The 67,748-nt window shown below is 51.2% G+C and overlaps 2 protein-coding genes across 3 annotated transcripts in view; both read left to right on the top strand.

The window, feature by feature from the left end:
• Window positions 1-7,350: 7,350 nt before the first annotated feature.
• LOC144942341 (insulin-like growth factor 1) lies at window positions 7,351-48,813 on the top strand. 2 transcript variants are annotated; one of them, XM_078869159.1, is made up of 4 exons: window positions 7,351-7,518; window positions 42,053-42,179; window positions 46,409-46,572; window positions 47,970-48,813. In XM_078869159.1, the coding sequence occupies exons 1-4, from the start codon at window positions 7,468-7,470 to the stop codon at window positions 48,195-48,197; spliced, it is 570 nt and encodes a 189-aa protein (XP_078725285.1). In that variant the 5' UTR covers window positions 7,351-7,467; the 3' UTR covers window positions 48,198-48,813. The 2 variants fall into 2 exon arrangements, with proteins under 2 accessions (XP_078725285.1, XP_078725284.1); XM_078869158.1 differs by having other exon boundaries at window positions 46,409-46,593.
• A 14,789-nt stretch (window positions 48,814-63,602) lies between these two features.
• Window positions 63,603-67,748, top strand: part of PMCH (pro-melanin concentrating hormone) — a 5,077-nt gene continuing 931 nt past the window's right edge. Inside the window, exons 1-2 of the mRNA XM_078869401.1 lie at window positions 63,603-64,327; window positions 66,014-66,116. Coding sequence (XP_078725527.1) covers window positions 63,959-64,327; window positions 66,014-66,116 — 472 coding nt within the window. The 5' untranslated portion in view covers window positions 63,603-63,958. The remainder of the gene's footprint in view (window positions 64,328-66,013; window positions 66,117-67,748) is intronic.

The following is a 67,748-nucleotide window of genomic DNA, read 5'->3' as shown; positions in this document are numbered from 1 at the left end:
ACCAGGTGCTCGTTTGAGGCTGAGTCGACCTAGGAGAGGCTCAGAATTGGTTCAGATAATCGCCACTGGTGTTTGGTCGTGAGCGAGAATCGAACCCGGGTCACGCACGCACACGCACGCACATATCCCACATGCACACACACACACAGACACATTCCCATGCACACACACACACACAGACACATTCCCATGCACACACACACACACACAGACACATTCCCATGCACACACACGAGCACACACACATTCTACCGTGCACACACCAACGCGCGCACACACACACACAAGCACACACATTCCCCCAAACACACAAAGACACACACACACACACCCTTGCACGCACGCAAACACATTCCCAAATGCACGCACACACACACCATGCACGAAACACAAGCGCACGCAACACGCCAATGCACGTACAAAGGCACAAACACACTCACACACTAACTAGCACACACACCCATGCATGCACACACAAAAGCACACCCACACACACGCTCACACGCACAAGCGAGCACACACCCCAGCTTGCACCACACACATCGCACATACCCAACCCCCTATCACGAAACACACACACACATATCCCACATACCCAAACCCTTAACACGACACACATCGCACACACCTAACCCCCTACCACGACACACACACACCGAACCGAATCCCTCCGTGATCTTTGCAAAATCTCCTCCTGAATTAGCGATCAGCGCCTTGTTTGTGCGTGGGGCACTTCTATTTATTTATTTAAAAACAAACAACTCCAGCCTGATAGAAAGTTAGTAGGCGCAGGCTTTTACCGCCCCCATCCACCCCCCCCTCTACTTTCCCCCCCCCTCCTCTTCGCCCCTACCCACCACGGTAGAGAGAAGGTCCCGGGGTGGACTTGTGGGGGGTGGGGGTGGTTAGCGGTTAGCGCTACGCCGCGCTATGAACCGGTCCCGAGCATCCCCTAGGTCGACTCAGCCTCAAATGAGTGCCCGATGCGGTGTGCCGTAAACGTCGCCACTGGGGAGACAAAGGCGGTCGGGCGTGGGTTACAGGCCACCCACCCCCTCGTGTGCCGTTCCGGCCTTCATAGGTGCTCGCTAACAACAGTCCGCCAAGGCGAGACGGGGCAGCGTCGTCTCGGAGGCTCTGATGATTTGGTGGGGTGCAGGTTGGGTTTGAGGGAGAGATGCGGTTTGGTTCGAAATGCTCGGAAGGTCCCCGACTCGCTGTGGCCGCGTTCAAATGTTCCTGTGCGCAGCGAAGTGGCCGGGTCAATGGCGCGGCTCGAAAACAATCCGTGTGAGAACTTTCGCCCGATGTCCGCGGATTCTGAGCGCGACGAGCTGATTTGCAGCAAGTGTCCTCGTGGGTGCAGCGCGAACGTCGCCCTCAGTGATGGTGACCGTCAGAGTGCGACCTCGTGCATCCCCGCTCGGTGCCATCGCATGTGTACGGTGGACAAGAAGTCCAAAGATGCCCCCAATCAAGAGCGCCGGTGACCAAACGTAATTCATTTCGCAAGGAATCCTGTCTGCATTAACCACACACTGTACGTATGGTGAACATGCAAAAAAAACATGCTCTGGTAGTATATGATGCATTGCCTTTGAAGCTGATGAGTGCACACCACAGACAGCTTTCTTTAGAGCCCCGTCTCAAAGTGTTAGACCAGAGGATGCCAAAAGGCGAACAGCACAAAGACAATGCCACTCATAATACAAGTTTTTTGGATTAGATCGCGTTATTTATAAATGTGTCGGAACCCTCCACCACCCGACACGGCCAATCAGTAAAAAAAGTGTCACGGTGACAAAAGACAAAATAGTTCACTACTTTAGCCAACCGGTGTGTTGAAGAGTGAATCCACAACATTTGCAGTTTTTGAGTAGTACGACGTTTCGCTGGTAATTACATCCAGCATCATCGGCCACTATCAGGCCATTTACATCTCGGGATGAGCAGCTACAACATGGGACCTTTCTTGCCAGCATCAACACTTTTTTACTTATCGTGTATCGTGTATTGATGTGGATTTCTCGCCCAAGCGAGCCGATGCTAAACAAAAAAATAACGTGAACCCTTTGGGCGCGACCAGCCTGGTCTCCCCGGCCGTGTCGCAGTCAAACGTCGCGTTTTCCGAAATAAACAAGTAATATATAAAAAAAATTTAAACACGCTTTAATGAAATGTACCGTACGCGTAATGGAGGAACTCCACGACTCCAGGAAGTGGCCCCGAAGCTTGCCATAACGTCATTGACAGCCAACGTCAGTTTACCGTGGACAATTAGAGCCAAGCCGAAACATAACATATACAAAATTATGTTTTAAAATATTTGTTTTTAATGATATAATATAGTCTTGTCATCAGTATGACGTAAGTATACCACGTTTGCAGTCGATACCACATTGGGAAGTGGGTAAAAATTGAGTTAGGAGATTTGAGGATACAACAACGACAACAGACAGTGAGTTAAAAGAAAGCGTGTAAAAACTACGACTTTCGATCACAACTCAAATGAGTTGTGATCGAAACGACGTTTGAGTGGTGATCGAAACGTCGTGGTTTTTTATTTTTTGCTATTTTGTTTGAACCTATCTACGTGACTTTAACCGAAAGACCCAAAGAATATGAATTCCTGCAGTCACGAAAGCTTTAAGTCAAGATTTTACTGTCCAGTAGAGGATTGCGTGAATGGGGAGAGTCGGAATGCGGGGGAGGGGGGGGATTGCGAAATTAATTTCATTGAGTTAGGAGATTTGAGGATACAACAACAGACACAGTGAGTTTATAGAAAGCGTGTAAAATAAAAAAACCCACCCACCCCACCCCTCCCATCATAACAGCTCAGCAAACTATGTGCCTCGACATTGACCAATTTGGTGAGCTTCACCACCACCCACCCCCCACCCCCCCGAGCAAACTCCATCGCGGCTGTACCGGCAAGAGCAACCCACCCGCGTGGACTTTTTTAAACGTACGCGCGGTCAAGAGAGCAAACGCATCCGTGACAGGGAACGCATTCCGAGTGGCGTTCGCGTGGCCTCTGCGGCGGTGAGGCCGCGCGCGAACGCATTGGACATTTTTAAATCCTTTATTAAATCCTTTATATTAAGTTCACTTGCTTGCGTGCTTGCACGCTTGCTTGCTTGCTTGCGCGCTTACTACCGTGCAAATCGTTCGGTCGTTTTTTAACCCACTTCCCGTGATCCAATCGAGCTGACATTTTCCACACAGACTCGTTGTGCGTGACGATTTATTTTCGTGAAAAAAAATTCCCTAACTTTACACTTTTTAGGAAAAAATGTTTTATATTTAATTACCAATTGCTTAATGGTGGCAGGCAATCATCTGACCCATAGGTGGCAGCCATCTCAAGCCAGAGGACGAGAGGACTCTAGCCGCCACGCATATAAAGGATTTATAGTGAAAAACTTAGTTTTTACGGGTTACTTTTTTTTGTTTTTTGTTTTAATCGAACGATAAATGAAGAAAGGGGGTGAGCCGACTCCTCTGCGTGCGCTCGGGACTCGCCTCGCCTTTGCCAGACGCAGTGTGCGGTCTCCCCAATCCACTCAGAATCTCTGCCCCATCAAGACGATCCCGTTCGTCCCGAGTGCGCGTGTTGAACTTCTTTCGCACCGTACGTAGCCAACCGCGCTGAATTTTGGCCCACGCGCCCACGCGCGTTTCATTTATTAATTTGTCTTCATTCATTAATTTGACGTCTTGCTGTATTCATTCATTCGCTTGACTTCATTCCTTTGGCGTCTCGCTGTGTTCGTTCATTCATTTTACTTCATTAATTTCTTTGACGACTCGCTGTGTTCATTCATTCATTTTCCTTCAGTCATTCATTTGACAAAAATACACCACGTGGCCTTAAAAGTTAACAACGTTTCGACGACGTTTCTGACAGCAGCACGACGACGATGACGACGACGACGACGACGGGTGGTGTTGTTGTTGTTGTTGTTCACTCTGTGTGTCTGTGTCTGGGTGGCCGCGTGTCAAGGGGCCGCACTCAAGGCCACCAGGGGCCGCCAGTAGCCCGCGTGACCTTGCGACGAAGAGCGCCGCGCCACGGCCTTGTCACCCCAACTCCATTGCTCGCGACGCGCCATAACGCCACGTCTCCTCCGCGTTTTGCAGCGCATTGAAATTGGACGCGTCCCGCGCTGCACGCGTCTGATGATTGTTAAACGCGGCCCCCCCCCCCCACCGCCGCCCGCGTCGCGCGCTATGCAATTAACGCTGCCTGCGTCACGCGAGACACGCGTAGACACACACGCACACACAGTCGCACACACACACCGATATATATCTCGTTTGTATTAATTCTAGATTTGAAGCTTTCGTGACTGCAAGGATTCATACTCTTTGGTTTTTTTTCGGTAAAGTCACGTAGGTGAAAAATAAATAATAGAAATAAAATAAATACTAGAAGAAATAAAAATAATAAAATAAATATCTTTACAATCATACAAATAATAGAAGAAATAATAGAAATAAAATAAATAAAATAAAAATAATACAAATAATAGAAATAAAATATGTATTCATATTATTTCTTCTTTTATTTATTTTTATTTATTTTTTACCTACGTGACTTTACCGAAAAAACCTAAGAGTATATCTCATTTGTAATTTGATTCGAGTCTATTAACACGGACAGCGTTCATTGCGTTCATTGCTTAGCGCCTGACGTATTTAACAAGCATCGGGTGCGTGCGGCGTGGAACGAGTTATTATTTTTGTTTGTTTATGAATGGGGAGGGAGGGAGGGAGGGGGGGAAAGGGAGTCATTTGCAAACACGCGGTGAGACGTTTGATTGCGCCAGAACTGCCGTTTGGGAAATCGTTGCGCTTGCCAGGAGATGGCAGTACAGCAAGTGGGTTGGTTTGATGAGCGAGTCCTCCTCTCGCGCGGTCGGAATTTCTTTTTTTTTCCGCCTCTCTTCCGACGTGACCCGCCACGAGCGCGAGCAGAAGAGCGCGTCGGATGAGAGAGGCGTGGAGCGATCGCCCCAAGATTGTTGGGTCATCTTGAGAGAAAATAACAACAAGAACAATCACGTGTTCAACTTTTCGATTTAAAGCTTTCGTGACTGCAGGGATTCATCTTCTTGGTTCTTTCGGTAAAGTCACGTAGAAGGGAAATAATAAAAAAAATAAAACATAATAAAATAATTCTCACGACGTTTCGGCCATAACGCAAGCAGCCGTCCTCAGGTGAAGAACAGGTCTGTCGGAAAGACAGCGTTTTATTTTTATCATTTTATTATTTCCCTTCTACGTGACTTTACCGAAAGAACCAAGAAGATGAATCACGCGTTCGTCTCGAGATTCGGTGACGCGGTTAACCCAAATATATTCCATTGTTATGATCACGATCATCATACATCGGTCATTGTGTTTCCACTGCTGGATGGAGAACTCCCCATCATCCATCTCACTCTTCCTGGGCGCTGCGCGCTAACCACGACATTACCGCTCCTCGATAACACACAAATAAATAAAGACAAAGAACCCTCCCCGTATAGCCTTAACAGGCTGTTGGGGCAAGTGCTGTTAGCACACAGACACACAGACACACAAACACGCAAACACACAGACGCACAAACACAATCACACAGACACACAGACACACAAACACACAGACACATAGACACACAGTCACACAGACACACAGTCACACAAACACACAGACACACAGTCACACAAACACACATACACACAGACACACAGACACACAGTCACACAGATACACAGACACACAGACACACAGTCACACAGACACACAAACACACAGAACACACAGTCACACAGATACACAGACACACACACAGACACACAGACACACAGTCACACAGACACACAAACACACAGTTACACAAACACAGACACACAAACACACAGTCACACAAACACACAGACACACAGACACACAGACACACAGTCACACAAACACACATACACACAGACACACAGACACACAGTCACACAGATACACAGACACACACACACAGACACACAGTCACACAGACACACAAACACACAGAACACACAGTCACACAGATACACAGACACACACACAGACACACAGACACACAGTCACACAGACACACAAACACACAGTTACACAAACACAGACACACAAACACACAGTCACACAAACACACAGACACACAGACACACAGACACAAGATCCCCCAGTACAGTCTACGTAGACTGCAGATGGGACGAGCGCGTTGATGAATGTGAAAGTCAGCGAAGCGCAGCAAGGCAACGATGTGACCAGAGCCATGCCCGGCCGCCTTTGTCTCCCCAGTTGTGATGCTTTACACGTCGCACCAGGTTACCAACGTTTTGAGGCTGAGTCGACTTAAGCGAGACACACACACACACACATGCGTACATGGCTGCCCACTGATATTGGCCATGCCCCGGAGTGGGAATCGATTTCAGGATTCGGAGCTGCAGGTGCGCTAACCACTGCGCCCACCGCTCCGCCCAACTCGCACAAACACGCGCGCACACAAATGCAAAGATCCCCCGTACAGCCTTCACGGACTGTAGGAGCAAGTGCTCTTGGCGGGTGGCATCCCGTGAAGGCCGGCACGAGGGCGTGGGTGGCCAGCACCACGCCCGGCCGCCTTTGTCTCTCCTAGTGGCGACGTTCGCTACGCCGCACCAAGTACTCAGTCGAGGCTGAGTCGACCCACGCGCACACAAAGACAAAGATCCCCCGTGTAGCCTTAACAGAATGTAGGAGTAAGTGCTGTTAGCGAGTAACACCTATGAAGGCCGGCACGGCACACGAGGGGGATGGGTGGCCAGCACCACGCCCGGCCGCCTTTGTCTCCCCAGTGGCGATGTTTTTACGCACCGCACCAGGCACTCATTTGAGGCTGAGTCGACCCAGGGGAGGAGGCCCAGGACCGGTTCAGATAATCGTCACCGGTGTTGGCCGCGAGCGGGTGATCGAACTCGCGTCGCCGGGTTCGTAGCGCAGCGCGCAAACCGCTGCACCACCGCGTCCACAGACAGACACACAGACACACACACGGACACACACACACACAGACACACACACTCACGAAACTCACAAAAGCGTCCAAACTAACAGTCGTCTAAACTTCCCTTGAAACCCCCCCCCAACCTACTACCCCCCCTAGCACCACTCCCCTCCCACAGCCACGTCAACCCCTCCCTCAAACCATCCTCACCCTCTCTGGCCCAACTCAGTAAGCCCAACCCTCCCCCCCTCCTGCTGCTGCTGCTGCAAGCACCCCCCCTACCCCCCCCCCCTTGGTGCACGGGGATAAAACGCGATGCCAAACTTAGATCCGCCTCTCTCTCCCCCCCGCGCTGAAAGTCCGCAAGGAGAGGGAGCAACGGCGCGTCCTCGCCGTTCTTAGCGTCACCGCGATCACGGCAGCGGCAGCAGCAGCAGCAGCACCGCTCGCTCGCACCATGGGCCTCCTCCACTCAAGCCGCCAGCCGCGTCCGCACCACCTCAGCCAGGTGAGGACAGGTGACACCCCCACCACCCACCCAACTCCCCGTGACCCACCACGACCTAAACCCCAGCCGCCTCCCTGCCTTAGTCTCGCTCTCTCTTCTTTTTTTTACGATGCAGAGGGAATAAGAAGATGCTCGGTGTAGTCGGCACTTTGCTTCGTTCATCATTTCGGGGGTTTTTTTTCAATGCTTTGCTTTATGTGCCCCCCCCCCCCTTTCACAAGAGATTTCACGCTCTGCTCTCTCTCGCTCTCTCTCGCTCTCTCTCCCGTCCGACACGGGAGTGTCTCCAAGAGCGGTCTCCGTCTTCTTGCAACGGAGACGGCTCCCTCCAACGAGGAGGAGTTCAGATAAAGAGGCATTGAAGGGTGGCCTCGGGGGGGCGGTGGGGGTGGTGATGGGGGGGGGGGTCTTCGTGCTATGAGAAAACTTTTCTTGTTGTTAGTTTTGCGCCATGAACGCATCTGCTCACCGGGTCCCCTTCGGTAGTGAAGGACCCGCTGTGTATCACGCAGACCCCAAGAGGGACCCCCTTTGCACCGGGCTCCTTCTAAAACGGGGCAACATTCTCCTGCCCCCCCCCCATCCTTTTTAACGGGGGGGGGGTCACCGACCAACGCCCCCCCCTCCCCACACCTCCGAGTGGCACATTGTGCGATCCTTTATCAATCCACTGCTTGACCAAGCCCTGCCCCCCTCCTACCCCCTTCCATCCCCCAAGACCCCGTGCCAGTTACTGCAGGGGTTGTGTTGTGTGTTGTGTGTGTGTGACCAAGACCATACTTTAGCACGCTGGTCAGTGTGAGTTGGTGAATGGGCAGGGTGGAGGTGGAGAAGGGGTAGAAGGGCACGGGCACCCACTCCTACATCGCTCGCCCCCTAGACGTGGGTCCTCGCTCTGTGTCGTGAGCCTCCCACGAGCGCCAAGCGACGGCACCGGCGCGAGACACGTGGGCTGCGCGCTCTGTTGGGAATCTTCACATCATCAGATTGTGCTTCTGCCGAAGAGGCATGCACACAAACAAAAATTAACCCGTAAAAACAAAGTTTTTCACTATAAATCCTTTTTATGCGTGGCATCGGTTTTATTTTATTATTCATTTCTGTTTTTCTTGAGTAAGAGTTTCATTTTTATCACATTGGTATTTTTAATTAAATATGAAAAAAAAATTTTCCTAAAAAGTGGAAAATTTAGGAATTTTTTTTTCACGAAAATAAATTGTCACGCACAACGAGTCTGTGTGCAAAATGTCAGCTCGGTTGGATCACGGGAAGTGGGTTAAAAAACGACCGAAAGATTTGCACGGTCGTAAGCGCGCAAGCAAGCAAGTAAACGTAATATAAAGGATTTAAAAACGATATCGTTGAGCTTGAGCCTATTAAATGTGGGGTAGCGGGTGTGTCCACGGGTGGCTAGGAGATGTTAACTGCCTCGCCTGGTATACAGGAGGTCGTGCGTGGGTACGATCCCGACACTGACGCCTGCTGGATATTTTGAGTTTGCGTCTCTTTCTCTCTCTCCCCGTGGTCGCGTGGATTTTTCTCAGGGTCCTCCGGTTTGTCCCTCCGCATTTAGAATCGACACGCGGTTTCGAGTTTTTATCCGCTGTAAATGTTCACTTGATAACGATAATCCCACTTTGTTGAGCCATCATTTGTGATGGTCAAGTCGCTTCTGAAAAAAAAGACCGACTTTATAGCAGCTCAGCGCGGCCTTACTTGGCAAGATAAATAACTCGTTTTTAGTTGGTAATTACAGCAGCCCCGCCGTGTGTGACGGCGTATTAAGGTTATTAAGGAAGTCTTCCCATTGATAACAAGAATGTTCGCGTGCCGCGGTTCGTTCTGACGAGGGGGTCGCCTTATCGGAGACTCGATCAGTCGGTCCGGGTCATGGGTCTTCTCTGTAAATAGTTGCCCTACCAGATCGATACTGCGCCGCGCGCGCGAGTGTGTGTGTGTACGTGTGCGCGTGTGTGTTGTGTGGATCAAACTGGTCCAAGGCAAGATCTGTAAGGCAAGATTATAAAGCCCTCTTACGCGTGGTTTCACATCAGCACGCGTACACGCGTTGACTTCTCAAGACGAGGTGTACAATGTGCTGTCACCATGAGTTTCCACCTGCTCATGTGAAGACCAAGAAGAAAACAACCTCCCCCCCCCCCCCCCATTGATCTGATGGTATAACACGAATAACAACTTACGACCCCTTTCGCAAGACAACCCCTCCAAGCCGTGTCAAACTATGTGTTAGTTGACCATACTTCACCACGCTGGTCAATGCGAGTTCATGTACCCTAGACGGGAGAGGTGGGCGAGGAGGAGGAGTGCAAATGACCGGCTGCGATATCACAACACGCCCCTGGCGTTTATTCATCCGTGGCCGACGATCCAACTCGGCCGAGCCGCTTTCCGACACTGGCAGTGACGCTAACCGTTGCGCCACCGCTCCGAACCCACCACCGGTGTCCATTGCCTCCGCCTAAGTAGGCAGTACCCGGGCGCCCGATGCTCTTCACCCCCCCCCACCCCCCGCAACTGGCAGGAGCTGCCCGAGGGAGCAAAGCGGAGTTTGTCCCGCACGTGGTGAACCTCTCGCTTCCCGCTGAGACCCGGCGTCTGTCCGCTCCGCGCGTACGAGCTCCGTTACGCTGCAACTTGTTCCGTGCCCGCCGCCGCACCAAGCCGAAACCGCGTGCCGCTCGTCCAGAGCCGCTCGCGTCTCGCTCGCTGCGGTAAAGGAAACGTTTTGTCTCGAGGTTCATGGAATTCATAGTTTATCTGTTCCTCCACCAAAAATGCCCCGAACCCCCCTACCCCACCCTCCCCCCCCTCTCTCCTTACTGCCCTCCCCCCCCGCCCGCCCGCCCGCCCGCCGCGTTCATACGAACAGCGGCACAATATCAACACGAACCGATTTCTCTCCAACAATATTTGTGCGAACAGCGGTCGTCCTCCTCCCTTCTGCAGACTCCGTTAAACGTGGGAGAAACCCTCTTGCATTTCATGCCTTTTTCCCCCGTGTTAATATCAAATGAATAACAATCATTTTTTGCAGCACCACCTCCCCCCTCCCCTTCGTCAATTTCACTGCTGGACGAGGGACTCCCCCGACCACGCAGCGTAGGTCACATGCCGGAAGTGGGGGTATAGGGGGGCGAGGAGGGGGGGCTGATGGAGGGGGGGGGGGTTGTTTGACCATACTTCACCACGCTGGTCAGTGCGTGTTCGGTGAACGAGAGGAGCAGGGGGACATCTTTCAGCGAGAGCTCGCCACTCGCAGGATTTGCCGTCGCCCAGGAATCTAACTCGGGTGGGCGGGTGTGTAACCCAGTGCGCTAATCACTGCGCCACTACTCCTTCCTTCCTGCTCATGATTATTTTACTTAAATTCAGAACGACATCGCCGCCGTCCGCTTCTTCCTGCCTTCCCAAGACACCGCAGAGCCTCGTGAGAGACCCAACGCAGAAGATCCCTCTGGGTTCGATCTTCCACGAAGCTGACGGTCCACCCTAAACCGCATCCACTGCACAAAACCATGGCAGATGCTGCACGAATGGAACATGAAGACAGCTCTCCAGTCGTAGGGGTGGTGCGACTCTGGTCATCCAGGACAGACCGTGGTAGTGCAACGTGTAAAGACGCTATAATTTCCCCAATCTACAAATACGAAGGAGACATCACAGCGATGATGATGACAATGCACTCCGCTGGTTATCTGGGCTTGACTACTTGAATGTGAAATTGTAGTTGCTGCTCTGCATCTACATCAGCCGCATGGAAGAAGAACGTGGACTCAGCACTGCACCATAGACTCAACACTGAAGTCCATAGACTCAGCACTGCTCATGACTCAGCACTGAAGTCCATAGACTCATCACTGCTCATAGACTCATCACTGCTCATAGACTCAACACTGCTCATAGACTCATCACTGCCCATAGACTCAGCACTGAAGTCCATAGACTCAGCACTGCCCATAGACTCAGCACTGCCCATAGACTCAACACTGAAGTCCATAGACTCAACACTGCTCATAGATTCATCACTGCTCATAGACTCAACACTGCTCATAGACTCATCACTGCCCATAGACTCAGCACTGAAGTCCATAGACTCAGCACTGCCCATAGACTTAGCACTGCCCATAGACTCAACACTGAAGTCCATAGACTCAACACTGAAGTCCATAGACTCAGCACTGCCCATAGACTCAGCACTGCCCATAGACTCAACACTGAAGTCCATAGACTCAGCACTGAAGTCCATAGACTCAGCACTACCCATATAGACTCAGCACTGACCGCAGTGCAACGTATAACGACGCAACAAAGCCCCGATCCACAAATACGAGGGAGACATCACAGCCGATGATGATGATGACGATTCACTACTCCTGCGCTACTGCTCCTGACGCGGTTGGCTGGGCTTGAGCCACCACCTGAAATGTGAAATTGTCGTGTGTTGCCCTCCAACTACATCGTCAGCCGTACGACAAGAATACGACGAAGAAGAAAACCCAAGAAGACCGCAGAGGCAAAGTTCTCCGTACGCGCCCTCTGTGCAATGCCCCCCGTGTCTGGGCGAACCGATGTGTAAAATGTACAACGCCCTTTTGTAAAAACGTTGGAGGGAAAAAAAAGCCACGTTTTGTATGGAAGTCTCGGTCCGCGGACTTTTTTTTTTAGCCTTTAATCCCACCCAGCCCAGTCGCGAACGCACACACACACACCACACACCACCGGCTCTCATACCATTCCGCTGTCTGCAAAACCGCCGAGATTTGCATACAGCTGTACACCGCGCGGTTGTTTCAGTTTTATTATGAAGTCGCCTGCGAGCTAGGAAGCTCTGCAAGTCGGGGTTACATAAATTGAAAAAAAAAAACTCACACGGACCGTGACAGACGCAGCAACAACGTCAGAGGAAGAAGAATTAATGATTGAGGCAAATTATGTTTTTTTTTATTTTAAAAGGTAAGAAATCATAGAATTTCAAATATAATATTTGTCTTTTAGAAGTTTTGAGCCAATTAAGGAATTTAAAAAAAGGGCAAGATTCGCGCACAAAAAGTGGCAGTGGTGAAGCACACCGTGTCCCAAGAAACACTAAACGTAGAAAGCACAAAGACAAAGATCTCCCATATAGCCTTAGCAGACTGAAGGGGCAAGTGCTGTTAGCGAACACCTATTAAGGCCGCAACGGTGCACGAGGGGGTGGGTGACCAGCACCACGCCCGACCGCCTTTATCTCCCCGGTGGCGATGTTTACACACCGCACCAGGTACTTATTTGAGGCTGAGTCGACCTACGGGAGGCCCAGGACCGGTTCAGATAATCGTCACTGATGTTGGCCGTGAGCGGGAATCGAACCCGGGTCGCCGGGTTCATAGCGCAGCGCGCTAACCGCTACAGTGCACACACACCGCACACACACACCGCACACATACACACTCCGCGCATACACACACTGCACATACACACACCGCACACACACGCACACACGCACACACCGCACTCACACACACACACACCGTACTCACACACACCTCACACAAACACACACCGCACACGCACACACACACTGCACACACACACGCACACACACCGCACACACGCACACCACACACACACACCGCACACACACACCGCACACACACCGCACACACACACCGCACACATACACACACCGCGCACACACACACTGCACATACACACACCGCACACACACGCACACACGCACACACCGCACTCACACACACACCGTACTCACACACACCTCACACAAACACACACCGCACACGCACACACACACTGCACACACACACGCACACACACCGCACACACACACACCGCACACACACACCGCACACACACACCGCACACACACCGCACACACACATACGCTGTGTACATTTGGAAACCACTGGAACTACGCACTGTGAAACAATCTCGATCGAAAACTCATTTCTTTAGAACTCCTTTTTGTGTTTGCTGTGTTGTCCTTCCACCCTGCCCCGCACCTCCGATTAACACGGTTGGCTACGTACGGTGCGAAAGAAGTTGAACGTAAACACATACATTACATACTCAACTGTTTCAATAAAAAAAAGGAATAATATCTCTCTCTCTCTCTCAGTTTCTCTAATCTTGTCTCTCCAGTCGTTCGACTGGACTTCTGTGATAAAGAGCTTCACAGCTCATCGGATTCCTCCAGAATGAAGTAAATAATTCTAGATTTGAAGCTTTCGTGACTGCAAGGATTCATATGCTTAGGTTTTTTTCGGTAAAGTCACGTAGGTAAAAAATTTAAATTAATAGAAGTAAAATAAAAAAATAAAATAAAAATCACGACGCTTCGGAGGCAACACAAGCTTCCGTCTTCAGGTGGAACCGTCACAGCACGATAGCTGTATCAAGTAATGTCATTCTGTCCTCTACCCAAGTCACTTCTCACGCAATGCCCTCCTGTGCACGCGCAGCGCTCTGTGCGTGCACTAACACCTAAATCATTATCATAATTACGATCACATGACCCTGTATTAACAAAAGAGCAAAACGAAATTCAACGCATTTGGGAACAATACCGCGTGGCCTCAAACGAAAAAAATATAACATGCGACGTTTCGGGCAATGACCCTTTTGCTTACTGAGCACACAGTAAGGTCGTTGCACGCGCTGCAAAGAAGCGTCGCTTGGCACACCCTCGAGGAGGTGTGGATCCTTACTCCTTTTGTAAAGCCACGCTGGTCAGTAATTATTGGAGGTTGCGTTGACGATTGTTGTCGGCGTTATCCACGCTCTCTGCGTGCGCCGCTTGCAAACGGATCGTCCTTTGCGCTCTTCGATGGGCTTCCCTGCACCAGCGCGGTTCTTGCGCGGAAGAGCCACCAGCATCCTCGGCAAATATGGCGCTCTGCGGAACACACTTTCCCCTGCCGATAAGAGCCAGGGGGCAAGGTGTCCCGTGGCGTTATTATTGATGGCTTAAAGCCAGCCGTTCTTAACTGTTGCTGCACCCTAGCACCCCCGCCCCCCCTTTGATTCTCAACCGTCACAAAATGTGTAACGTGAATAAATACAGAGAGAGGGGTTTGATGAAACAACCATTTGTACTTATGTGTCCGTGCTTAATTTGTGTTTTCGATGATTTACCTTCTAAACAAAACAAATCTGGCCCACGTCTCGCACCCCCAGAAAAGGGCATCTCGCACCACGCATGGGGGTGGCGTGATGCACCCCCAGGTTAAGTAGAAAAAGAAGAACCACTGGCTTAACGCGTTGGTGGAACACGTAGATATTTACGAGAACTTCCAACCTCGCTGGGCTGTGGTGGCCAGCAGATGGCAGTACAGCAAATTGGTTGTTAACCCCGCCTTTAACATGTGTTCTTTCTTCTTCTTCTTATGCGAGCCGAGGTCTTCTCCCGTGTCGTTTTTTTTTCCCGCTTGCAAATAAGTCACTTGTCAACACGAGAACAGCCCGCAGAAGCGGATATCGCAGAACTACGTTTGAGATCCCTTCACGTGACCTCTGATCCACAAAGTGAGGGCGTAGGCACTCTTCCCCGTCCACCCACTCTGCTGTAGACGAATGCTCGTCACGTGACAGTCAAAGTGATGTGCTTGCATTATCAGAGCTGGAATTTTGCCAAATTGAGTGCAGAACAAAATGTTATGTACTGGGATGGGATTTGTTTTCGTGCGGTTACTGGTGACCCGGCTGAGACCATGTATGTATGTTTAACTTCTTTCGCACCGTACGTAGCCAGCCGTGCTAACCATCAACGCACTACAGCTGAGACTGTGGTCTAATCGCAGGCGGCTGCCTGGCTATCAACCTCGGCTCCCAGCAGTGCCAGCTCTGCCCAACCCATCCAGTCCCGTGGCGGGCATCTTTAGAACAGCAGCAAATGAAAGAATATGGAAATAACCATCTAACAAAGAAGGGGGGGGGACTGCCCCGCCAGACAAGGCTGCTGTGAGCCATTCTACAGACGAGACAACCTGCGCTTCTGCGGCCGTCTGGAACGCTCTTCTTCCTTCCGCTATTAGGAAGCCCACTGGGAGCGATGCACTTTTGAAACCATGTCGATTGACTACGTACGGTGCGAAAGAAGTTCAACGTACGCACATACTGCATTGCGCGCTTTCAGATGCGCTCCTGGGGCCGTCTGGAACGCTCTTCCTGTAAGTAGGAAGCCGTTACTGGAGCTACGCACTTTGAAATCTAAATTTGCAAACTATTTTCTTGAGAACTGCTTTTTGTGTTTAGTTTGTTGTCCTTCCCTCGCGCCTCCGATTAGCGCGGTAGGCGACGTACGGCGCGAAGGAAATGACGTATCCAGTGACTCCATTTGATATAGGTGAACACAAACCCTGAGCGGACTTTCACCGGATTCAGTCAAAAGAAATCTAAAATCATGTCCAGCCAGTGGATGTGAACCTCCGCACCCTACAGGCGGCCGTGGTGTTGAAGGCACCAGCGGGGATGTGACAGGAGCGACGAGGGGGGGAGTGGGCGTGAGGTTGTAACGGGGGCGGGCAGATTAAGTCAATGGGGGGAGTTGAGGTTGAGGCTGTGGTGGGGGTGGTTTTCTGTATTTCGGTGCAATTGTCTCGGCAATTGTCTCAGGGGAGCTCGGGAGAGCCGCGTGCCGCGTAAGGCGCGTGGCAGAGGGAGGGCTCACCTGGCAGGCTTGCCCAGGGGCTCAGCGCAGCGTAGCGTGGACGGTGACCGTGCATACGTGGAATCACCGTGGTGGCGGTGGTGGCGGTGGTGATGCTAATTATTATGGGGACGCGCTTGTGCAGCGGTGAGCGCTACTCTGCGCTACGAACGCGGCGGGCCGAGTTCGATTCCCGCTCGAGGCCAACACCGGTGGCGATTGTCTGCACCGGTCCTGGGCCTCCCCTAGGTCGACTCGGCCTCGAATGAGTACTTTGGTGCGGTGTGTAGTAAACATCGCCGCTAGGGGAGACAAAGGCGGCCGGGCGTGGTGTTGGCCACCCACCCCCTCGTGCCGCCGTGCCGGCTTTCGCTGACAAGCACTTGCCCCAACAGTCTGTTGAGGCTATACGAGGGATCTTTGTCTTTTTTTGTTTGTTCTAATAATTATTATTAATATGCAGCCCTTTGTCGAAGCTCTGCGATGACGACGAAGCGTGTCCGCCTTGAGGCCTGTTGACTCGTGCCCACTTCGCCGAGATTTGTCAGAACGGCTCAAATGTCACTCGTTGCGAGCGTGAATTCATATAGCCGTGGTCGCGAATTGAACTCGGGTTGCTGGCTCCGTAGTCGCAGTGCGTTGTCTGCATGGCATCAACAATAGGTGCTCGCTAACACAATAGGCGCTCGCTAACACGGTGTTTTACACAGGTGTGTGGGAGTGTGCTGTGGGGAGCGGTGGTGCAGCGGTTAGCGCTACGCTGCGCTACGAACCTGGCCACCCGGGTTCGATTCCCGCTCACGGCCAACACCGCCAAGTGACGATTATCTGAACTGGCCTTGGGCCTCCTCTAAGTCGACTCAGCCTCAAACTAGCTACCTGTTGCGGTGTGCAAACATCGCCACTGGGGAGACAAAGGCGGCCGGGCGTGGTGTTGGTCACCCACCCCCACGTGTGCCGTGCCGGCTTTCATAGGTGCTCGCTAACAGCACTTGCCCCTACAGTCTATGTACAGGCTACACGGGAGGTCCGTGCCTTTGTCTTTGGGTGGGTGGGTTGGGTGAATCTTCGTCTTTGTCACGAGAGTTCAGTCGGTCCGCACTGCGCTTCCAGTCTCGCCGCTCGGGTTTCTCTCTCTCTCTCACTCTCTCTCTCTCACTCTCTCTCTCTCGCTTCCCTTTGGCAAAACAACGAGAGAGATAGAGGGTGGGAGGGAGAGCAAAAAAAAACGATTCTCTCGGTCAAAAGAGCAGCAGCGGTGGTCTTGCATTGTGGTCAAATTTCAGAACATGTCGCGCTACTGCTGTTTGTGTAACGCGGTTATCCTGGGGCACAAATGTGCGGGCAATAAAAACAACAGCAGCAGCAGCAACAACGAATCAATGTCGACGATATCGACAAGGCGCAAAGAAAGACGTGAGCATGAAACGACCAGAGAGAAATACGAATTATTTTAATAGTGGTGGGGTGGTGGGGGTGGGATTGTGGTGATTTTGTTAAGGAAGTTTTAACCGCTTGCACTCGAAAGTAATGACCGCAATAAGTATAACCCGTAAAAACAAAGTTTTTCACTATAAATCCTTTAATGCGTGGCGGCTAGAGTCCTCTCGTCCTCTGGCTTGAGATGGCTGCCACCTATGGGTCAGATGATTGCATTGCACCATTAAGCAATTGGTAATTAAATATAATATTTTTGTCCTAAAAAGTGTAAAATTTTGGAAAAACATTTTCACGAGCATTCATTGTCACGCACAACGAGTCTGTGTGGAAAATGTCAGCTCGATTGGATCACGGGAAGTGGGTTAAAAAACGACCGAAAGATTTGCACGGTGATAAGCAAGCAAGCAAGTGAACTTAATATAAAGGATTTAATAAGTATAACCCGCAAAAACAAAGTTTTTCACTATAAATCCTTTATATGCGTGGCAGCGAACTTAATATAAAGGATTTAAAAATATATTCGCCTGTGGAGGACGCGGGGATCGATCCCGCGACCTTTGGCATGGGAAGCGAGGGCGCTACCAACTGCGCTACTCCGCCACGGCCTGTGGAGGGGTTACGCTCTGGGCACTTACACTGTTACGTTCAGCCAAAGCCATGAATGAGTTCTATTTGAATATATGTAAAATCATTTTTTTGCCTAAAAAGTGTACAATTTTGGGAATTTTTTTTCACGAACATTCATTGTCTCGCACAACGAGTCTGTGTGGAAAATGTCAGCTCGATTGGATCACAGGAAGTGGGTTAAAAAACGACCGAAAGATTTGCACGGTCGTAAGCAAGCAAGCAAGCACGCAAGCAAGCGAACTTAATATAAAGGATTTAAAAAGCGTCGAACCTTTATTGTTTTGTGGTTTTCTCGAGACGCGGTCTACGAAAGGTGCGCGCGTTTTACGCGAGCGACGCATTCACGAATACCCCGTGGGGTTTGTGGAGGTGCTGTGTGTTTGTTTGTGTATTTGTGTGTGTTTGTTTGTGTGTTTGTTTGTGTGTTTGTGTGTGTTTGTGTGTGTTTGTGTGTGTTTGTGTGTGACTAATTAATCTGGAGTCATTCTCAATTGCACCTACTTACTGGATGTTTATGCACGCGTGTGTGTGCACGTTGGGTGTGTGTATGTTGTGTGTGTGTATGTTGTGTGTGTGTGTACGCTGTGTGTATGCTGTGTGTACGCTGTGCGTATGTGTGTGTGTACGCTGTGTGTATGTGTGTGTGTATGCTGTGTGCGTGTGTGTGTATGCTGTGTGTGTATGTGTGTGTGTGTATGTGTGTGTGTACGCTGTGTGTGTGTATGTGTGTGTGTACGCTGTGTGTGTGTTTGTGTGTGTGTGTACGCTGTGTGTGTATGTGTGTGTATGCTGTGTGTGTATGTGTGTGTGTGTACGCTGTGTGTATGTGTGTGTGTGCACGCTGTATGTGTTCACGCTGTGTGTGTCTGTGTTGAACTTATTCACACACCGCAGCCGTGCACCGGTTAGCGCGCGGCGCTACGAACCCGGCGACCCGAGTTCGACTCCCGCTCACGGCCAACACCGGCGACGATTATTTGAACCGGTCCCGGGCCTGCCCTAGGTCGACTAGGACTCAAATGAGTACCAGGGTGCGGTGTGCAGTAAACATCGCCACTGGGGAGACAAAGGCGGCCGGACGTGGTGCTGGCCACCCACCCCCTTCGCGTGCCGTGCCGGCCTTCATAGGTGCTGCTCGCTCACAGCACTTGCCCCAGCAGTCTGTTAGAGTGCGTTTGACCATACTTCACCGCTCTGGACAAGTATGCGGTTATGTCACTTTTTTAAAAAGAAAAAAAACCGGGACTCTGTCCGGAGATGATTCGGTTTCACCGCGGAACAACTTTGGCGACTTTAAATCCAGAGGCGTACCCAGCACGCCTCTGAGCCCGGCTGATAACGTAACAACAAACCCCAAAAAATTGTTGCGAGAGGGGGGGGTGGTGGTGGTGGTAGGGTGAAGGGGGTTTGTGGGATTTAGCACCCACCCCTCCGATCTCACGCAAACACTGAACGCAGAGGCAGTGACCCGTGCCCCCACACCAGAAGCCGTTGTGCCCGGACTGGATTCCTGTTTTGTTGGCTCGCCGCTCGCTCGCCGCCGCCGTCGTCCGCTGTGGCCACTTCGCACAAATAAATAATGCCGCCCGCGATGTCGTCTCTCTCTGTCTCTCTGTCCCTCTCTGTCTCTCTGTATGTGTCTCTCTCTGTTTCTCTCTCTTAGTCTTTCTATCTGACTCTCTCTGTCTCTCGCTGTCTCTCTGTCTCTCTCTGTCTGTCTCTCTGTATGTGTCTCTCCCTGTCTCTCTGTCTGTCTCTCTATCTGACTCTCTCTGTCTCTCGCTGTCTCTCTATGTCTCTCTCTGTCAATCTGTCTCTCTCTGTCAATCTGTCTCTCTCTCTGTCTATCTGACTCTCTCTCTCTCTGTCTCTCACCCTGTCTCTCTCTGACTCTCTCTCTTTGTCTCTCTATCTGACTCTCTCTGTCTCTCGCTGTCTCTCTGTCTCTCTATTTCTCTCTCTGTCAATCTGTCTCTCTCTCTCTGTCTATCTTACTCTCTCTCTCTCTCTCTGTCTCTCACCCTGTCTCTCTCTGACTCTCTCTCTTTGTCTCTCTATCTGACTCTCTCTGTCTCTCGCTGTCTCTCTGTCTCTCTATTTCTCTCTCTGTCAATCTGTCTCTCTCTCTGTCTATCTGACTCTCTCTCTCTGTCTCTCACCCTGTCTCTCTCTGTCTCTCTCTCGCTGTCTGTCTCTCTGTCTCTCTGTCTGTTTCTCTCGCTGTCTCTCTCTCTCTCTCGCTCTGTCTATTTGACTCTCTCTGTCTCTCGCTGTCTCTCTGTCTCTCTATGTCTCTCTGTCAATCTGTCTCTCTCTGTCTATCTGACTCTCTCTGTCTCTCACCCTGTCTCTCTCTGTCTCTCTGTCTCTCTCTCTCTCTGTCTCTCCGTCTGTCTCTCCACCTGGGGCAGGAATAATAATAATAATGATATAATCATCATGTGCTGAGCGGTTACAATCAGAAACCTCGCGCAACGCGCCTCTCAATGCCGCCGCGTTCTCTCTGCAGAAGTGAACTTCTTTCGCACCACACGTAGCCAACCGTAGCTAACCGAAGCTGCCATAGCGTCGATGCCCCCCCCCCCCCCCACGTGTGCTCCCCCATCCTCTCCTCCGTGCCCCCCCCACTCCACTCCGTGTCTCAAACCCCGGCGTCACCGCTCGCCAGACGAATCCCCAGAGCGTTGCCACCCATCTCGGAATTTTCTGACAATTTCCTCTGCACGACAAAGCGACTGGGGCGGAGGGTGCCCCCCCCCCTCCTCCTCCCTCTCACCCCCCCCCCCCCTGCCCCCCCCCTGCACCCGCTTGCCCCCCGTCTTATATAACCCGCGTGGCTCGGAGCCAGTGCCAACTCGGCCAGGGCAGGGCCGGGGCGAGCGGCCACGGGGGTTGGAGGGGGGGCAGCGCTCGGGCTGCTGCTGCTGCTGCTGATGATGATAATGCTGCTGCTGATGATGCTGCTGCTGCTGATGATGATTATGCTGCTGCTGATGATGCTGATGATGATTATGATAATGCTGCTGCTGATGATGCTGCTGATGATGCTGATGATGCTGCTGGTGATGATGCTGATGATGATGATAATGCTGCTGCTGATGATGCTGATGATAATGCTGCTTATGATGATAATGCTGCTGCTGATGCTGCTGATGAGGATGCTGCTGCTGATGATGCTGCTGATGATGATTATGATGCTGCTGCTGATGATGATAATGCTGCTGCTGCTGATGATGCTGGTGATGATGATGATGCTGCTGCTGCTGATGATGCTGCTGCTGATGTTGCTGCTGCTGCTGATGCTGCTGCTGATAATGATTATGATGCTGCTGATGATGATAATGCTGCTGCTGATGCTGATGTTGCTGGTGATGATGATGATGCTGCTGATGATGATGATGATGCTGCTGATAATGATAATGCTGCTGCTGATGATGATGATAATGCTGCTTATGATGATAATGCTGCTGATGCTGATAAAGATACTGCTGCTGATGATGATGCTGCTGCTGATGCTGCTGCTGATGAGGATGCTGCTGCTGCTGATGATGCTGCTGCTGCTGATGATGATGATGATGCTGATGATGATGATGCTGCTGCTGATGATGATAATGCTGCTGCTGATGCTGCTGGTGATGATGATGATGCTTCTGATGATGATGCTGCTGCTGCGGATGATGATGATAATGCTGATGATGATGCGGCTGGTGATGATGATGCTGCTGCTGATGATGATGCTGCTGCTGATGGTGATATTGCTGCTGATGCTGCTGCTGATGATAATGCTGCTGCTGCTGCTGCTCCTGTTGATGATGCTGCTGCTGCTGATGATAATGCTGCTGCTGCTGATGATGATTGAGCCCGCGGTGAGATTGAGTAGCAAGACGTGCAACTGTTTGCAATGCATTTGGACAACCTGCTCGCCTCTGTGGGCGAGATGCGATTACGACTCCAACCCTCGCCCCGTCCAGCGCACAGCCACTAGACTCTGAGACACAAATTGCATTGCAGCCTTCGGCTCCGGTCTAAGTGACCGCGCCGACTCAGCAGCTATAATCCTAAGCCCCAAACCCCGAAATGCCAAAGCTTCAATCCTTGCAACCACCCACAACAATTAATCCTGACTTTCGCTCCGACCCTGAATGCCGTGGTGGGGGGGGGGGGGTGGTGGGGGGGGCAACTTAAAATAGTAGGGTCACAATGCCCCCATTGGGGAGTAGAAATCCACTCGCTCACAAAAAAACAGCGTGTTCCATGGGACGGTCTCCTTGTCTCGGTGTCGAGCGGATGACCGGTGACGGTTTCGCCGTTTCTCTACGCGACTTTACCGAAAGAACCAAAGAGTATGGATTTCCTGCAGTCACGAAAGCTTCAAATCAAGATTGACGCCGTTTCTCGTCCAGATGAGTGTGGGCAGCGGAAGGGAGGGGGAGGGCAGAGGAGGGGTCGCGGCGGTGGGGGGGCTTAGTGGGTGATCCAGGGAGAGGGACAGGGGGCAGGGCCCGGCAGCAACGGCCTCTTGTCGCCTCGGTGACCCCGTGACCCCGGTTCGCACGTCCCACACCCCCGGCCCACCCGGGACTCTGCTGGGCCGAGGGGTCACAGAGGGTGGCCCACTCTGTCTTGAGACTGAAGCTCAGAAACAGAGCCAACCACGCCCACCAGTCTCACCCCACACACCCACCCACCTGGCCCCCCCCACCCACCCACCCACCCCCCCCACTTCTCGTCATTCTTCCCGTGGCTAAGACTCGCTGTGTCTTGTCACGCCGCTCGCGCGCGCCTACATCGTGCGGAGCGGTGGCGGAGTGGTTAGCGCGCCTCGCCACGAACCCGGCCACCGCCGCCCACCGCGTTAGAGTCCACGGCTCGCGGACAACACCAGCGAGCAAACGTCCGAAACCGGGTCCAGTGCCTCCCCCTAGGTCGACTCAGCCTTCGGTGTGTGACTTAACCAACGCGAGCACTGGGGGAGACAAAGGCGTAAGCACGTGCCGCTCGCTGACAGCACTTGCCCCAGCAGTCTGTCGAAGGCTACACGGGGGATCTTTGTCTGAGCGGACGTAATGATTGTTCTTGTACCCCAACTTCACCCACCCCCCATCCCAATCCCAACGACCCCCCCCTCCAACCCACCACCACCACCCCACCCCTTGCTCCAAAGCCCCAACACCCCCCGCCCCCCCCCCATCATTCCTAAGTAATTAAAGATTTGGTTCAATTGGCAGTACATCCCGCGACCCTTGTTGTTCAAGAATGTTTGTAAAAAAAAACGAGAGAGAGACGGGGAGTGCGGCGGTGGCGGCGAGGGTGAGCGGGGGGGGGAAGAGAGAATAAATAAGTCAACTTTTGTCCCAATTTTCAAAGTAACAAAACGTCTGTGCGGCAATGTGGGCCTCGGGGTTTGGTTTGCGTTGTCTCCGCCTGCAGCGGCGGCGGCGGTCGGAATGGGTTCATCGCCCGTTTGTGTGTAAGGCGACTGATGGTGGTGATGATGATTGGTGGTGGTGGTGATGTCCACACAACCCCCCGACCAATCCAGGGTTGCTTGCTTCTCTAAGCGGCGCTGCGGCTGCCTCCTGGCCAACTGGCCAGGAGGCAGCAAAGGGGAAGGGGGCCCTCCCCTGTTGCCAGCTTTCGGGGCTTCTCAGAGGCGAGGGCACTGCAAGAGGGACGAGGAGGGAGGGAGGGAGGAGGAGGAGTTGATGGAGATGCCATCTGTTTGCGAGTCTTGTCAACAGACCCAAGGTTTTCGTGCTTTCTGCACGGGGTCGCGCTATCTAATTGGACGGCTGCTCTGGCTCTGAGGTCGACTCAGCCTCAAATGAGTACCTGGTGCGGTGTGTAAACATCGCCACTAGGGAGACAAGGGGGGTCGGGCGTGGTTCTGGCCACCCACCCCCTCGTGTACCGTTCCGGCGTTCATAGGTGCTCGCTAACCGCACTTGCCCCTACAGTCTGTTAAGGCTATACGGGGGATCTTTGTATTTTGTTTGTGTCTATGTGGGGAGCGGTGGTGTAGCGGTCAGCGCGCTGCGCTACGAATCCGGCGGTCCGAGTTCGATTTCCCGCTCACGGCCAACACCGGTGACGATAATCTGAACCGGTTACTGGGCCTCCCCTAGGTCGACTCAGCCTCGACTGAGTACCTGGTGCGGTGCGTAAAAACATCGCCACGGGGGAGACAAAGGCGGTCGGGCGTGGTGCTGGCCACCCACCCCCTCGTGTGCCGTGCCGGCCTTCATAGGTGCTACTCGCTAACCACACTTGCCCCAACAGTGTGTTAAGGCTATATGGGGGATCTTTGTCTTTATTGTAAGAATAGTTAAGTTACTTAATCCTCTTCATCCCCTCTGAGACATAATGCCGCACCTTATAAAAATATATATTAACATATATTAATATTTCAGAATATATAATAGGCAACGGGAAAAAAAATTCATAGCATGTATGAATCAGGGCCATTAGCCGCAGTGTTTCCGATTGTATATTTGTTTCGTCTTTGAAGACCACAAATTTTAGGTTGACGAATGCGCTGTGGGTATTTGTTAGTTCATGATGTTGTTGTTGTTGCTAGTTGGATTTGCATGAAAGTGCCATTACCGTTTCCCGTGTGTGACGATTTGTTAACAACAACGACGACGGCAACGAGCATCACGCTCACTGAGTCGTGATCTCTTTCGATGTGGCAGCCTTGGTGAGCCAGCCGGCTCAAGTGTTGTTTTGTTAGTTACGTTCCTGTCGCAGGAGTCAGTGTCTCCACGGACACACACACACACACACCGCTGTTCACGTCTTTGCCTCTTTTTACAACGCGGCTGCACTTTTCTGTGATATTAACTGAACTACATTTGTTTGACTTCACCAGGTCAGACCCACTGAGCTGTATCGCTCGTTTTTTTCATAAGCCACAATCGCCGCAAATGATAGCTCAGCGATGGAAATTCATCGCAGCAGAATGCTCTGAATGCACGGCGATTCTGAATGTGCAGGGGGGACAAACACGACCACGGGGAGAGAGACACACAAACTCAAAATATGCACTTTAACACGTAGGCTTTTGCGACTAATATCATCCATAATATAGGGTTAAGATAGGCTGTCGCCTGATGTAGCGAGTTGTAATTACCGGCGAAACGTCGTACTCAGGTTGTAAATGTTGTGGATTTGCTCTCCAACACACCGGCGTGCTGAACTAGTAAGGAATTGGCCACGTTCTGTGTACGTGACAAACCTTACTAGTTGGCTGTGTCGGGTGGTGGCGGGTTTAACGACACATTTATATATTTACTCGATCTAACCCAAAAAACTTTTTTTCCAAATATACAGCAGGCGCCAGAGTCGGGAATCGAACCCACGACCTCCTACATACCAGGCGAGGGAGTTAACATGTTAACATCTCACCATCGAACCATCCCGTACTCGTTTTCTGACCAGAAAACTTTTCTGTTTGTGCTGCTGCTCATACCTGTGGTCACGCGGCACCACAGATATCGCGTGTAAGAAAAAAAAGTGACAATAGCTAAAACGGTGGACCTCCATCACGCGTAACAAATCAAATGAACTTAAACTTGTTTTACAATCGGTCTCAATTTTGCTTGACGTTGCCACTGTGTAAAAGCAGTGTCGGGCTGGCACTTTCGCCGATAAGACATCGTCAGTGTGAGAGCCGCCACACGTTGTGAAACCATTGGGGGTTTGACAGCAGCATGACGATGATAATGATGATGGGGGGGGGGGGGGTGTCACTCTTTGTGTCTTGTCGAGGGGGGGGGGGGCGCTAATGGCCACCAGGGGGATGCCAGTGACCCACGGGGCTATGCAATGACTCGAAATTCCGTAGGTTGCCGCTTCGATCTCCGGGCGCGGCGGTTGAGACGAATGTGGCAAGTTTCTTAAATCTCTCTTCGCCGTTGTTCCACCCATCGGCGTGTGTGAAGTAAGCACCTTCACCAGACGTCATCCACCCGGCAGGTGCTTCCACCGCTTCCAAGACTTCTGACCATCGTGGAAGAGTAGGCCAAATCACCCTCAGCACTAGAGGGGACTCTCTGGAGCTCCCTCTAGAGTGGAGGGACCTTCCGCCAGCAGTGACGCGAGCCGAGCAGTTGCAGGGCTGCGCCTTTATCCGCTACCTAGTATTTGAAGCAGATGCAACGCTTTCCGAGGTGAACTCTCTCTCAATCCGCACATTCTTTTCCCAGCTGATGATGAAAGTGTCTCATCGTCTGGAAGGAATGTTGGGTTTGAATGTCGGCGGCTGCCAGCTTCGTGCGGATTGAATGCCAAGTGAAATGCGCGACGTATGGTTATGTGTGTTGGACTTCTTTTGCACCGTACGTAGCCGACCGTTGCTCATCGGAGGTGCAGGGGGGGGAAGGACAACAACCCGAACACAAAAAAGACATACTCTTAGGTGTTTTCGGTAAAGTCACGTAGGTAAAAAAATAAATATAAAAAATACAAAATACAAAAATAATAGAATAACTAATAGAAATACAATTAAAAAATAAAAAATAATAGAAAAAATCATAGAAATAAAATAATAAATATTTTATTTCTATTATTTCTTCTATTATTTGTATTATTTATTTGTATTATTTATTTATTTACCTACGTGACTTTACCGGAAAAAAACCTAAGAGTATGAATCCTTGCAGTCACGAAAGCTTCAAATTTAGAACAAAAAAGGCAGTTGCAAATAAATTAGTTTTCAATCTTGATTTAAAAGTGCATGGTTCCAATGGCTTCCTGATGCCGGACGTGTTTTCAGTGCCCGCTTCTTGGCCACAAATGATGGCTGAACGAGGTGGCCTGTCACGTGGAAATGTACAGCAGACAAATACTCTAGAACGCGTGATGTTGATTCTAAATGTGTGTGGGGGGTGGTGGTGGTGGGGGGGGGGGAACTGAAGGACCACGGAGAAAAATCCACGCGACCACGGGGAGAGAGAGAGACACGCGCAACCTCCAGATATACAGCGGCAGGCGTCAGGGTCGGGATCGAACCGACGACATCCTGCGTACCCAGCGAGGGAAATAACATCCCAGATTTGAAGCTTTCGTGACTGCAACGATTCATACTATTAGTTTTCTCGGTAAAGTCACGCAGGTAAAAAAAAAACGAAATTAAAATTCATCAAAATAAAAGAATAAAAATCGTGATTTTTACATAAATAAAAGAATAAAAATCGTGATTTTTATTCTTTTATTTTTATTAATTTTAATTTCATTTTTTTTACCTACGTGACGTTACCGAAAAAACTAAGAGTATAAAAATAACATCCCGTCACCGCGGTGGCCCATTTCTTCCGTGAGCCCACAGTTCACCTGCAAGCGACGCAGGGCCACAAAGCGTGCGAGAGAGATAAACAGATGACATTTAAGGCCAACTTTATATCAGCAGACACGGCGTGCTTGGCAGAGGGGGGCGCATTGTGAGGATAGTTGGCACGGCCGACAGGGTTTGCAAGACTGTTGTTGCTCACGGAAGCACGAACAGAAAACATAAAATACTTTCCATAGCATCGCGGTTAGAACATTACCCGCGGTTTTAAAACGGCGAACAACCGTTTAATAAACCAGCCTCCCCGTTGTAATTATGGTAAACAGTGGCTCCATTTGCGCGACACGCAAAGCCCAAAGGACATGTTTAAATTACATCGGGTGAAACGACGCTGTACGTGCAAAATAACCGCGGCGAATATTTTTTGTGAAGTCAACAGCCTTCTGCGTTTGGCAAATCGCTCCGAATCATCATACTTGCGATGGAAGGCCGCAGTTAATTACGCGCCGCGCTAAAGTTTATATGGCGTGCACAGCGCAGACACGACAAGCCACCTCTGATGCTACAGGCACAAAAAAAGCAAAAAAAAAGCCAACTTGCACGGCGTTGACAAAAGTCAAGTTCAACATCGCGGGCCTCCCTGCAAGCCGAGGAACAGTGAGGTGAGCGTGGTCCGCGTTTGCATCCTCGCTGGCGGCAGGGGAGCAAACACAGCCCGAGGAACGGAACGTCGCTGCTGCTGCTGCTGCTGCCACCGTGAAGAGCTCGTTAGAAAAAACCAAATCTTATCCCAACCCGACGAGACATGCTGATGCTGCTGCGGTCTAAACGTGTGCGTAAGTTTACGACTCGGTTGCGATCAATCGAGAGTTTTGCGTTTCACGTCACCCGTCCGCCAAGAAGCCGCGACTCTAAATCCCGGTGCGAAATTACAGGGTCGCCGGGCCGAGCGCGTCAATTTGGTCCTGCGCTTTAAAGATGCGTTGTATGTTGAACTTCTCTCGCGCCGCACGTAAGCCCACCGCTTTCATCCCGAGGTGCAAAACTCGGCTTCGAGTGCGCAATCGAGAGCGTGCACACAGGTAGCGAACACGTTGCGTCGTCATCGTCGACGTTGTTTTTTTATTTAATTTACAAACATTTACGTTGCCCTGCCAGCCAATCGACTGTTGCGGTTTTGAAGACCGTGGCCTCTTCGTCCGTTGTGGCAGTCGTTGTTTGAGCCGCACCTCGCCGCGCCGTTCGTCGCGGGTTGCCTCCGACGTGGTGTTCGGGCGGCGTGCAAAGATCGGTTCCGACGTCGCTCGCCACTGACGATTGCCGATGGGCATGGGCCGGGGTCAAACCCAAGTTGGCCGGGATTCGTAAGTGGAAATTCCCGCTGACCGACTGTGCCACCTTTCCCATGGCAAAAATTTGTCTCTTGTAAAATGCGCCCGTCTCTCCACGAAGCGAATGCGTTCTTGTTGTTGTGTGTCTGTAAAATGTGCCCAAGCTTAAGTATATGTATGCATGCGCACACGTAAAGGCAATGGTCCCCCGTATAGCCTCAGCAGACCGTGGGGGCAAGTGCTGTTAGCGAGCACCTATGAAGGCCGCCACGGCACGGCACGAGAGGGGGTGGGTGGCCAGCACCACGCCCGTCCGCCTTTGTCTCCCCAGTGCTGATGTTTTATACACACTTCGTCGGGTGCCCATTTAAGGCCGAATCGACCCAGGGGTAGCACCGAACCGGGTAAGATATTCGTCAGCGATGTTGGCCGTGAGCGAGAATCGAACTCGGGTCACCGGGTTCGGAGCGCAGAGAAGCTTGCGGACACGAGGAGGGTGGGTGGCCCACACCAGTGGCGATGTTTCACGACACACCGCACCAGGTACTAATTTGAGGCTGAGTCAACCTAGGGGAGGCCCAGGACCGGTGCGAATAATCGTCGCTGGTTGTTTCGGTGGCCGTGAGCCTGGAATCGAACTTGGGTCGTCGGGTTCCTAGCGCAGCGCGCTAACCGCTACACCAAGACAAAGATCCCCCGTGTAGCCCGTAACAGACCGTTGGGGCAAGTGCTGTTAGCGAGCACCTATGAAGGCCGGCACGGGCACACGAGGGGGCGGGTGGCCAGCACCACGCACACGCACGGCACTGTATACGTTCCGATGGAAAGTGGCTTCTGTCGTGCGGGAGTTAGGGGGCAAAGCGTTTCACCCCACGTCGCGTTCCTGGAATTGAACAAAGGCCTTTATGATCAACAGCGCCCTGCCTTCATATGTTCTCAAGTCATCGCCGCGTTGATGCCTCCATACATTGGATGCGAGGCGAGCGCGGGGGGATGGGCGCTTTCCCACTCTCTTTATGCCTTCACCCCCCGTTTGATCAAACGCACGCGAGCACGCACATTCGTGGGATGCTCCCCCCCTCCCTCCCCTTCGAATCAGAGATTTGCACGCGATGCTCTTGAACGCACGCACCCACACACACGTGCGGTGTCAATAATAACAGCAGGCGGATCCAGTGTACGGCTCTCTCTCTGTGTGTGTGTGTCTCTCTCTGTCTGTCTTTGGTCGTGAGTATAATTCACTGGAGCACGGAGCAGACGAATGTTGACTACCCCGCCCTCCTCCTCCCCCGCCTTCGTTGAATCCGAGTGAAGTAACTTTCTGAATGCACAATTGGGAATTAAAATACACAATTGGGAGTTCAAACGACGCATATGCTCGCGCCGTTACAATTAGATCGCAAGTTTTTATCTTTGCGGTCCACACTTTAAAAGCAAACAAACAAAAAACCAAAAAAAACCGCAGGAATTCATATTATTTGGGTCTTTCGGTAAAGTCACGTAGATAGAAAAAATAATAAACAATAAACAATAAAATAATTTAAAAAATCTTTTTTTCATTCACCTTATTTGCATTTTTATTTTTGTTACTGTATTGTTATTGGTTTTTTCTATCGACGTGACTTTACCGAAAGACCCAAAGATCACAAAAACAAACTAACCAGAAAAACAAATAAACAAGAAAATAAACACAAACAAACAAAGACAAGCACGCGCCCCGACTTGGAACATCCGCCATTCATCTCTCACGTGGCTGCCGTCGTCCCATTCACGTTACGCAGAACTCGTCGCTTGTCGCACCGTGCGTAGTCCAAGCCACGCGTCACGCTGAAGTGCCGGCACCGTGCAGCAATATAACCCCCCCCCCCACCCCGGGCAGTCGGGGGGGCACGGCCTTTTTTTCCGTGCAGCAGTGGATAGAGCATGGCCGATAACGGCGACGAACGGCGGCTTTTTTGTGCCTGTAGCATCAGAGGTGGCTTTTCGTGTCCGCGCTGTGCGTGTCATCGAAACTTTATTGCGGCGCCAAATTAACATAATTAACTGCGGCCCATCCATCGCAAATATTTTTTTTTCTGGAAGACTTTGCTGCTGTTTTTTCCAGGATTTTTCTGCTGCGTGTAGTCACTTTAAGATGTTTCTTATTCTTCTTGGTTCTTTCGGTAAAGTCACGTGACTTTACCGAAAGAACCAAGAAGATGAATCCCTGCAGTCACGAAAGCTTTAAATCGAAAAATGTTTATTGTTCATGTTTTTGTTTTGTTGCGGTTGCACCCGAGTCAAGAGCCGCACGGCTCACGGGGTTATATACCGAATACATGAAATGAATGAGAGACGGCGATTATTTTCGTGTCGCCGTCTCGGTTGCGCAACCGACGACGACCCAACTTTGGCACAAAGTCCGCGGGGAAGTTGCCCTCGAGGCCCTCTCGCCGTGGCCGCGTGACGCGGGTCGTGTCCATGCGGGGTGCTTTAAAAGAAAAAATTGTTGATAATAGTTTTTTTACCCTTTTATCTGGCAACAAAACTGACACCTTTTTACAAGGAGTCATGTTTGCATAGACCACAATACCTGCGGTCGTAATGCAAACAAAAACACAACTCTGATAATGTATGCACTGTCCTTGAAGTTGATTGGTCCACACTCGAGACAGCTTTCCTTAGAGCCTAGTCTCACATGGTGTTGGACCAGATGACGCCAAAAGGCGCACAACTCAAAGACAATGCACCATCAGAGTATGAGAGCTCGGGGTAAGCATTTACACCATTGGAACCTCATTTGCCTGTAAAAAATATAATAATAGTTTTTTTACCCTTTTATCTGGCAACAAAATTGACACCTTTTTACAAGGAGTCATGTTTGCATAGACCACAATACCTGCGGTCGTAATGCAAACAAAAAACACAACTCTGATAATGTATGCACTGTCCTTGAAGTTGATTGGTCCACACTCGAGACAGCTTTCCTTAGAGCCTAGTCTCACATGGTGTTGGACCACATTTTGGCTATTTCTAATCAAAGCACAATTGAATATGAACGATACCGGTAATTATATTATTCACGGCACATTCATTGTAGAGACTGCATAGACTCGTCTATATTCCTTCCTAAATTCACTGATGCATGCTGGTCTCCCCCCCCCCCCCCCCCCCAGTGCTGTGTCACGGTCGGTGGAGTCGTTAACCATACTTCACCCCGCCGGTCACTGAGTATTGGTGTAGGTGGAGGTCACTAAGGGCCCACTGAGATCCACAGAGCTCTTCTTCAGAAGTGACCTGGCTCTCACAAGCGACAGACCAAATGAAGCGGTGTATTCCGTGGAAATGTACAGCAGCCAAACACCCTAAACGCTTGACGTTGATTCTAAATGTGCAGAGAAAAACCCGGAGGACCCGGAGGAAAATCCACGCGACCACGTGGAGAGAGACACGCAAACTCCAAATATACAACAGCAGGGATCGTCATGGTCGAGATCGAACCCACGACCTCCTGTACACCAGGCGAGGAAGTTAACATCTCCTAGCCACCGTCATGATCTTCAGAGAGAGAGACACGCAAACTCCAAATATACAACAGCAGGGATCGTCATGGTCGAGATCGAACCCACGACCTCCTGTATACCAGGCGAGGTAGTTAACATCTCCTCGCCACCGTGCTGATAGAAAGAAAGACGCAAACTCCAAATATACAGCAGGCATCGTCATGGTCGAGATCGAACCCACGAATTCCTGTATACCAGGCGAGGTAGTTAACATTTCCCCACGATTATAAACCGCGGGGTCGGGGAATCGAACTCAGGTGGCCGGGTGATGCCCGGGGTACTTCAAACAACGGTCTTGTCGTGGTCGTCGTAGAAGCGTGCGCAACCGCTGCGCCACCGCTCCACACTCCGGGGTGTAGTGGCGTGTGTCACCGGGTCGGCTGCGGGGTCGCGGTTCGGATCGTGGGCCGCCCTGGCATCGTCGTGTGGGACGGGATTCGGGTCACGGTCGACTTGCAACAAAAAAATTAACCCGTAAAAACTAAGTTTTTCACTATAAATCCTTTACATGCGTGACGGCTAGAGTCCTCTCGTCCTCTGGCTTGAGATGGCTGCCACCTATGGGTCAGATGATTGCCTGCCACCATTAAGCAATTGGTAATTAAATATAATTTTTTTTTTCCTAAAAAGTGTAAAATTTTGGAAAAATTTTTTCACGAAAATGCATTGTCACGCACAACGAGTCTGTGTGCAAAATGTCAGCTCGATTGGATCACGGGAAGTGGGTTAAGAAACGACCGAAAGATTTGCACGGTCGTTAGCGCGCAAGCAAGCAAGTGAACTTAATATAAATGATTTAAAAAAGAGAGTCTAGGCGGAGCGGCAGTATCGCTGGGAGATGATTGGGCGATGCTCACTGGTAGCGGTGCCTGCTTCTTCTTCGACTTCTTCGACTTGTTCATCTTCGTCTTCTACTCCCCTTGTTTGGTTTCCCTCCTGGGGGAAACGTGGAATCTCTCCGTGTCCGCTGGCCGTGCACCAAAACCAACGCGCGCGCGAGTGGGGGAGGTAGCCGCGTTCGACGGCGCGTCACGTGGCACAAAAAGCATCCACAGCGTTGCGTGCGGAGACAGCGACCGCATTAAATGCATTCACGCTTTTCGCACACAAGACGCACACTTGATGGCAGCAACATCGCGATGCTGGTGCCAGGCTAGGTGCACTTCGAGGCCACGAGAGGGTGGCAATGCCACCCCCCCCCCCTCTCCCCCCCGTGGAAGGTCGTGGGTTAGAAGACCCTCGGTTTCGTAATCAAGGTTTTTGGGTTTCATCGCGTGAATATAAATGCGAACGTTAAACCCCGCCACCACCCGACACAGACAATTCGTAAGGCTTGTCACGTGATCAAAACGTGCCAATTCGTTACCAGTACAGCACAGTAAAACCCACAACATTTACAAATCGAGTAACGACGTGTCGCCAGTCATTACGAAACACGCCTCTATTACGGACAACATGTGCCCGCGAGAGCCTGCGTGATGAACAGAGCCTCACAAGCCGTCAGGGTTAACGGACTGGCGTCCGTCACTGGCAGATCCGGCGTGGCAACCTGCCTTGCTTCAAGCCGTTCCTGCCACCAGCCGGCTACCCAGCCACAACGTGAGCCTCCTCCTCCTCCTCCCCACGCTAGGGACACCGATCCTGACAATTGCTGGAATCGGCCATCGACAAAAGTCCACTCAGTTCAAGGTCTTCCGTCATGAAATCAGCCTCCCCCCCCCGCCCACCCCCCCGTCTTATTTAACCTGCCGCTGTGTTTGTTTAGCACTTATCTAGCCAAATAAAAGAAAGCTGATTGGACATCGTGCGCGGTTGGTGGTTGTGCGATGCGCTCTCAAACTGGGCCAACAGCATCTGGGGCATGCCAGAGAAAGGCCCCTACCACCACCACCACCGCCGCCGCCATCACCGCCGCCGCCACCACCACCACCGCCGCCACCGCCACCACCACCATCACCACGACCATCACCACCACCACCACCAGCACCACCACCACCGCCGCCGCCGCCACCACCACCACCACCACCACCACCACCACCGCCACCACCACCACCGCCACCACCACCACCGCCACCACCACCACCACCGCCACCACCACCACCACCACCGCCGCCACCACCACCACCGCCGCCACCGCCACCACCGCCACCCCCACCGCTACCACCACCACCACCACCGCCACCACCACCACCACCGCCACCACCACCACCGCCACCACGCTGATGGGCAACGCTGTCCAAATGTTTGAAGGAGAAGTATTTGTCGGATTGTTTTCACGCAATCCACGTGGACGAGTCCAAGTCAGATCTCTAGCGAGTTTGCCAAAAATGTTCACGCGAACAGCAGGTGCTTGTGCATCGTGCAGTGAGTGGGGGGGGGGTTCTGGAGTGGTGGAACATATTTTGCAAGCATAGAGAAAATAAGGCTTGATATCCACGATAGAGGGTTTTTTTTGGGGGGTTAGATCGCGTAAATATGCAAATGTATCGTTAAACCCGCCACCACCCGACACGGCCAATTAGTGAGGTTTTGTGTCACGTGAACGGAACGTGGCCAATTCGTCACTCGTACAGCACACCGGTGTGTTGGAGGGGACATCCACGACGTTTACGATCTGAGTACGACGTTTCGCCAGTTATTACAACCAGAAACATCAGGCGGACATCCAGATTTGTGGAGAAATCCTCCTCCTGTTTCGTTCCATTCGTTAATCTCTCCCCTTCGCGCGTGAAGGGCTCCCAAGCGACGTCTCACATCTACCCCTCTATTCAAGGAAGGAAACAGGAGGAAGGCTTGATAATGAATGGCAGGCCAGGTAGATTCCAGACGTACAAAGCATTGCACAGCTAAATTAAACCACCGGTCATCAATCCAGATCCGGCCACGGGCACACACACACACATACAAACACCGCCTGCCCAAATGCAGGAAATCGTTCATTGTCAGAGACCACCGTGTAACCTATACACTGGGGGGAGAAAAATGGTGTTTCTCTATTAACTCCAAAAATATCGAGGGGCATGTACGCATGTATGTTGAACTTCTTTCGCGCAGTATTCTGCTTTGGTCCAGCTGAGGGTGAGGCACCAACGTCCTTGCAACAATCTCAAGGAGCGTAAAACCCACCATCACGCCAAACATCCTCGCAGCTTTTGGCTTAAGCCATCGGACAGAGACGGCGGTCACCGCACCGCGTGCCTTTGAACGCGCTTCTGCGGCCGTCTGGAGCGCCGTTCTTCCTTCCGACATTAGGAAGCCGTTGGAGTTGCGTGCACTTTGAAATCGTCGTCTGGATTGTCAGCTCATTCCTCTAGAACTGCTCCGATTAGCACGGTTGGCGACGTGCGGTGCGAGAGAAGTTCAGCATACGTACAGGCACGATAAGCCACTTCGTTGAGCTATCATTTGTGGGCAGGTCGCTTCTGAAAAAAAACTTGCTAATTCAGTGGGTCTCAGCTGGTAAAATAAATATATTTTTAGTTTTTTTAAGTTCATCTTCTGGCATAAATTGCTTCACTACTCGCCGAGTGTTCCGAAAGGAAATGTTCTCCGTGACGGGTTGCCGATAGGACGATTGTCAATATCTTCTGGGTGAAACGTTGGGATGTTCATTGGCTTGCTTGTTTGTGTGTATGCAGCTAAGCCGACTTCTTTGAGTGCACACACACGTGTGTGTGTCTGTGTGTGTGTGTCTGTGTGTGTCTGCGTGGGTCTGTTTGGGGAGCGGTAGTGCAGCGGTTAGCGCGCTGCGCTATGAACCTGGCGACCCGGGTTCGATTCCCGCTCACGGCCAACACCAGTGACGATTATCTGAACCGATCCTGGGCCTCCCCTAGGTCGACTCAGCCTCAAATGAGTACCTGGTGCGGTGTGTAAACATCGCCACTAGGGAGACAAAGACGGTCGGGCGTGGTGCTGGCCACCCACCCCCTCGTGTACCGTTGCGGCCTTCATAGGTGCTCGCTAACAGCACTTGCCCCTACAGTCTGCCCAAGGCTATATGGGGGATCTTTGTCTTTGTATGTGTCTGTGTGGGTGCGCGTCTGTGTGTATAGCGTTGGGATTATTTGCTTTACAGCTTAAGCATACGTTGCTGCCAGTACATATATTTGTTCACGATTTAAATCTATAAATAACCACTTAGTACGAATTCGACTGCGACCATTGGACAGACCGCGTTATGCAGTTCCTACTGCAGCGTAGGTTATTGGGGGTGGGGGGGGGTTCGTCCTGCGGGAGTGTTGCCTCTGCGTCTCCTGCCCCTTCGCTGGCGAGGTTTGGCAGGATATGTTTTACTTGTCGAGGACGCTGTCCTCTGGACGCTCGCATTCCTGTGCAAAGGTACAACCAACACCCCCACACACAAACACACGCGCGCGCGCGAGAAAACAAACACCCCACTGAATTCATCTTCTTGGTTCTTTCGGTAAAGTCACGTAGAAGGGAAATAATTGCATTTTATGTTTTACTTTTATGATTTTATTATTTCCCTTCTACGTGACTTTACCGAAAGAACCAAGAAGATGAATCCCTGCAGTCACGAAAGCTTTAAATCGAACCCCCACTGAATCTTACGAACATTTTATTTTTATTTGACCAGGTTAAGGCCGCACTAAGCTGTGTAGCTTATTCTTGGTTCTTTCGGTAAAGTCACGTAGATGGGAAATACAAATAAAAAGTTAAAAAAAATCCACGACGTTTCGATCGCAACACAAGAGGTCTTCATCAGGCGGAGAGAAAAGAGGCGAAACGTCGTGGGTTTTTGTTTATTTTCTATCTACGTGACTTTACCGAAAGAACCAAGAATATGAATTCCTGCAAGTCACGAAAGTTTTAAGTCAAAATGTGAGCTGTGTAGCTCTTTTTCAGAAGCGACCCGGGCATCGCAAACGATGGCTCAACGAAGTTTGGCTCCTCGCCACGTGGAAATGTATCGCAGCCGAATGCTCCAAACGCGTGATGTTCATTCTGAATGTGGAGGGGTAAACCCAGAGGACCCGGAGAAAAATCCACGGGGAGAGGAGAACACGCAAACTCGAAATATACAGCAGCATGCGTCAGGGTCAGGATCGGAACCCACGACCTCCTGTACACCAGGCGAGGTAGTTAACATCTCCTAGCCACCGTGATGATGATGATGATGATGAGAGAAAGAGAGACACGCAAACTCGAAATATACAGCAGCATGCGTCAGGGTCAGGATCGGAACCCACGACCTCCTGTACACCAGCCGAGGTAGTTAACATCTCCTAGCCACCGTGATGATGATGATGAGAGAAAGAGAGACACGCAAACTCCAAATATACAGCAGGCGTCAGGGTTGCTATCGAACCCACGACCTCCTGCATACCAGGCGAGGTAGTTAACATCTCCTAGCCACCGTGATGATGATGATGATGAGAGAAAGAGAGACACGCAAACTCGAAATATACAGCAGCAGGCGTCAGGGTTGCTATCGAACCCACGACCTCCTGCATACCAGGCGAGGTAGTTAACATCTCCTAGCCACCGTGATGATGATGATGAGAGAAAAAAAGACACGCAAACTCCAAATATACAGCAGGCGTCAGGGTTGTTATCGAACCCACGACCTCCTGTACACCAGGCGAGGTAGTTAACATCTCCTAGCCACCCTGGCGCTCCACGCACATAGACACGCAACCTACGTGTTGTCCTTGCCTTCTGTCCGTGCACCACGTTTATCCCTGGCGGGTGTGTGTGTCTCAAGCGTATGATCCCAATGTGAGCCACCAACCCCACCTCGGTGGCAATGAATCGGGAGGCAGAGTTGGCTAGTCACGGCGCGAACGAAGCTCAACGCACACATTACATGCACCGCGCGGGCTACTCGCTCTGACATCACACCGAATATTCACTGTTTAATTATGATCATTGTTGTTGCCTTCAACTCGTCGCAGCAGGCCTCCGTTTCCCACGACCAGCGCAAAGGGGCCGTCCATAAATGACGTCACGCACCTAGGGGGGGGGGGTCAGACATTCGTGACGATGTGTGACGAAGGGGGGGAGGGGGGTTTGATAAATGTGACGTCACATCAAAATGCGCAACTTTCAGTAAATATAGACAACACGTTCTACTTAATTAAATATACTTTTAATAAATGTTTTTTCCTACAACATCAGAGTGCAGCGCCACATTAAATACACACTACAATGACAATAGTTTAAAGCGATTTGAAGCATGTTTAGATTTTTTTTGTGACGCCGTGTGACTAGGGGGGGGGGTCAAAACTCGTCCAAAATCGCGTGACGTCATTTATGGACGGCCCCAAAGAGAATGCACCTGCTTTGACTGCTTCTAGCAAACACGCAGAACGGGCCAGACGCGCGGAGGAGTGGGGCTGTGAACCCGAGGAGAAACTCGGCTGATTAGGAAGGTGCACGCACACCGGCAGTGTTCTTCACTCACTCGCAGAGAGAAAGAGAGACGGGGGGGGTGGGGAGGAGGGCACACTTGCACCGATAAGACATCATCAGTGTGGGTGAGGTTGCCGCCACATATTTGAAAGCGTTGGGGGCTTGACAGCAGCACGATGATGGGGTGGGTAGGTGGGGGGGAGGTGTTTTTCAATCTTTGTGTATTATCGGGGTGGCCGCACGTTAGAGGCCCTCACTAAAGGCCACCAGTTGGGCCACCAGTGGTACAGCGAGGCCTTGCCATGAAGAACGCTGCTATATGTGCTGCTGCTGCTTACTTGCAACTATATTCTTAGGTTTTTTCGGTAAAGTCACGTAGGTAAAAAATTAAAATTAATAAAAGTAAAATGAAAAATAAAATAAAAATCACGACGTTTCGGAGGCAACACAAGCTTCCGTCTTCAGGTGGAACCGTCACAGCACGATAGCTGTATCAAGTGAGAGAAATTCCAAGAACACAGTATTTGTATATATATACTGGTTGAGGGTGGGAGGAGCCAAGGTAAGGCCCTGAATATTATTTTTGTGAGTTTCGGTGCGGCTGAAACACGCTGTTAGGAATGGGCCTTTGTTGTGTAAACTAGGTGCGAATGATGTAAAGGTATTTTACTTTTATTAATTTTAATTTTTTACCTACGTGACTTTACCGAAAAAAACCTAAGAATATGAATCCTTGCAGTCACGAAAGCTTCAAATCTAGATGGAGGCAATGTTTGTGAAGCGCATCTTCCTCCACGTGTTAATATTACACGCGTCTATTCATTTACTTCTTCTGTGTTCTCGACCCCCGCGCGTGTTTAGTTTTGTTGGGGTGGGGTGGGGGTTGGGGCGAGGTGTTTTTCAATATTTCTGTATTGTCGGGGTGGCCGCACGTTAGAGAGGCCCTCACTAAAGGCCACGTGGGCCCTCACTAAAGGCCACCAGGGGCCGCCAGCGGCACACGTGACCTTGCGACGAAGAACGCTGCCAGAGAGCATCATGGGAAGGGGCCCGATCCCAAGGGTCGGCATCGCGCCTTTTCGCTGTCTAGGAATCACCTTTTGATGTGATAATTGGGTTTTTACCCTTTTATCTGGCAACAAAACTGACACCTTTTTTTTTACAAGGAGTCATGTTTTGCATTGACCACGATACCTGCAGTCGTAATGCAAACAAAAAACATAACTCTGATTATGTATGCACTGTCCTTGAAGTTGATTGGTCCACACTTCAAGGACAGTGCATACATTATCAGAGTTATGTTTTTGTTTGCATTACATTATAACTGCAGATATTGTGGTCTATGCAAACATGACTCCTTGTAAAAAAAGGTGTCAGTTTTGTTCCCAGATAAAAGGGTAAAAAAACAATTATCATATTTTTATTTTTTCTACTGCCAAATGAGGTTCCAATGGTGTAAACCTTTTGATGTCTTCTTCGAATTCAAGTTTTAATTTGTTTCCAGTGAATGTGCGTGGCGCCTTTTTGGTACAAATCTGCCACCCGAATCGCCACTACACCGTTAAACGTACACGGGAAAAATTGCAGTTTAAATAGTTGTTGAGCCGTTCCAAGGCATACGGAGTGGTAGCCGAGTGTATTAAGAAAAATAATAAAAAGTGTTTTACCTTTTCTGGCAATGAAACAGGTGTAACCCCCCCCCCCCCCAAAAAAACCCCCCTCTATTAAGGAGGCGTTATGATGTTCAAACACCAAATAGATACATTTTGCAAAGAACCGAGTACTGCATTAACCACACAGTACTCGTGGTGAACGTGCAAACAAACATGCCTCTGGCAATACACTCATTCTCTTAGGTTTTTTCGGTAGTCACGGAGGTGAATTTTTTTTATTACTAAAAGTAATAATAGAAATAAAATAAAATAATACATTATTTTATTTTTATTATTACTTTGAGTAAATTTTTTATTTTATTAATAATAAATTATTTTATTTCTATTATTACTTGTAGAATTTTTTTATTTTATTAATAATAAATTATTTTATTTATATTATTACTTTTAGTAATTTTTTATTTTATTTTTTTCACCGACGTGACTACCGAAAAAAACCTAAAAGTATGAATCCTTGCAGTCACGAAAGCTTCAAATCTAGAATTAATAAACTCATTGTCTTTTCAAAGACAAACATGCCTCTGACAATACACGCATTTGCTGAAGCAGGAAATATATTATTTCCTGCTTCAGAGGCTCTCACCTGATGACGATTGCTTCTGTTGCCATCGAAACGTCATGGTATTGTGATTATTTTTTATTATTTGAATTATTTTTCTATCTACGTGGCATTACCGAAAGACCCAAAGAATATGAATCCTTGCAGTCACGAAAGCTTCAAATCTAGAATGAATAAACTCATTGTCTTTTCAAAGACAAGCATGCCTCTGACAATCTGCGTATTTTTTCGATTTAAAGCTTTCGTGACTGCAGGGATTCATATTCTTGGTTCTTTTGGTAAAGTCACGTAGAAGGGAAAACAATACAATAATAAAAATAAAACAATTAAATTCTCGCACGTTTCGATTGCAACACAAGCAATCATCATCAGGTGTGAAAACCAAAGCAATAATTAAAGATTTTCTTGCTGTGATTTTCACTCATGATGACGATTGCTTGTGTTGCAATCGAAACTTCGTGAGCATTTTATTGTTTTATTTTTATTATTTTATTGTTTTTTCCCTTCTACGTGACTTTACCAAAAGAACCAAGAATATAATATGCGTGTTGTCAAAGGAAATATGCGTATTTTCTTTTCAAATTATTTTTTGAAAAGACAAACATCGCTCCGACAATACACGCATTGACTTTTCACGCCTCGTCTCCTCGGCGCCCGTCTTTACCCCACGAGTCCCCAAGTTCTGGTTGTCGTAGTCCCCCACCCCAACTCCCCCCCACCCCGCCCACCCCAACTCCCCCCCACCCCGCCCACCCCAACTCCCCCCCACCCCGCCCACCCCAACTCCCCTCCACCCCGCCCACCCCAACTCCCCTCCACCCCGCCCACCCCGCCCAACCCGCCCACCCCAACTCCCCCCCACCCCGCCCACCCCAACTCCCCCCCAACTCCCCCCCACCCCGCCCACCCCAACTCCCCCCCACCCCGCCCACCCCAACTCCCCCCCAACTCCCCCCCACCCCGCCCACCCCAACTCCCCCCCACCCCCCAACCTCCCCTTACCCATCGCCGATGGTCTCTCCGTGCCGGCTCGCAGGCTCTGCTGTGGCTCGTGATGGCGCTGTGCACGCTGTGGAGTGAACGCTGCTCGGCCGAGACGCTCTGTGGCTCCGAGCTGGTGGACACGCTGCAGTTCGTGTGCGGCCCCGATGGATTCTACGTGGGTACGTGGCGTGGCGCGCGACGACGACGACACACAAAGACAAACATAATTAATTAAAGAAAAGAATTCGTTACACAGTGTAACGATGCAGGTTATTTTTTTGCGGGTTTTGCGAGCTCCTCTTCTGGAGTTGACGAGCTCCTCTTGAGTCCAACACGGCATAGAATTTGCGCTGTCTCGCCAGAGACCTTCCCTGGCTATTAATTCTAGATTTGAAGCTTTCGTGACTGCAAGGATTCATACTCTTAGTTCTGGCTTGATGCAGCAAATCTGGCTGTGACGGTCCCACCTGATGACGGAGACTTGTGTTGCCTCCGAAACGTCGTGATCTTATTGTTTTATTTTTATTAATTTTAATTTAATTTTTTACCTACGTGACTTTACCGAAAGAACTAAGAGTGTACCTTCCCTGGCCCCACCCAACGTCTGACTTAGCAATTCTGCTTAATTGACCTGAGATAGAGGTTCAGGTGTAACCGGTGTGAATGGGCAGAAATTAACGTCATGTTGAATTTCAGGACCTTAATAGGATGCTAATACTCATCAAGCGCCCACACTCACAAATACGCAAACACACAAAATGCACAGATAAAGATCCCCCGTATAGCCTTAGCAGACTGTAGGGACAAGTGCTGTTAGCGAGCAGCACCTACAGTGAGGGAAAACAGTATTTGATCCTCTGCTGATTTTGTACGTTTTAATGAGGGAAAAATACGTGTTTCCCTCATTAAAATGCAAATCAATTTATAACATTTTTGACATGCGTTTTTCTGGATTTTGTTGTTGTTATTCTGTCTCTCACTGTTCAAATAAACCTACCATTAAAATTATAGACTGATCATTTCTTTGTCAGTGGGCAAACGTACAAAATCAGCAGGGGATAAAATACTTTTTTCCCTCACTGTATTAAGAACGACACGGCACACGAAGGGGTGGGTGGCCAGCACCACGCCCGGCCGCCTTTGTCTCCCCAGTGACGATGTTTACACACCGCGCCAGGTACTCATTTGAGGAAAAGCCACGTACGCACAGACACGCACGGTAACGCACTGTCCTGAAAGGCCTATCCGTCACTTTAAAAAAAAAATTCTGGTGAGCGTACACCCTGTGTTTACCTAGCCGGGTCACCAGTGGATTTTAGAGGTGAGTCGGGGAGGTGGGGGGAAGTGGGGGTGTGTGGGTGGGTGGGTGGGGGGGCTTGCTGATGTATCTATGAGGGGGTTTGTAGGGTCAAGAGGAGAAGGCGGAGGCTGCGGTGAGGAGAGGGGGGGGTAAGGGGCCAAGGGTGGAAGTTGCCACGGGGCATGAGAGGCGGTCAGTAAACAGGGCTTCTTTTGGGCAACAGCTCACACACTACTGGCTGACTCGGCAAATTCTATCTGAATATCTCACTTTATCTAGTGCACAAACCTTTTTTTTGTTTGTTTGTTTTCTGATAAAAAAAAATGTTTCGTGGGTTTATCTCTTTTTTTTTGCTTCCCTCTCTCTCTCCATTTTTTTTTACTTATGCGTTTATTAGTGGTTTTTTAAAATTCATATTAAGTAATCTATTGTTGATACAACAAAAGTTCGTTGTGTGATCATGTTCGTTCATTATCAACGGGCTGCTCGGTTGTAACATGACCCGCGTCTGTGCCAAGTGGCCACAAGACCATTTGTTTTCATTCCCCGGACAATGAACGTGGTTTTGGAGTGTTCTGCTCCTTTTGGAATGTTGACTATAATTTTTTCGTGTGCGTGTGTTGTGGTCTGCAATCGCTATTTTTATCAATGCGAAAAACGAACAAAAATGCACGCACACAGCCCCGATGGTCGATCCTCTGCTGGATGATGGCCTCCACATTATCTACTCGTTTACATTTCAGAGTTTATTTTGTTGAACTGGAGCGGTGGGGCGTGCGGGGGGGGGGGTCATCAAAATGACAAAAAAATCTCAGCAAATAAAATAGAAAATACAGCAACGCAGCAAATAAAAAATCAGCGCAAAAAGAACCGTGGCACATGAAGGCATGGAAGATATTGCACACACTCGAATCAATGTTCTTAACCGCCAAATAACTCTTCAGTGCGACATAATATAATAATAATTTACATTTGTAGTCGATGTGGTGGGCTCTTGACAAAATAAAATGATGACAGTGGTTAGAGTCCAGCAAGTGTGATCAATCCATGACGTCTAATTTTTTTTCAGAGCTGCCTCAATGAGAGACGGTGTCTCTGTTTCAGGGGAGGATTATGGATGTGCCGTTATTATCTTTAACAATTTTGGGCGCCACGGTGGCTGGGAGATGTTAACTACCTCACCCGGTTCCCAGGAGTTCGTGGGTTTGATCCCGATCCTGATGCCTGTATATTTGGAGTTTGAATGTCTCTCTCCCCGTGGTGGTGTGGATTTTTCTCCGGTTCTTCCGGTTTGTGCTATAAACGTGATGGCCTATCATTTGCGGCCAGGTCGCTTCTAAAAAAAGAGCCATTTAGCTCAGTGAGCCTTACCTGGTAAAATAAAAATAAAAGTTTTAGACAACCCAGTAAAACGTGGAGAGCTTGTGCCAAGGTTGTCCCAAGGTTCATCCAGTGGTTCCAACCGCGTGGCAATGTTTGGCCCAACATTTCCATGTTTACTGGGGAAAAGTGTGGTCGCATGACCCGCCGTGACCCATACGGCATGGATCGGGGTGGGGGGTGTCATCCAGCAGTGAATTCATAAAACGGGCTGTGCACACACGGGTACTGCAGTGGGAGGGAGGGAGGGTCGGGGGTGGTGTGGGGGGTTCGTGCCAGGCATGACGGTGAGCCGTCTCTTTCGCTGACCATGCACAAAAAAAAGATTTGGCTACGCTGGGGCTCTGTGGAGGATAATGAGGAGGATGATGAGGTGAACGGGAGGGGGGGGGGCGACGAACAAAACGCAGGGGGTTTCGGGCCGCGCGGCTGGGTTAAGTCAATATTACGACAACGAAAGGACAAATAGTGTAGGCTTCAGTGCATCGGCGCATACGCGACGGGTCTGTGTGGTTATTCATTAAGCCCTCGGGAGCAACGTCACGTGCACACCGGACCAGGAGTGCCACGTGTGTCCGTGCCCGCGTGCGAATGCCGTCCGTCCGCCCGCCTGCCCCCCCCTCAGTGTTCTTCACTCATTGTCAGGGGGGGTGGGGGGTGCCACTATCGCCGACGATAAGACACCATCAGTGTGAGTGAGGGGCCGCCACACATTCAGTGGCGTAGTGTGTAGCGTAGTGCACAGTGTAGTGTGTAGCGTGTAGCGTAGTGTAGTGTGTAGTGTAGTGTGTAGCGTAGTGCGTAGTGTAGTGTGTAGTGTAGTGTGTAGCGTAGTGTATAGTGTAGTGTGTAGCATAGCGCACCGTGTAGTGTGTAGCGTAGTGTAGTGCGAAGTGTAGTGTATAGTGTAGCGTAGTGTATAGTGTAGTGTATAGTGTAGTGTGTAGCGTAGTGCACAGTGTAGTGTGTAGTGTAGTGTGTAGTGTAGTGTGTAGCGTAGTGTAGTGTGTAGCGTAGTGTAGTGTGTATTGTAGTGTGTAGCGTAGTGTAGTGTGTAGCGTAGTGTATAGTGTAACCTGAGTGGATTTGTGTGAGGAGCTCACAAATACGTGAAAGATCTGGTCACAGTCCCATCGGTGAGCTCCTCCGGCAGGCAAGGCTGCGTTGGCTGGGCCATGTAGCCCGCATGCCCAGCCACCGCATGCCTAAACAGCTTTTGTTCGGCCGGATCGAGGGGGCTAAACGGGTGCGGCACGGGCTAGAGAAGAGATGGAGTGATGTGATACGGGAGGACGTGGAGCCGATGACTGGTACCAGCGGTGTCAAGATCGGCCTCTGTGGAGGAGGCTTGTGAAGGACGCTACTGGGCAGTTTGAGGCAGTCGCCCTCCAGCAACAACGGAGGGCAGAGGAATGACGCTCACAACAACGAGTGGAACGTCGGGGGGATAAAACACAGCAAGTTGGCATATTGGGGGCCACAGGTGGTGCATCGGCCTGTCCACTTCAGTCAGTCAGTCGACCCGTGGCACCTGGGTTTTGCTGCCCCTTGACCTCCTGCCAGCGGTTCGTTCAACACTTCACGCGGCCTCAACGCGCACATGCGCCGTGGTGACGTCACCGCCACTTAGCGTCGAATGGTCCGGTGGTTGTTGTTGTTGTTGATTGTTGTCGGTGCGCGCGGGGTGGGGGGGTGAGATCATCTCTGTCTCTGTCTCTCTCGGTGCAGTGCGACCGAGCGGGCACCGGGGCGGGCTGGGCCGGCGCGCGGGCGGCATCGTGGAGGAGTGCTGCTTCCGTTCCTGCTCGCTGATGCAGCTGGAGCAATACTGCGCGCGGCCCACTCGCTCCGCCAAGCACGAGCGCGACGTGCACGCGCGCGCCTCGCACGCGGTGAGGAGCACGCACGCAAAGGCAAAGATAAACATACCCCCCCCCCCGGATAGCCTTCGCGGTCTGTTGGGGGCAAGTGCTTGCTGGCGAGCGCCCCTGTGAAGGCCGGCAGCGAGGTGATCGGGTAGTTTGCGAGCTCCTCTTTGGGAACCAACGAGGTCGTCCAACACGGCATAGAATCGTATCACCAAAACCTTCCCTGGCCCCACCCAACGTCTGATGCTCGCCCACCGCACCAGGGACTTAGCAATTCTGCTGAATTGACCTGAGAGGTGAGGTTCAGGTGTAACCGGTGTGAATGGGCAGAAATTAACGTCATGTTGAGTTTCAGGATCTTAGCAGGATGCTAATGCTCGTCAAGCGCCCACACTCGCAAGTAGGCAAACAGACAAAGGTAAAGATCCCCCTGTATAGCCTTAACGGTCTGTTGGGGCAAGTGCTTGTTGGTGAGCCCCGATTGGTGAGCACCTCCGATTTGGCTACGTACGGTGCGGAAGAAGTTCAACATGCGTACTAAGACGAACGAGATCGTCCGATGAGGCAGATATTCTGTGTGGAATGGGAAACTGAAGACTTGTCCGGCAAAAGGCAGGTGTTCACCTTTGCTCCGTCAGTCCCAGCTGCACGCAGACGAGTCATCGAATTTGTTTCTTATCAATCTTGATTCGAAGCTACTTTCGTGACTGCAGGAATCCATACTCTTTGGTTATTTCGGTAAAGTCACGTGGGGTAGAAAATTAATAGTTCACGACGTTTCGATCGCAACACAAGTGACCGTCTTCAGGTGAGAGAGTGGAAGACGTCGTGATCTATTAAATCTTCTATCTACGTGACTTTACCGAAAGAACCAAAGGTTTTGTTTCTTATCATTTGACTAAAACAAGTCCACTGCAGCGCTAGAGGCCATATGACGGCCATTCAGACGCATCTTTGGCCACAGCTATTTGTTTCCTTACTTAAATTTGAAATGTGAAAATATTGTTTTCGTAGCATTGGCATCATCATCGAATGTTTCACGTTACCCGTCAAAATTTTTCAACCCAACATAAAAAAAAAGTTTTAATTCCATCTTTCGGTGCGAGAATTGTCCACTCAGCAGTGTAAAGTAACATCGGGGTGAGTCAACGATTGGCAAGATCTTGTGCGGTTGCGGGCAAAACGTGATTACTCCGCACCTCCTGCGGCCAGCGTGGAAGAGTAGACCAAAGTCCACCCCTCTGCGGCAGGCGGGCGGGCGGGGGGGGGGGGGGGGGTTGCTCTCTAGAGCCACCAGCGGTGAGCGTCGAGTGGGCCTCCACCGGCTCAGATAAAAACAGCTCGCGGTTGAACTTGTGCGCCGCGCAGTTTTACGCCACCTGTGTTGTTACCGCGCGTAACGTCCGCGTGTCACCCGGCAGGACTTCCTGACGAGCCCTCTCACGGCGCACTACGTGTGGTCGCGGAAGGACTCTGCTGCGGCGCGCCTCGTTACTCCTCACCAGCAGCAGCAGCAGCCGCAGCAGCCGCAGCAGCAGCCGCAGCAGCCGCAGCCGCAGCATCGCGACGACTCCCAAGGAAAGCGTTCCGAGGGCGTAGCGGATGACGTTACGCACCGGCCACTCATGACTCTGCCCAGCACGCCGTAAACAAAACAAAAAAACACAAAATACGTTGAAGTAAAACAAAAAAATGTTCCTTCGGGAAAACACAAAAAAACAACAACAACAACAACAACAACAAAAACGTAAATAAGTAAATAAAAATAGCAGAAATCCTAAGAACGTCCTCCGCTGTTTTTCGGCCCACCGTGTGGGCAAGCGGCTTCCCGTGGAGTCGCGCGGAGAGGAGGTCGAGGGGGTGGGGGGCTGGGCTGGGCTGGGCTGGGAGGGGCTGGCGGGCACGGGTGGCGGTGACCGTGCCGCACGGAGGAAGCCGTCGGCTTCCCGTCGTCGGAGAACGCCGCTCGACCACCGACGTCCGACCGATGTTTCTCCTTGAAAATGGACAATTTCGATTGGGGCGGGCGGAGCGTGACGAAGGAAGGAAGAATAAGGAGCAGGAGGAGGAGGAGGTTCGCGCTGGGAAATGGAACCACCCGGGTCGGATCGACATTACAATGAACTCCCTGCTCCACTCGCCCCTTCCAACCTGCTCGCCTGCCTGTCTTCCTGCCTGCCTGCCGCGCGCGACCTGTTAGCGCCAGCCACAGCTGCTGCATCTTCTTCGTCAAGTTGGAGGAGGGAGGCGGGTGGAGGAGGGAGGCGGCTGTGGGTGGGAGGTGGGGGGGGGGGGAAAAACTTGAATTAGTTGGTTTTTTTGTTTTTTAATTATTATACGACTTATTTTATTTTTTAACAAAAAACAAAAAAACCAAAAAAAAAACGAGGGAGAGAACATCGCCGACGCGAGAGGCGATCCGCGTGCGTCAAATTGCGTTTCGCGTCGCGTTCGCGCGGTTTCCTGCGCGCGCGTGAGGCTGTGCCTTCGATGCTCGCCAACACGGCGGAGCGTTCTCGCTTACAAGCGGATGGCGAAAACAAAAAAATAAGGAGGGATGGGGATGGGAAGAGCGAGCTTCGAATTGTTAAACAATTAGTATACAAATTTTAAACGAAACGAAATTGTCCGCAATAGAGGCTTTCGGGTTAGATCGCGTATAAAAATAGAAATGCGTCGTTAAACCCGCCACCACCCGGCACAGCCAATTGGCACCTCAACGTCAACAACAAGTGCCAATTGGTTCAGCATGTTTAGTTTCACGTGACGAACCTTACCAATTGGCTGCGCGTCGGGTGGCGGCGCGTGTGTTTAACGAACGACGCATTTTATTATTTCCCCCGATCCGACCCAAGTGCCTCCGCTGCCGAACAACATTTTGGGTGGTCGCGTAAAGCCCCGTCCACCGCCGCGCGCTCGAACCGAAACAAAATTGGCGCCTCCGCGTTTCACGCTCGGCTCCCCGTGGCAGACGGACTACGTGCGCTTTGGAATCGACACCCCCCCCCCCCCCAAATCCGTGCCTCTCGCTCGCTCGCCAGAGGTCGCAACCGGGTACCCGATACCCGTACCCTACCTGATACCCGGCTACCCGTTTGCGACCCTGGTGCGGCCGGGTACGGGTACGGGTACGGGTAGACCGTGAGTCACTGGTGAGCAACTGTTTGTCACTCATTTCCCAACGTCTTGTCTCTTCTCACAATTCAAGTTAGTTGAATCAACCCACCCGCGCCTGCAACATGGCTTCATCCCAGAGGTCGCAATCAGATACCCAATACCCGTAGCCTACCCGTACCCGGCCGGGTACGGGTAGGGTACGGGTACGGCCGGCTACGGATACAGGTACCCGTTTGCGACCCTGGTGCGGCCGGGTACGGGTACGGGTAAGGAATCAAAACCCGTTTGTGACCTCTGTCGCTCGCCCCCTGTCCCCCCCCCCCCCCCCCCGGCTGCGACACGCACGGACGTGCTGCCCATTCCGCTACTTTGACGCCGGCGAGCCATGCGGTTGAAGCCAAGCACGGTTTGTGTCGGGACTATAAACGTTATTCGTAAGAAGCGGGGGGCGGGGGGGGGTCGCTCTGGTGGAGTCAAGAAGCATCGCTAAGTGATGACATTCATTTAGCTCTCTCTCTCTCCGTGCTTTAAATCGTTTCGATAATTCGCATTCCGATTTATAGCCTGAGTGAGAGGAGCCCATTTGACGGCATCGTCTCTTTTGGCAAGCGAGAAAGACCGAGGCTTGCTATCACGTGTGCTTTCTAAGAGTGCGGCGATTTAAAACACATTATTATTATATCTATAAACTACGAGTCTCGAGTGAGATGTGTTCGTGTTTAACGATTGAAGGAAGAGCGGCGATTTGGATTTTAACGAAGCGCGGGCTGGGGGGGGGGAGTTAATGACCATTTCACTTGTTTTTCTAGTCGAGGTCGAGTCAAACTTAATTTTAGTTTTTTTTGAAAACTGCCACTTTAAATTGTATTATCGTGCAAATCGTTGTGCTCCTCAGCAATCGACGGTGAAGGGCGCCGTTAGTTCCAATTGTTTTGCTACTTGAAACTTGAAAAAAAAATATGACAAGGGCTGAGTACTGTTTCTTTTTGTCTTATTTTTAGGGTTTTTTCTTTTTTAGACGTATTGCTCACGACGAGTGTGGAGGAGGAGGAGGAGGGGGGAGGAGGCTACTTGGGTGCACTATGTTATTAAAAAAAATAAGACCCCAAAATATTCTGCAATGCACGCGCACACAACGTCTTATTTATTCTGCCGTTTGTCATGAGAATAAAGGGTATTTGTGTGAATCTTGACAACATGTGAAAGAATTGGAGTTCTTAAAGGGGATGATTTTTTTTAGGGATTTTTTTTTCAAAGGAATACCAAATGTGTGGAGCGTACCACCGCAGCGATGGCGCGTTCCAGTCCCCTTGGTATTTTGCTCGTGCGCACGTTTGCGTGTGTGTTCGTGTATGCGTGTGTGTTCGTGTACGCGTGTGTGCGTTTACGCGTGTGTGTGCGTGTACGCGTGTGTGTGCGTGTACGCGTGTGTGTGAGCAGTGCGTGTGTGTGCGCGTGTGTGTGTGTGCATGTACGCGTGTGTGCGTGTACGCGTGTGTGTGTGCGTGTACGCGTGTGTGTGTGTACGCGTGTGTGCGTATGCGTGTACGCGTGTGTGTGAGCGGTGCGTGTACGTGTGTGTGTGCGCGTGTGCGTGTACGCGTGTGTGTGTGCGTGTACGCGTGTGTGTGAGCAGTGCGTGTGTGTGCGCGTGTGTGTGTGTGCATGTACGCGTGTGTGCGTGTACGCGTGTGTGTGTGCGTGTACGCGTGTGTGTGTGTACGCGTGTGTGCGTGTACGCGTGTGTGTGAGCGGTGCGTGTACGTGTGTGTGTGTGTGTGCGCGTGTGTGTGTGCGTGTACGCGTGTGTGTGTGCGTGTACGCGTGTGTGTGAGCAGTGCGTGTGTGTGTGTGCGTGTACGCGTGTGTGTGCGTGTGTGTGTGCGTGTGTGTGTGCGTGTGTGTGAGCAGTGCGTGTGTCTGCACGCGTTGGGAGCGGTAGTGCAGTGGTCGGGGCGCTGCGCTGAGAAACCCGACGACGTGAGTTCGTTACCAGCGACGATTTTTCTGAACTGGTCCTCCCCTAGGTAGACTCAGCCTCAAACATCGCGAGACAAAGGCGGCCGGACGTGGTGCTGGCCACCCACCCCCTCGTGTGCCGTGCCGGCCTTCATAGGTGCTACTCGCTAACAGCGCTCGCCCCAACAGTCTGTTACAGGCTATACGGGGGGGGGGGGATCTTTGTCTTTGTGTGTGCAAGCGCGCGTGTACACATGAACACACACGTGTATCACATGAAATGGTGCATAGTGGGCTGCCGTACGCGCCTCCGATCGGCACGGTTGGTTGCGTACGGTGGGGTTTCTCGAGTCCTCATACCTCGATCCCCCACCACCATCCCCCACGCGTGCAGTGCGTTAACGGCGGCTTCGTTAATTTTGTATTCGAGTGGAGAATATTGGGGAGGGTGCGAGGGCCCCACCCCCACACCCCTCTCCCGCCTTTGGCGTATGTCGGGGCCGTGGCAGACAAGGGGCCAAGAGTTGTGGCGCTTGAGAAAGTGTTATCCTGCACGTGCGCGCGTTCGTATACATGGCGTGTGCGTGTGTGCGCGCGCGTGTATGTACTCGCTGCGAGAGTGCACATTTGCAGGCTCTCTATGTGTATATATTGGTAAGTCGCGGTGGCTTGTCGAGATTTTTGGTTTCCTGGTGCATTTCTCCACCACTGGGTGGTGCTTCCGCGGATTTATACCGACCCTGCACCGGTTGGCGGTGCGTGCTGTGTGAATAATACGTAGTCAGCGCGCTCGCTGTACGAGCGCTCGCGGTCCCAGCGCTCGCGCGCGTAGGAGAAGAGTCGGATGCGTTCGTCCGCTTTGTCAGCGTCAACACTCGCGTGAAGCGAAGGCGCAAGATTGCGCATTTCTTTTTTACGCACCGAGTTGCCATTTACCCCTGGACGGACAGGCTACACTGCGGGGGGGGGGGGGTGGGGCACTCTCCACCCAGCGCCGATGACGACCGCGCTGCCTCGCGTTACGGTAACAAACTAGCCGGTTGCGATCTCCGTAATGCCCCGATGGACAGCAACGGTGAGGGCGGCGGGAGGGAGAAGTGTGGGAATCCCGCGTTCCGCTTTGTGGCCACATTCCGTCCGCCCCTGTGGTCCGCCTGCAGTGTGACGTCACGGTGGCTAGGAGATGTTAACTACCTCGCCTGTCACGCAGGAAGTCGCCGGTTCGATCCCGACCCTGACGCCTGCTGTGTATTTGGAGTTTGCGTGTCTCTAGCTCCCACGTGGTCGCGTGGATTTTTCTCCGGGTCCTACTGGTTTCCCCTCCCCCGCCCTCCGCGTTCAGAATCGACGTCGCGCGTTCGGAGCAAATTTGTCCGGCTTTACATTTTTGTACCACGCGACAGATTAAGCCGCTTCGCTGAGTCATCCTTTGTGATTGCCAGGTCGCTTCTGAAAGAAACGAAAAAAGCAGCTCAGTGGGGCCTTACACCTGGTAGATTAAAAATGTGCCACCGAGTCGTGGTCCATATTTCACACGCGTGGAAATGCAGGAGAGCCGGGGCGGGGGGGGGGTGGTCAGAGCCCACGTTTAATGCACGAAGCGGAAAGCAACAGATGAAGTCCATTGCGGTTATCCGCTCGTCTTAACAACCATCGTCACAATTACACTCGAGAAACATTTGATCCTCATGGCGGTACCCCGGGGCACCAAGTAATGCAAAATTGGCCGAGGCAATTAAATGTTTTATTTCTGCGACACTAATTTTTTTCCAGGGCTGTTACTTAAACTCCGCGACTGGGGTAACCAATCACTCCGCGATGTCGAAACGCCAAACATCAGCATAAAAAATCCGTTATCGAAAAATTCAACTCTGAATAGTGCATCGTGTACAGCTCGTCGAGATGAGTCGATTTGCCGCATCGCCGACTCATCAACACATACTAAACATGACCGCATCACGAACATTACGCGAGAGCCGGGGTACTATGGTACCCCGGGGTACCGCCATAAGGTTCATTTGAGCGAACCGGCAGCGGCAACAGCAGCAGCAGCAGCAACACGTGGACCGGTTTCGTTCTCATTAGGACTCACCAGGACTAGTCAGCGAAGCTCTCCGCTGCCAAGCCTGCCGCTGGAAAACACGCAGCGTGGAGTCGCCACTTGCACACTATTGGGGCCCGTCAAGCTTGGCCAATGGCAACACCATCGGAATTTCCCGTCATTTTGAACCGGCCGCTGAAAAAGAAAGGATGTGGCCGGACACGAGCCACTGTTCACGCTGTTCGCGCCGTTCGGCATTCTCTCTCTCTCTCTTTTTACAATCAGAGGAAACAAGAAGATGCTCGGTGTAGTCGGCACTTTGCTTCGTTCATCATTTTGTTTTTTTTTCAATGCTTTGCTTTATGTGCCCCTTTTTAAATGAAAGATTTCACGAAAGATTTCACACTCTGCTCTCCTCCTTCTTACCCCTTCCCCCTCTCTCTCTCTCTACCCCCTTTCTCTACCCCCCTCTCTCTCTACCCCCCTCTCTCTCTACCCCCCCTCTCTCTCTACCCCCTCTCTCTACCCCCCCTCTCTCTCTACCCCCTCTCTCTACCCCCCCCCTCTCTCTCTCTACCCCCTCTCTCTACCCCCCCCCCCTCTCTCTACCCCCTCTCTCTACCCCCCCTCTCTCTCTACCCCCTTTCTCTACCCCCCCTCTCTCTCTACCCCCATCTCTCTCTACCCCCCCCCCCCCTCTCTCTCTACCCCCTCTCTCTACCCCCTCTCTATCTCTACCCCCTCTCTCCCTACTCTATGTCTCTTTCTCTCGCGCTCTCTCTCTCCCTAATGGGTGGAGTTAAAAACGAATAAAAGCGGTGAGAAATTCACGACGAACCTCCACTTGCAACCTACCCACCTGGTGGTGGCTTTGTTCCCGCGGCATCGGCCCCCCACGCTGAACGCCGTGGACAATTCCCGCGGTCGGCGGTAGCCCGGTCGACGTTTTCGAAGGGTGGACGCGGACCACTGGCCGCTCTTCCTCTGTCTCTCCCACACCGCACCGCGCGTGTTGACACACACACTCGGTACGCACCGCGCGTGTTCACACACATGCGGTGCGTACTGACCGCGAACGCATCCAAACGTTTCTACTGCATGGCGCGCGCGCGCACGCACATACACGTTGCGTGCAATATGCACACACACACACACATTGCGTCGGATACATTACATGCATGTGTATATGTGTGTACACGCGTGTACATATTCCGTATGGATACGTGTGCATTCATACGTGCATTCACGACATCTACATGCCATGTACGTATGAGTATACGTGGGTGCGGCGGTGGTGTAGCGGTTCGCTCTGAGATCTGGCGGCCTGAATTCAATTCCCGGCTGAAACCAACGATACTTGAACCGGCCCTTGGGCCCTGCCTTCACCAACGTTGGAGTGAGATGGCGAGATGTTAACTACCTCGTCTGGTCTACAGGAGGTCGATGCATTCGATCCCAACCATGACACACACGTATATTTGGAGTTTGCACGCCTCTCTCTCTCTCCGCGGTCGTGCGGATTTTTCTCCGGGTCTTCCAGTTTTTTCCTCCACATTTATAATCAACACGCGTTTAGAGTATTTGGCTGCTATAAATGTCCACACGATAAGCCACTTCGTTGAGCTATAATTTGTGGCCGTGTCACTTCTGAAAAAGAGCTGCACGGCTCGGTGGGCCCTTACCCGGTAAAATAAAATGTTAAATGTTTAAATAATTTAGTGTCGGTGAAATAACTCCTTCATCCAGCAGTGGATTGACATAGGAATGAGGATCAGGATGAATCTTATACATGAGAATCATGGACGGCATCCCAAAGAAAAGTGTGGAATGGTTTAATCTGCCACCGTTATACACACGCGGAAGTGTGTGCGCGTGTGCGTCAGGCACTATGTGGAGCCATGGCATCGTGGTTCATGGCACTGTGGTACGAAAGGTAGAAATTATCTTTTATCAGCCATATGGACCTTCACGCGCATTGTATAAATGAGAAGCTGGCGCAGCGTTTAAACTTAGTACCGGGGAGATGAACGTTGCTGGCTGTGGTTACTGATAATTCGTGCGCTGTGCGGACCGTATGAAAGTTAATTCTTGCCCCAACAGCCCGTCAAAGGTCAAAGGTTATACAGGAGATGCAGAAACAGTAGCCCAGCGAATGGAACTCCGTGCGTTGTGTGCACGGGCAGGAATTGTGAACCTGAACCTGTATCACTTTATCCATCACCCCTGACCACACATTTCACTTGTGCGTACCACCTGAGGTGGAATCACCGCAGCGGTTACAAAATCTCAATTTGCAGCGAAATATGTGATGACCACCTGAAACGAGAGGCGTTTTCGGGTAATTCGCTTTTATTGACCGCGCATATTGATCGGAAAATAACTAAATTGTCGTTACCGTGAACTAAGTGGGTCATCGTGCTGTCGGGTCAACCCCTCAGCCGCCCCCCGCCCCCGCCCCCGCCGCCACCTATAAATCCTGAAAGTTAAACTTGAGATCAATGTGTGCCCGTGGATTTACACGCGTCAAAACAAACACGTGCACACGCGCTCGCCTGCACGCGCTTGCGCAATCCCCTGCACGTAACCCCCGTGGTGCCCTGCCCATCAGTGGGGGGATGACGCCCACGTGGGGAGTGCGCTGTGTGTGTGTGTGTGCGCCTGTGTGTGTTTGTACCTGTGTGTGTGCACCTGTGTGTGTGTTAGTCTTCGTGTGGGGAGCGGCAGTGTCGCAGTTAGCGCACCGCGCTACAAACCCGGCGACCCGGGTTCGATTCCCGCTCACGGCCAACACCGGTGACGATTGTCTGAACCGTTCCCGGGCCTCCCCTAGGTCGACTCAGCCTCAAATGAGTACCTGGTGCGCTGTGTAAACATCGCCACTGGGGAGAAAAAGGCGGCCGGGCGTGGTGTTGGCCACCCACCCCCTCGCGTGCCGCGCCGGCCTTCATAGGTGCTCGCTAACAGCACTTGCCCCAACAGTCTGTTAAGGCTACACGGGGGGTTCTTTGTCTTTGTTAGTCGTCGTAGACACGGTAGCAACCTCACGCTTTGCGCAGGACAATACATGCGCCGCCGTCGTCGTTGTGAATACACAAACACTGTAAACGAAATTATTGTGATATTTTTTTTGTAAAAAAAAAAAACGTTTTTATTAACGTTGTAAACTGACACACACATACACGCAAAAAAAAAGAAGTACGTTGTTTTTTTGTCGTGCTTTCGAAAAGAAAATAAACGGCAATCATGAGCCCGGTGTGTTCCAAACGAATGATTTGGTGATGCTGTTGCATTATGGGGCGGTGGTGCACAAATAACAACAACATAATAGAGGGGATTTTTTTGGGGTTAGATCGCGTAAATATAAATGTGTTGTTAAACCCTCCACCACCCGACACAGCCAGTAAGGTTTGTCACGTGAACAAAACGTGGCAAACTCGTTTACTAGTACAGCACACACCCGGTGTGTTGGAGAGTAAACCCACCACAACGTTTACGATTCGAGTGCCGCGACGTTTCACCAGTAATTACAACAACAACCACAACAACCAGCATCATCAGGCGACAGCCAGAGCAGTAGAGAAATCCTCCCCCTGGTTCGTTCTTAAATAGACTGGGGGGGAGGGGGGGGGGTAATTGTGACGTCATTACTTGTGAGCCAATCAGGTGCGAAGGCCAGAGGGGGGGGGGGGGGAGTAAATGCGATGTCACTTAATTCTAGATTTGAAGCTTTCGTGACTGCAAGGATTCATATTCTTAGGTCTTTTCGGTAAAGTCACGTAGGTAAAATAAATAAATTAATACAATTAAAATTAAATAATAATCACGACGTTTCGGAGGCAACACAAGCTTCCGTCTTCAGGTGGAACCGTCACAGCACGACTGCTGCATCAAGTGAGAGTCACTTGTTTCAGTTTCATGTATTAGGTATATAACCCTGTGAGCCATCATCAGCCATGCGGCTCTTGACTCGGGTGCAACCGCAACAAACAAAAACATGAACAAGAAACATCTTAAAGTGACTACACGCAACAACAAAAATCCTGGAAAAAACAGCAAAACTTTCCAGAAAAAAACGCCAATCAGGTGGGAAGGTGGTGGTGGGTTTAACGACACATTCATATTTACGCGATCGAACCCCCCCCCCCCCCAAAAAAAACCCCCTCTATTATGGACAATATTGGTCGTGAAAGCCTCCTACGTGTGAAACTCAATAAGAACAACAGACAAACAAAACTCAACGCATTCGTCAATGACACTTGTGCCCTTAAAAAGGGAAAAAAGTATAATGAGGCGACGTTTCGGGCAATTGCCCTTTTCTCAACAGTGCCGTGCAAACGTGACGTCTCTCTCCCATATCCACCGGGAGAAGCTCCATCACTCCCCTCACCGCCATTCAAAGTGGCGCCACAAAGCCCCTTTCTGGACCCGCGCGCCTAAAATTCGGCAATGTCATCTGGTGTGGGTACTTAATGATGATGGTGATGGTGGTGTGGATACTTAATGATGATGGTGGTGTGGATTCTTCATGATGATGATGTTGATGGTGTGGATTCTTCATGATGATGATGTTGATGGTGTGGATACTTAATGATGATGATGGTGGTGTGGATACTTAATGATGATGGCGTGGATACTTAATGATGATGATGGTGATGGTGTGGATACTTAATGATGATGATGGTGATGGTGTGGACACTTAATGATGATGATGGTGATGGTGTGGATACTTAATGATGATGATGATGGTGTGGATACTTAATGATGATGATGATGATGGTGGTGTGGATACTTAATGATGAAGATGGTGTGGATACTTAATGATGATGATGATGGTGTGGACACTTAATGATGATGATGGTGATGGTGTGGATACTTAATGATGATGATGATGGTGTGGATACTTAATGATGATGATGATGATGGTGGTGTGGATACTTAATGATGATGATGATGATGGTGGTGTGGATACTTAATGATGAAGATGGTGTGGATACTTAATGATGATGATGATGGTGGTGTGGATACTTAATGATGATGATGGTGGTGTGGATACTTAATGATGATGATGGTGGTGTGGATACTTAATGATGATGATGGTGGGTGGATACTTAATGATGATGATGATGATGGTGGTGTGGATTCTTAATGATGATGATGATGGTGTGGATACTTAATGATGATGATGGTGGTGTGGATACTTAATGATGATGATGGTGGTGTGGATACTTAATGATGATGATGATGGTGTGGATACTTAATGATGATGGTGGTGGTGTGGATACTTAATGATGATGGTGGTGATGGTGTGGATACTTAATGATGATGATGGTGGTGTGGATACTTAATGATGATGATGGTGATGGTGGTGTGGATACTTAATGATGATGATGGTGGTGTGGATACTTAATGATGATGATGGCGGTGTGGATACTTAATGATGATGATGGTGGTGTGGATACTTAACGATGATGGTGGTGGTGTGGATACTTAATGATGATGATGGTGGTGTGGATACTTAATGATGATGATGGTGTGGATACTTAATGATGATGATGATGATGATGGTGGTGTGGATACTTAATGATGATGATGGTGGTGTGGATACTTAATGATGATGATGGTGGTGTGGATACTTAATGATGATGATGATGGTGTGGATACTTAATGATGATGGTGGTGGTGTGGATACTTAATGATGATGGTGGTGTGGATACTTAATGATGATGGTGTGGATACTTAATGATGATGATGGTGGTGTGGATACTTAATGATGATGGTGGTGGTGTGGATACTTAATGATGATGGTGGTGGTGTGGATACTTAATGATGATGGTGGTGTGGATACTTAATGATGATGTTGATGATGACGATGCACAAGTGGGAGATTAAACACCGTCTCGTGTCTAGTTCAGGGGTCCGAACCAAAAAAAACGAGAAGAGACATTTTTTTCGAATTCCATGAAAAAACAAACCCCATCAATATTTCAAGAGCCCGCAATGCAATGTGAATACGAGACGGAGATTGTCCTTAATAAATGGAACTTGTCACAACAGACTCAGTGTCTCGATTCACAAAGACGGAGGAGGAGGCATCATCATCATCACCATCATCACCATCGCAGCAGCAGCAGTGATACCTCCCTCCATCACTCTTGACGCGTTTATCTGACTCAACAACCTCAATGTAGGGGCGCGACGGTGACGCAGATGTTAACTACTTCGCCCGATATACTGGAGATCGTGGGTTCGATCCCTACCCTGACGCCTGCTGTATATTTGGGGTTTCGTGTCTCTCTCTCTATCATCATCATGGTGGCTAGTAGATGTTAACTACCTCGCCTGGTGTACAGGAAGTCCTGGGTTCGATCCCGACCCTGAAGATGCCTGCTGCTGTATATTTGAAGTTTTCTCTCTCTCTCTCTCTCGCGGATTTGTCTCTGGGTCCTCCGGTTTTTTCCCTCCACATTTAGGATCAACATCGCGCGTTTTGAGTATTCGGCTGCAATAAATGTCCACACGGCGATAAGCCGCTTCCTTGAGCTATCTTTCGTGGCCAGCTATGCTTCTGAAAAACATTTACGTAGCTCAGTGGACCTTACCTGGTAGGATAAAAAGTGACTCAAATTATAATTTCTGCTCTACATGCTATGACATCACGGTGTGTGCGATGTGTCAAGGGTGTCGTCACCCCTGGGAGCGAGTTGAACTTGCACGCACGTTGAACTTCTTTCACACCGCACCGTAGCCAATCGGGGGTGGACCGTTGCACGTGGGAGGCAGTTGGCCGTGTCACGTCGAGTTTGCTGCAATAACATGCAGCCGCGTGGCATTGATACGTCGAGTTTACTACCCTCCCATGCGTCACGGTCCACCCCCGATTGGCTACACGCAAACTCCAAATATACAGCAGCAGGCGTCAGGGTCAGGATCAAACCCACGACCTCCTGTACACCAGGTGAGGTAGTTAACATCTCCTAGCCACCATGCTGTGAAGAAGGTCCCATTGCCCGAAACGTCAGCCATCAATTACTTACGTTCTCACACCTTCCCTTCGCCCAACCCCCTCGCGCTGACGGGCGCGCGGCAAAGAGCGCGGACCGACAAAGGTGCGGGTGAGACATTCATCCGGCAGCGGATGAATGAACGCGTCCGCCAACGTGGAGGACTCACAATGGCGTCAACGTCGTCGTGCTATCGTGGCTTGGGTGACGCAGCGGACGCCGTGCCAATTTCCGACGACGACGAGACCGAGTGTCAGAGCGCCCCGCTGCTGGGCTCTTATCCATTTGTCGGGGCGTGAATCGCCCGTGGATCACTGAGGAAGCCGGGGTGGGTGGCTGTGGCTTGGGGCTTAATCATAGCGGGGGGAAGGGGGGTGCGTGGGGGGCGGATTAATCCACGCGGACGGTGGTGGAAGGTCCAGTGGGCGGTCTGACGTTAGTCACGGGTCGCATCCCACTTAAGGCCTCGTGGCTTTCATCTCGCGCTTAATGCGAAACACAACAGGGGCACGCGGCGCGGAGAGGATGGGGAAGATGCACGCTGGGTGAACACGCGGGAGACGCTGAGGGGAGGAGAGGGAGACGCTGAGGGGAGGAGAGGGAGACGCTGAGGGGAGGAGAGGGAGACGCTGAGGGGAGGAGAGGGAGACGCTGAGGGGACGTGGGGGAGACGCTGAGGGGAGGAGAGGGAGACACTGAGGGGAGGAGAGGGAGACGCTGAGGGGAGGAGAGGGAGACACTGAGGGGAGGAGAGGGAGACACTGAGGGGAGGAGGGAGACACTGATGGGAGGAGAGGGAGACGCTGAGGGGAGGAGAGGGAGACACTGAGGGGAGGAGAGGGAGACACTGAGGGGAGGAGAGGGAGACGCTGAGGGGAGGAGAGGGAGACGCTGAGGGGAGGAGAGGGAGACACTGAGGGGAGGAGAGGGAGACACTGAGGGGAGGAGAGGGAGACACTGAGGGGAGGAGAGGGAGACACTGAGGGGAGGAGAGGGAGACACTGAGGGGAGGAGAGGGAGACGCTGAGGGGAGGAGAGGGAGACGCTGAGGGGAGGAGAGGGAGACACTGAGGGGAGGAGAGGGAGACACTGAGGGGAGGAGAGGGAGACACTGAGGGGAGGAGGGAGACACTGAGGGGAGGAGGGAGACACTGAGGGGAGGAGAGGGAGACGCTGAGGGGAGGAGAGGGAGACACTGAGGGGAGGAGAGGGAGACACTGAGGGGAGGAGAGGGAGACACTGAGGGGAGGAGAGGGAGACACTGAGGGGAGGAGAGGGAGACGCTGAGGGGAGGAGAGGGAGACACTGAGGGGAGGAGGGAGACACTGAGGGGAGGAGGGAGACACTGAGCGGAGGAGAGGGAGACACTGAGGGGAGGAGAGGGAGACACTGAGCGGAGGAGAGGGAGACACTGAGGGGAGGAGGGAGACACTGAGGGGAGGAGGGAGACACTGAGCGGAGGAGAGGGAGACACTGAGGGGAGGAGAGGGAGACACTGAGGGGAGGAGGGAGACACTGAGCGGAGGAGAGGGAGACACTGAGGGGAGGAGAGGGAGACACTGAGGGGAGGAGGGAGACACTGAGGGGAGGAGAGGGAGACACTGAGGGGAGGGGAGGAGACACTGAGGGGAGGAGAGGGAGACACTGAGGGGAGGAGAGGGAGACACTGAGGGAGGAGAGGGAGACACTGAGGGGAGGAGGGAGACACTGAGGGGAGGAGAGGGAGACACTGAGGGGAGGGGAGGAGACACTGAGGGGAGGAGAGGGAGACACTGAGGGGAGGAGAGGGAGACACTGAGGGAGGAGAGGGAGACACTGAGGGGAGGAGGGAGACACTGAGGGGAGGAGAGGGAGACACTGAGGGGAGGAGAGGGAGACACTGAGGGAGGGGAGGGAGACACTGAGGGGAGGAGAGGGAGACACTGAGGGGAGGAGGGAGACACTGAGGGGAGGAGAGGGAGACACTGAGGGGAGGAGAAGGAGACGCTGAGGGGAGGAGAGGGAGACACCGAGGGGAGGAGGGAGACACTGAGGGGAGGAGAGGGAGACACTGAGGGGAGGAGAGGGAGACGCTGAGGGGAGGAGAGGGGAGACACTGAGGGGAGGAGGGAGACACTGAGGGGAGGAGAGGGAGACACTGAGGGGAGGAGAGGGAGACGCTGAGGGGAGGAGAGGGGAGACACTGAGGGGAGGGGAGGGAGACACTGAGGGGAGGAGAGGGAGACACTGAGGGGAGGAGAGGGAGACGCTGAGGGGAGGAGAGGGAGACACTGAGGGGAGGAGGGAGACACTGAGGGGAGGAGAGGGAGACGCTGAGGGGAGGAGAGGGAGACACTGAGGGGAGGAGAGGGAGACACTGAGGGGAGGAGAGGGAGACACTGAGGGGAGGAGAGGGAGACACTGAGGGGAGGAGAGGGAGACGCTGAGGGGAGGAGAGGGAGACACTGAGCGGAGGAGAGGGAGACACTGAGGGGAGGAGAGGGAGACACTGAGGGGACGTGGGAGACACTGCGGGGACAAGAGGGAGACACTGTTAGGATATATGGAAGACACTGATGGGACAAGAGGAAGATGCAGCCTGAGTTAGCACTGCCCAAGGCGTGCGCACACGCACAGGTGTGCACTTGGGAGCTAATCCCCCGTCCGTAGCCCGACCAAATCCCTTTCGAGAGGAGCGTCCATTCATCTCGGACCCCCCCCCCCCCCCACGGAGGCCGCTACCAGCCGGAGATTATTCACCGAAAAATAAAATCCCCCAATGGTGGCACTAATCACGACTCGAGCAAAATTACAGGAAATGAATTTTTATTTTCTGTTAGCTCTTGGACGCAAAAAAATATATATCAGCGTGTGGCCGTAAATTATTTTTATCAGAGACTGAATAACAAAGGTTAGCGGCGAGCACGCCACCACACGCTGAGAGAGCCTTTGTAACGGAGCGTTGTGTCCTCAGGCAGGTAATTCGTGCCTTTTGTCTTTGCACGTTGGTGGGATTTAGTGTTGTTTGTTAACGGGAGCAGTGGAGTGTATATGTATATACACCTCATATATATAGAGACGCCACTCGTCTTCAGTCCAAGCAACCAGTTGGGTCTTCCTGCAATTTAGCCAACAGCCAACAAACGTCTGCAGGGAGAATCGAGCCCGTAGCCACATCGCGACCAAACGATCTGACGCGAGTATAGACGATTTGAACGGAAGGAGTCCGTGGTTTGCCCGAGCAGCACAGGGCATCATCGTGCAACGAGCCAGTATAACGAACCGGTGCCGATTTGTCAAAAAAGAAAAAAATATGTTCCGAATCACGACCCTCTGCAGCATCTCCCTCTCCTTGCTCGCCATCTCGGCCTCGGCGTCACGGCGAGGAGCAAGTCCGAGCCGGGAGTTCGGTGCCCTGATGCAAACCAGGAGTCAAGCCCGGTCAGGTTCCTCTCCGGCATGGGTCGATTCGGAGCCCTTCCTGGGCTGGCCGGCCTCCGCCTCCAATGCCGGAGTCGAACGCGGTACCGCGCCCCAGTCGGAGTTCGAGTTCGAGAGCGGAACCGAAGCCGCAGCCGGCTCAGCGCTAGCGCTCGGCTCGCGTGGAGATCCGCTCGGCCAAGTTGGTTCCTTTCCAGACATCCTGGTGGAAGAGGAGAATTTCCGACAAGCCAAGCAACCCGTAAGAGACATCATCATCATCTATGCCACTCTCATCGTCATCGTCGTTATTTTCTTGGTTCTTTCGGTAAAGTCACGTAGAAGGGAAATAATAAAATAATGAAAATAAAACATTATGTTTTATTTTTATTAAGTCACGTAGAAGGGAAATAATAAAATAATAAAAATAAAACATGTTTTTTTTTATTTCCCTTCTACGTGACTTTACCGAAAGAACCAAGAAGATGAATCCCTGCAGTCACGAAAGCTTTAAATCGAAAAAAAATCGTCGTCATTGTCATAATCGATGAGCCTTTCGGCCTCTTTGTCATCGTAATCGTTATTAATCATGACGTTACATCCATCATCGCACTCACGTCATTCATCGTCATCAGATCCATTACCATCATTGCCATCGTCATATTCTCATGAGATCCGTGGTCAAGTCTGCAAACAACATCATCAATGTCATCGTCAGCTATCGTCATCGTCATCAGGTCTTACCGCAACCACCCTCAATCTTCACTTTGTTTTTGTAATCACGAACACCACCACCAACTCCACCACCACCACACAACATCATCACACCATCAACATATCACCACTATCCCTAGCACCACCACCAACAACCACTATATCACCATCATCGTCATTATCATCACCACAACCTGAAGTATGATTTATGAAATGTTGTGGATAGACTCAGCACCGCCCATATACTCAACACTAACCATATATCTTCTTGCAGTCATGAAAGCTTTAAATCGAAAAAACTAACCATATACTCACACTGCCCATAGACTCTACACTGCCCACAGACTGAACATTGCCCATAGACTCAACACTACCCATAGACTCAACACTGCCCGGAGACTCAACACTGCCCATAGACTCAACACTGCTCATAGACTCAACACTGCCCATAGACTCATCACTGCCCATAGACTCATCACTGCCCATTGACTCACACTGCCCATAGACTCAACACTGCCCACAGACTGAACATTGCCCATAGACTCAACACCGCCCATAGACTCAACACTGCCCATAGACTCATCACTGCCCATAGACGCATCACTGCCCATTGACTCACACTGCCCATAGACTCATCACTGCCCATAGACGCATCACTGCCCATTGACTCACACTGCCCATAGACTCAACACTGCCCATATACTCAACACTACCCATAGACTCAACACTGCCCATAGACTCACACTGCCCATAGACTGAACATTGCCGATATACTCACACTGCCCATAGACTCACACTGCCCATAGACTCAACACTGCCCATAGACTCAACACCGCCCATAGACTCACACTGTCCAGACTCAACACTGCCCATAGACTCAACACTGCCCATAGACTCAACACTGCCCATAGACTCAACACCGCCCATAGACTCATACTACCCATAGACTCAACACTGCCCATAGACTCAACACTGCCCACAGACTCAACACCGCCCATAGACTCAACACTGCCCATAGACTCAACACTGCCCAGAGACTCAATACTGCCCATAGACTCAAAACTGCCCATAAACTCAACACTGCCCATAGACTCAACACTGCCCATAGACTCAACACTGCCCACAGACTGAACATTGCTCATAGACTCAACACCGCCCATAGACTCACACTGCCCATAGACTCAACACTGCCCCTGTACGTCTACGAAGGTTGCACCGTCTTTGTTGTTTTCAGGACTCGATGGTGGACCCGTCTCTGCACGTGGCCCAGCTCCCTCTGCTCGACTCTCGTTTCCTGCACGCGAGGCTCCGCTCGCTGTTCGGCAAACGTGACGACAGTGCGTAACCACATACACACACGGACTGCCAGTCCACCGTCAGTCACCCTGAGACAACGCCACCTCGTGTAGCCTGCGAGGGGGGGGGGGTGGCACGTACCCCCCCCCCCCCAATGATCCGATCCCTAATTTCGATCGGATCATTGGGGTTTATTCATAATAAATCGGCATTTTGCGACCCCGCACTGCCACTGTGTAGCATATTTTGCTGTCTTTTCTTGGATTTTTTGTTTGCACTTAGTCACTTTAAGATGTTTTTTGTTCGTGTTTTTGTTTTTTGTTTGTTGCGGTTGCACCCGATTCAAGAGCCGAATGGCTCACAGGGCTATACCTAATAAATTTACTTGAACTTGATATTATTACGTGCCAGGGACTCTATGAGATGATAGGACAATAGTCTGAGTCCATAATTGGCAATAAGTAACGGCAAAGCAGTTATAAGTGACTCAGAATTATGCGCAGTTGCGTCTACAGGACACGACTTCCTTGAAGGCATTCACCTTCAGCGAGCGCGATTCCGATCACACAACGCGGTTCGAATTCGACCCTCGATCGATGGCTGAGCCATCGCCGCACACGCCTCGAATAAAAAGCAAGGGACAAGTCCTTGCTTTTTTCGATTTAAAGCTTTCGTGACTGCAGGGATTCATCTTCTTGGTTCTTTCGGTAAAGTCACGTAGAAGGGAGATAATAAAATAATAAAAAATAAAACAATAAAATAATACAATTCTCACATTGTTTTATTTTTATTATTTTATTATCTCCCTTCTACGTGACTTTACCGAAAGAACCAAGAAGATGAAGTCCTCACTTATTACTAACAATTCCTTACTTACTAACAACTCCTCGATCATTTCTCATTGCTGGAGGGGTTGCCCCCCACCCCACCACTACCTGAAAATCGTGGCTCAGGCAACATTGGGTTGGGTGGCCAGCACCACGCCCGGCCGCCTTTGTCCACGACTTGGACACCTTTCTGCGTGGAGTTTGCGTGTCCCTCCCCCACGCTCTCCACGGCGTTCCGTGTGGTTCTCCGGTTTCCTCCCATAGCGACACATTTATTGTTTTTTTTAAACTGGTGTTGGCCATCCATCCTGATACAAAAATACATATTAGTGATTTGCAAATTTGCGCGATTTAACCCCCCACCCAAACCCTCTCCCCCCCCCCCTCTATGATAGATATTGGTCGCGAAAGCCTACGTGTCATACAGACACGTGTTCTTAAGTCAGTCCATTCTATTCAGTTTCTCCCTTTTGCTTATCCGTCTTCTCCAACAAGGGCACTTTGAGACATTAACGGAAGACGCCTTAATAACACATTCCTCCTGCGGAGGGAGCTGGTAGGAACGTTGGGTTGCTCGGTCAATGGCCAGGGTCAACGGCGGCGTGGTGTATTCCGCAAATATGCCCGACTGTGCGGGCGGGCACAAGCCGGCGTGAGTAGGTTAAACGTTGAGTTTTATAAGGGTACCACGGGGTGACCAGCCCCTCCCCACCCAGCCCCACCCCTCCCCACCCAGCCCCTCTCCACCCTCCCCACCCAGCCCCTCCCCACCCTCCCCACCCAGCCCCTCCCCACCCTCCCTTCTCCACCCAGCCCCACCCCTCCCATGTTTGGATGCACGAGGGA

The sequence above is a fragment of the Lampetra fluviatilis genome, chromosome 27 (assembly GCF_964198595.1).
Source record: "Lampetra fluviatilis chromosome 27, kcLamFluv1.1, whole genome shotgun sequence".
In the NCBI taxonomy this organism is placed as follows: Eukaryota; Metazoa; Chordata; class Hyperoartia; order Petromyzontiformes; family Petromyzontidae; genus Lampetra; species Lampetra fluviatilis.
This window is presented reverse-complemented; position numbering and strand designations above follow the sequence as displayed.

Excerpts from the sequence above, each read along its gene's own strand:
- LOC144942341 (XM_078869158.1), top strand. The coding sequence starts at position 7,468 with ATGGGCCTCCTCCACTCAAGCCGCCAGCCGCGTCCGCACCACCTCAGC. Across the intron at positions 7,519-42,052 it reads GTCCGCACCACCTCAGCCAG|GCTCTGCTGTGGCTCGTGAT; the intron begins GTGAGGACAGGT and ends GCCGGCTCGCAG. Across the intron at positions 46,594-47,969 it reads TGAGGAGCACGCACGCAAAG|GACTTCCTGACGAGCCCTCT; the intron begins GCAAAGATAAAC and ends GTCACCCGGCAG.